A 70,456-nucleotide genomic window follows, 5' to 3' on the forward strand; every position below is an offset into this window, starting at 1 on the left:
ACATAGCTAGCTCCTTAATAAAGAAATGAATCTTTCTATAGCTAATGTCTTTGAGTGCCGCAAATATCCCTTTTACTGTTACAAACAATAGCCAGTGATCATAAGGCAGCGACTTGCTAAAGGCTTCTGTTTGCTAAGAAAGGGTTGGGGGTAACACATCCCATGCAATTTTTTATTTTTTTAAAGCTGGGGTGGGAGGATACTCTTATAGTCAAGAGGGCTGGCTATGCTATGCTTCATCTTGCTAATAATCCTGCTAAGATATTGTGAATGCTTTGAACTTCCTCAAAGTACACTCAAATTGTAGGCCTGGTAGGGGACAACCCAGAGTCCAGGTTATGCCACAGCTTAATTCCCCTGATTCCCATTGATGCTGGGTTTTGGCATCTGTTATTAACAAGATATCCATTTCCCATCGGAGCCTGTTCTTGCAGCTGCCATCTTACAGGGATGGGGGGAATGTGGGAAGGGAGAGGGAAGAAATTCAAGAAAAGGATTGTTTCTTCCTGAAAATGGAAAATATCTTTATTAGCTAGATGTTGAAAAGCTCTGGCTTTTCTTTCTTTCTTTTTTTTTTTTAGTTATTTATTTTTAAAGAAGCACAATTGTGTGTTTGTGCATGGTGCTGGGGATAGATTAGTGACACATCTTAATTTCCAGAGTGGTTTTTATTGCACAGGTAAGAAAAGATGATTCTTTAGTTTGGGGCCAGGCTTGCCCCCTCAGGTATTTATTGGTAGGCATCTTCTTGCTGTTCCATTGACCAGAGGAATGTTGGCACTGACTGGGTCAGAGATGAAGCACCACTTACCTGGCTTTCCACCCAGGGAAGAGGCTTTTAATCCAGGAAAGACAGTTTTAAGTCATGGGTGGCCCAGGCTAAAACACTTGGATGAGAGGAGACAGCTGCAATGTGCATGCTGGATTTGAGAATGTTTTGCACTGTGTGCTCCCTGAAATACTGACTATAACAGAGAAGGATGCTAGGGTTGAAGGCATGCCTGGGGAACAGCCTGGGGCATAAACTGCCCAAGACCTATGCTTGTCTAAACTCTAGTTGCCCTTGGTTTAAGGACTATTCTGCATATTAGCAAAACTTAATCTCTCAAAAATACTCCCAAATATCACTTTTTGAGCTACATATTTGAGCAAGACTCTTACCAAGTGAGGGACCTAGTGCATGGGTGGATGTGGAAATTAAAGAAGGGAGGGAAGGTAAAAATGTTCCTTCCTTGACATTCTGTACTGATCTGGAAATGAACCTTCTGATCCTGCTGGTCCCCTAAACCATGGTAAATCATCACTCGTGTACAGAAAATGACTTTGTTGTAATAACTGATATATTTGAGAATATGGATCTGTACATATACCTAGATTGTACACATGCAGAAAATGTTATAAACATAGGTATATGTATTTTCTTCTGTAGTTAGGAAACAGCATATATTTGTCTTCAAATAAACACTCTGAGGAGTTACACATTACACACATCTGCCACCTTCTCTTACAATGGCTAGACATCTCCACACCCCCCTGCCATCATGGTGTCTCATGTAGACAGAGGAACAGTGACGAGTGCCCAAGTTGCCTTCTAATTGGCTCAGATCTGTAAACATTCAAGCTTTGTAGCAACGAGCAAACGTTTTTTTTTTTTCTGCAAAAATTTGCATAAACCTTCAGAGAATCCTTTGCAAATCCAGACAGCGCTTTTCTGCCCTGAACTGCAGCAGTCTGCCTAGGTCTGTAAGAGAAAAATAGGACCCTCCAATGTTAACAATGAAAGAACCAAGTCTTTGGAGTGAATTAGGCTTTCTACTTGTAAGAATGAGAAACACAAAAGAGGTGGTAGGTCTCAATCTTTTTAGAGATAAGTCAGTTCAGGGGTGCAATTTTGTAAGGCTCCACAAAGATCAATACATTGCTTACTTCTGCACAGAGGGAAAAGAGCAAATATGGCTGCCTTTTCAGTGCAAAGAGCCTCTTCTCAGCCCTTATTCCCCAAGTTGAAAAGGAGGGTTATGAAGCTCTGCTTTATTTGGGTAGAAGGGGAGAAAATAAAAAGGCAAATGGATTATCTCAGAAAATTTTTAGAATTGAACACTCTCTTCACTCAGTTCACATGTACAGATCAGTATAAAGAGTTCTAGTCTTGGGAGGGTCCAAAAGCTTGCCCCAACTCCTTCTGAAATAAAGCATTTTTTAGTCTTCAATGCAGAGGTGTTGCTATTTCACATCAAGCTTTTGTCCTCTGCTTCCCAGGTATTTTATGAGTCCTTGGGCATCTGGGGTGGAGAGGGGAGGAGAGAGAACATGGACCCTATCTGCTTTTGTGGTTCCCTTTGGCAAAATGAGGACCCATTGGTTTTTTTCTAGAAAGAATATGCCTTTGGCTGACAAATGGCAATAAAAAGTATCCAAGGTCATCTGAATTTTCTCATAGGTTACAAATGGCCTGTTCCAGAGGATGATATGCCATTTCCTATTGAAATCCACATTCACTGAGGAACTTGGTGTGAAGATATTACTAGCAGAGAACTTAAACACACATAATCAATACAAATACTTATAAACATATTGCTAGTATTCCATAAAAAATGTCTTGGAAAAGATTGGCAGCATGCTGGTGGGGGTTACCTCTTTCAGGCAGGTACTGAACCTGGATGACCATGCCCATAAAGAGAATATTGGAGGCCAGCCAAGGACATTTACTTTCAGGTGGAGTGCCTATGAAAAAATGCAAAGGAGATGTGACACCTGCCTTTGAGGAAAAAGAATTATTTTTTACATTGATTTTGGGGAGTCACTCCTTTCCTGAACAGGAAAAGGAGAAAGGAGACCTCCTCTTCACAATTGCATTGAATAAACTTTTCAGTGGACAAACATTGGGGGTTCAAGGAGAGAAAGAGGAGCCAGAATTGAATTTCACAAAAAATGAGAATTGCTCTCAGAGGGGACCTAAAGCAAGCGATTTCAAAGGGGATCCCAAGTGATTACTTTTCCTAACCCAAGATTGTCCAGGAGGACTTTTCTGTGGCGATACCACCTAAACAGTGGCTACCCTAAATTATTACTTTGGAGATGTCGACAAGTACCTAAAACCATTTCCAGCCATTGGACCGGTTGGTACTTCTACCAAAGAATCCCTAGCAAATCGGAAGGACACGAATTTATGTTGGAGAGGAGTGGGGAGTGAGAGGGGAGATTGTGCTTTCTTGATCTGCTGAGTCCAGGTTTTATGGGCAAAGATCACTGGGGTTGGCTTACCCTAGATAAGAGGATAAAAATGAAAATGCTTGGCTACCCCGCTGGGCAAGCCTTTTGTGAAGGGAGGGGAGGAAAAGCCAAGTGACCAAGGTAGGGGAAGATGTTGGGGGGTTACTGGAGGAATGACCTCCCCAGCGCCTGAGCACCCATTTATTTCCTACACGGCAGCCAACTGCAGAGATTTTAAGCCAAATAAAACACACACACACACACACACACACACACACACACACACACACACACACACGTTCCTAGAAAAAAAAGAGAGAGAGAAGGAGGGGAGAGAGGGAGGGAGCGAGGGGGGAAAGGAGAGAGGGACAGAGGAAGAGAGAGAGAGGCAGAGACAGACAGACCAGGGAGGCAAGGGGGGAAAAAGGACAGGAGAAGAGGGACAGAGAGAGAAAGGAGGGAGTAAGAGAGAGGGAGGGAGAGGACAGCAAAAAGCGAGAAAAAAGAGAGCCGAGAAAGAGGGAAAAACATGGCGCTTGCGAGCTGTATGTGCAAAATCCGCAAGGAATTGCAGTAAATTCCTTTTTGTTTGAAGAAAATTTACAACTTGGTAATAGACCTTTTTATGACCTATTTGCGGTCGTCATTGGCTGCGGCTGGTCATGTGCAGGCGCCGCTCGCCTTCACGGCCTTTTTCCTGATTTCCCAGGCGAATTTCCCCCCGCATTCTGCTTTCCCAGAGCCTCACCCCCTCTTTTTCTAACCTTTGTCTCTGCAGAGGTGGGCTCCAGTCGGCGGCTGCGGGGTTTCGGGGTCCGCTGCGGCCTCGGCTCTCCCCCGCGCCGGGCCTAACCCTACCGCCGTTCGTTGGGGCCGCACCGCGGCCGCCTCCGGAGCTGGTGGGGAGCCCGGAAGGAGCCCCAGGCGCCGAGCCCCCCGCGGGCGCTGACACAGTTTGTCGGCAGCCGCAGGCCTGCTAGGAGTGACTAGCCGCGCGGTTCCGACGCGGTTTCTTCTCCAACATGAGCCAGTCCCCGCTGCCCCGAGTGCACGCTGCCGGGCAGTGTTTAGTGGATTACAGCAGCCGCCGAGGCCGACCGCCGCCTCCAGCTGGGCAGCCTCCGGGTAAGAGTCGCCCCTTCCCCGCACCACGAGGGCTGCCTGCGAGGCACTCGAAGCGCCAACCGCCTAGCGCCGTTTGAGGAGCCCGGCCCAGCCCCTTACACATCCCTGGAACCTGGGGGTCCCTGTATGCGCCTCTACCCGCTAATCCATCCCCAGGACTTCCCTTGGGGCCCTGGTGGGGACCGGCTGGGCTCTGAAGTGGAAAGGGGAAGTCTGGTTTCCTCCAGAGGTGGGCAGCAGCAGATGAGTAAATCGAGAGACCCCCAATCCCGACCTGGGTGGGAGGGTGTGAAGATGGTTCCTGTATATTTTAGCTTTGTTGAAATTGTGGAGGTCAGTAAAGGCACCCTGTAGAATAGGACATTGGTTTTGCGGTTTGCCTACGTTCCAAGGTACCTGAAAGGGTGACAGGTGTTTTTTGAGGGTTAGGGCTTGCATGAGGGTGGGGTGGATTCTGTGTACTCAAGAGTGTGCTTGGTTTTTTTGTGAATGATGCTGGCTAATTTTTAGGGTTTAGGGTTTATTGGGCCTTGGGCATGGGGTAAAATTTTAAATATTTTAAATATTTCTTTGGTTCTGAGAGGATTTTTTAATAACTCAAACTAGGTTTCTTTCACATCTGATCGTCTGCAGGTGAATTTGGATTATTTTATGCCACAAAATGGATGCATATTTTGGGACATAATAGTATGGAAAAAGCTGGTTCAGGTCTTAGGATAAACCTACAGACATTTCAGAAATGCAAAGCACTTGTAAATTCAACACCGGGGGTGTGTTTCTCATTTGCCATAATAGAAGAAGGTCTTTTGGCTTTCTAATGTATTGGGGGTTTTGCCTATCAATAAACATTACATAGCAACATTTTCCTCTCTGCTTCAAAACTACTGAACCACACATTTGCTGGGGGAAAAAAAAAAAAAACTTTGCAGAAAAATATACTGTTTTTCCCTCACAGATTTTGAATGGCACTTGAGAAAGCAGTTTGCAAATCCTATTACCGATTCCTTCGTGAAGACGTTGTGAAGTATGAAAACCTTTAGACAATCTGCCGCATTGCGCATGGGGCTGAACTGCGCATGTCAGGGTATCATCCCCAAAGCACTTAGTAGCAAATTCTTATTGTTCCCCCAAATATTTCAGTGTAATAGTGTTGGCTGGAAGAGCATTTCTGAACAATATGTGCCATATTTATAGAAAGGTATTTTTAGTTATTAGCTACGGGATCATGTTCATTTCAAAATGGAGGGCCACAATTTGTGCTAGGTGACATCTACAGAATTGTTCTAAGTCACTAACACTGATCACTAGCAAGTAATAAACTCCTGAGTGATATTTTTTATTTGGAGTTTCTATAATTTGTAATTATTTCTTTAATACAATTTGATGATGTTGAGATCATTCTTTGTAGAAAGAGTTCTCTATTGAGAAGCAGACTTGATCAGGGTTCATTCATAGGCCTTGCCAGGAACTGGAGGTCAGTTGGTTGCAAGGGTAGGGATAGGAGTGGAATTGTGGTTCTTTCTAATGGAGAAGCTGTAGGTTCAGATATTCGTACACTTTTCCCCTGGTTCCTGGCCCAGTGAGCTCCAGTGGCCAAGAACTAGGGTGGTCTGCAGGTTCGATTATGCAGCAGAGATGTCATAGGCAGATACAGAGAATTGAGGAGGCTCTTTGTAAGCTCCACAGTAGCATTGAGCTTATTAGAAAGATATGGTTGGTTGCATCTAGAGGAATAACGCAAATTACATTTCAACCCAGGCCATTAGTCCACTGGGGAACTAGTTAGGGTTGTTGAAACTGACAGAATTGCCCCCGTTGTCTCTGTTAAACCAACAACAAAAATGAAACGAAATGTAAAAACACTTATACCCTAAGAGCTCAGGGGCTAGGAAGTGTAACTCCCAGTGTCCTTGGACAAACCTCTGTTCATTTATAGATTAGAAAGTCAATAGCTTGTCCGGGCCTTGGAGTGTCTATGGGTCAGGCTGTAGCCGGGTTTGTGATCTCTGGTAGGACCAGGAAGAAGAACAAAGCTCACTCTTACAAATGTGGCCAAGATTAGGACTGAAAAACCAACGTGTTTTCCCATCAGATATTCCTCCAAACAAATATATTCACCAGAGTTCTGTCCTCTGAGTCCGAGAGGCAGGAGAAATCGGAACAAAGACAGTATTTCACCCTGGGCTGGCAGGCAGCTGTTAGAGGTATTTACGGCCTTGCCGCAGTGCGGCGGCCAGGCAGGGTTTGTGGGGGCACTGGAAGCTGGGGCGAAGATACCAAGAACTCAGATTCCGATTTAAATACAATTTAGGGCCACGTTTTAGGAAATGATGTAAATAGATATCGTCTTGTTAGGGACTGGTCTCTTAGACTTGATACTTTTGCAGAATGAGGGAAAAGTTGTGTTCTCTAAACATAGGTGGTTTTCCCCGTCTTGATGGACGACTCAGGGAAAGAAGTGCCCTAGATGTGAAATTTCAGATCCAAATGACAACACAGTTATCATTGGCAATATGGAGATTTTGTTGGTTTCGGCGGAACAGGGCTTGCAAATCAGAGCGGTTGAGGCTTTTAGCACAGGTTTTCCTGAAAAAGAGAAGTACATTTCCTGCCTTTTCCAGACGGGGCTTCGAAGCCCCTTTGCAGCCAGGCGCAGGAGCAGAGGATGGTGCCGAATACCGCACTCAGCCTGCACAACTCAGTCCCCGCAACGCCGACCACGCGTGCTAATCCGCCGCGCAGCGCATGTGCAGTGAAATAGCCCAGCCCAGGGATTCAACCAGTGCAGCACCGATGGGGGGAGGGGGCCAGTGGACTCAAGGCAGGAAGATACAACCGGATCTCTCCATTACCCCTTCCCTCAGGATTCGCTGCTCTTCATTCCTTTATTCCAGCCTTCCGTCTAAATATAGCCAAAGAGTTTTGCCCTTGCTATATTATTTTCAATCGTGACCTTAACACCCCAACCCCAATTTAAGTCTGTATTTTAGAAACAGGCTGCAAATATGAGTCAGTAGCCAAAGGAAACAATCTTTTTTAAAAGGTATTTTTACAGATACAGACATAGATATATTTGACTCTCGGGGAAGTGTATAGGTTTTTTCAGCCTGGTGCGTCTGCTTTGGGAAAAGGCCTTTCCTCCTGGCGCCTGTTCAAACCGCCAAACTTAAGGCCAATCCTTCAGGCAGACCATTCCCGGATCTTGTTACGCCAGCGCAGCACGTTCGAGGGCTGGGGTGAGGGGAGCGGCTCAGCGGAGAGCAGTCAAGTAAATAAATAAATAAACCGACAAACTGGAGGGATTTTCCGCCTGGGCTCGTCTAATTAATGGGGGATGCTTGCTTCTGGGCCACGAGCTTGTTGTCTGTGCTAGGGGGTGGGTTGGTGAGAGACAGCCCCCGGGACCTGAGGACGAGCCTCTGGTGCGAGGAGACCTCCGCCGACTGACGGAAGCCCAGAGCTCGGGTTTCCAGAGCTGTCTTCCTGATCTGCTGTCTAGCGCCTTGTCCAGGAGGAGGCGCTGTAGGACAAGCGTCTCGCGGGCTGCGGCACGCCGCAGATGCCCGGGTCGGGGGAAGGAGAGAACACGTGAGCCGCCCCTCCCTTTCCCGGCCCTTGACCTCCGCCGGCAGAGTACGTTGAGACTTGGATGAGAGTCGGAGATGCTTCGCTCATCCTCAGAGGTCTCTTCTGACAGGCAAAGGAGGCAGCTCCCAGGAACCTTAAAGCCAGTGCTAGGATATGGGACCACCTCGTTTTCTCCGCCTTCCCAGAGGGGGCGCGATTTCCGTACGCTATACTCCTAGGAACCAGCAACTGGGATCTATGATGGGACAAGCTGCTCCCAGCCGGTTGGTTTCCAGCCAGACCACCTCTTGCTGCTTTTCCTGTCATTTGCCCTACCCCCAGATTCCTGGTGCCCTCGAAAAGTACATTGTGCAGCGCCTCCTACAGCAAGCTCACTTAGACCCGGGCCTGATCCTGTGACTCCTAAGAGACTTTGAGAACCCCTGGGCAAAATCCATTTACTTTGTGACTTGAGAACTATACACATGTATGTTTTACTCTTCTCAACACCGTGCATGCACCCTTCTCCCACCATATGCCTCATTTCAGGCCTTTGGTACAGGCATTTCTTGCACCAGAGGTTAACACCCAACTTCAAGAACTGTCTCTGACCCAACACCACCGATGCCCTATTGTCTCCTAGCAATGCAGACTTTTGCCCCCTCTTTTCCCTGATTTCAGTGAAGGTTTCTTGGTCCCATCCCAGACTAACTGAATCAGAATGTCCAAGCATGGTAGCCAGGGACCTGCAGTTTAAAAACACCCCACCCCAGGACAAATTAGATACACACTTATGTTTGATAACCACTGGTCCAGTGTCTCTCCTGCTTGGTTCTTTGATCTCCTGAAGCTGTGTTCCTTCTCTGCCTCTACAATTAGGCATCCCTACTTGTACATTTGCTACCACTAAGGTTGAGTAATTGTCTCATTCAGGGAGTCTCATAGAGAGCTGGTTCTGCATTCAAGCTTCCTTGGATTCTAACCTACACTCTACTGCTTATCTGTGGTGTGACTTTTAGGCAAGTAGGAGAAACTCTCAAAGCCTGTTCCTAGTTTGAAAAGTAGGGCTAACAAGAGTATCTTAGTATCTTCAAGGTTGATTGTGCGGAATTTTACTTACATAACACTATTACATGTAGAGCACTGTTCTATCTATCTGCTTTACTTTCATTAACTCACAAGTACTTAAAGTTACACATTTCTAATTATCATTATCCCTTTTATGCTTAGTAGTCAGACTTACCAAAAGAGACTTGGTCCAATCACTAAATTCTTTTTTTTTTTTTTTTTTTTGGCACTGCTGGGGGTCAAACACAGTACTTCCATGCACACTAATCAAGTACTTCACCACTGAGCTACATCTTCAGCCTTTATCAAATCCTTGAATTCTACAAAGAACAAAAGAGAGAGGCTTGATCACACTGGAAGTAGCCCCAAGAAGACAAAGTTCTGGGTCCTATCATTTTGCTTCAGTGAGCATCGTAGTTCCTGGCCTCTTGAGAATCAGTGCCTAGCACCAACCTGTATCAGTGCACCTAGCTCCTTGGTGTGTGGGGGGACATCTCACACCCATACAGGCATGTTGTCTACTGCAGAGGGCATCAGGTCCTTCCTGAGAGCAGGTCCCATTTTCTAGCCCCCACAGTCACCTTCTTCATCACTACCCTTTCCTCCTATCAGTCACACCCACCTCACTGGTTCTCTTATTCATCTATAGCCCCAGAGCAAGGACCATCTTCAGTCTCCTGAAATCTGGAGTGGGGCAGGAACACAAAAGGCCAGTGGGAAACAGCAGAGGAAACTACAGACCACCCCCATCCATCCACCCCATCCCTTAATCAGTTTGCGCACTATGATATAGGCATCAGACTCTAACTGGGGCCAGAGTAATGGCAAGGTATATATTAGGCTTTATTCTTCAAATCTCTTTTGGTTCTTCTACTTCTTTAAACTTCTTTTTATATTTTTATTTATTTACTTTATTTCCTGGTACTGGAGATTGAATCTGGGATGTTTTACCACTGAGCTATATCCCCAACCCTTTTTTATTTTTTTAAATTTATTTGTTTTGGTACTGGGAATTGAACCCAGGGGTGCTTAGCCACTGAGCCACATCCTCAGCCCCTTTTTATATTTTACCTGGTGACATGGTCTTGCTAAGTTGCCTAGAGCCTTGCTAAATTGCTGAGGCTGGCTTTGAACTTGTGATCCTCCTGCCTCAGCCTCCCAAGCTGCAGGGATTACAGGTGTACACCACCACACCTGGCATTTATTTTTTATTTTGAGACAGGGTCTCACTAAGTAGCCCAGGCTGACCTGAAATGTGAGATACTCACATGGCTTTTTATATCTTTATGAAGAGTTATGTAGATATTACTTCAAGCTACACACATATGCATATATCTGCAACCAGGTGTACCTCCTTAGCTTTGGCTTCATGACTTCTGCCTATAGATTTTTTTTCCACAAGGCCCTCCACAGCCTGTGGTTGGGCTGCTTCTCTAGACTTCATTAAAAATCCATGTGGGTAAGATGTTCTCTGAAAAGAGTCTTTTCACCTATCAGCCCTGTCAGGCTGAGTTTTGTCCATGGCCTGGAGTGAGAGCACTCAACCCCCCAGCCACCTCTGACTTCTGTGCCATCTAACCCCAGTTTTCTTTTAATTTAGATGGCTACTGTAACTCTTGCCTTTCTTGGGACCACTGGAACCTTTTCTGGCCCCTAGTCCTGAGTCGGACATCCTTTTCTCTGGGAATGGGTCTTATATCCCACAATTGACCTTTTCTTCTGGGATCACCTTTTCTCTATAGGACTCCAAACAAACCCCAATGACTCCATTGTGGGGGAGCGGGGAGAAAAGTATTATGCTTTGAACACTACAGTACCAGTAATATGGAACCACCTTTTTCTCCTGCTTGGGATTCCCTGCTCACTTCTCTGGCTTTAATCCCAGTCTGTGTCCTAAAGTACTAACCCTGGGTATTCTCCTTATTCCAACTACCTTTTCCCAGGAAGTTCATTCAAAGTGCCATCTTTACCTATCCTGTCTGGTTGTGCAAACATTTAGTTTAAGAGGAGAACTCAACACAACCTCCAGGCAAGAGGCCTCTTAAGAATCATGATCAAAATATCTTTCCCTGGGGCCATAGAGCAGGGCTCATAGGGTGATCAGAGGGCTGACCTGCATTACATTTTTAATAGAGCTGCAGCATCCTGGAATCCCTTCCCTTTCTCTTCCTGTCTGGCTTCCAGGTTGGAGAAGTCATACGAGGGGCCCTATCTTATGGAAGCTCACCAGGCAGAAATGCCCAAGACTTACTCTTTCTAGCTACATGGGAAGGGACAATACCCAAAGTCCTACTTTACCCAGAAATGAATTCCTTACAGGTTTTAAAGAAGGCCCCTAACACACACCAACACACACCAATATTACTACCACTCCCACCATTGATAGTCATTGGGAACCTCCCAAAACACTGGCACATTGCTAGTTCTGTTCTTCCCATTCATGCTCAGTTTGTCCTTCCAGTTCCCCAACTCTTTCTTTCATCTACAGAAGCCCAGAACATTGGGAAATGGCGGGGGGGGGGGGGGGGAGACAAAGGACAATTGTAGGAAGTGGACACTTTCTCCTTAATAATTTTGCCTGGGTGTCCTAAGATCAGAAAATGATTGAAGGTATTTGTCTCAACATATCCCATTCTTTCCTCTTTCTCCTACTTCTTTTTTGTCATTGTTTAAATACACAGAGTGGACTGTATAATATTATCTTCTGGTGTAAGCTACAGTGAAGGTTGTGAGCAAGTCTCAATCCCCATCCTTCATCACCATTCACTCCAAAATATCTACTGAGCCCCAGTTAGGTACCAAGCAGTGTTCCTACTCAGACTGTCTTCTTCTTACTTCAGTGCCATAAAAACTCATCACAAGTGCCTAAAATGTCATAATTAGTCCTTTCATTAATTTTTATTAACTCATAGAAAAGCAAACTTTTCTCAATCCTTCAAACTTTTAATTTTTAAATACGTGATTAATAAGAATTAATTTCAAAGCAGCTCACCTGGTGCTAATGGAATTGGAAACACTTTTTGAAGGGTTATCTATATCCATTATTTTAATCACAGATGCCACACCCTGTAAAAAAAATTCACCTTTATGGCTAATGGAATAAAAAAAAAAGGAGAGGAATGGCTGTCCTACTGTCTGGGCTAATAGCCAGCCCCCTATTTTCTGCTATTGAAAGCAGAATCAGGAAACAGGTTTGGAAATGCATATGGAATGGGGTAGAAATGAGGATATAAAGAGATCTTTGTAAAGAGGGATCTCTTTACGGGACTTTCAGATGGAACTGTTGCAACTGAATTTGATTTACAAATCTACGTATTACGTGTGCCCTACAAATCTATGTGGAATGCCAGTTATCTTATTTGAATAGGCAAAATCACATGTTTTTACACTGTTTGGTGGCAACTCTAGCAGGCCATTGAAGGATGCTGGGGGGCGTCATTTCTCTTTTTGTTTGTTTCCCTAAATGCAGTTGAGGGCATCTTCCCTACTGCCTCCCCCCACTCTCACCTCTCCCGCCTCCCCCAGGCACTGGGGCCCAAGTGCCTTTGCCTTTCCCGGGCTTTCTCAGCAGGACTGCCTCACACTCCCTCCTCCTCTCTTAGGCTGTCCCAGTGGTAGGAGCAGCAGTGGCTAGGTGGGGGTTGAGGGTGGAGGAGCCCTCCTGAAGATCCCACTTAAATTTGGACCCTTTGGTACCAGTGAGCCATGAGTCCTATGGTTGGGGGCATGGTGAGAGTGGAGACATCTGACTTCCTGGGCTTGGGTTCCTTGAGAGCCTCATTTGCTTCCTCACACCCTGTCCCCTTCACACCAGGACTGTTTTATTGTTTTATAACCTTCTTTAGAGCTTCAGTTGCCAAAGATTCCGATGGGGGCTATTCTCCACTTTCTCACTTCACCAAACCCCAAGTCTTGCTGTTTTAAGCAGTTTGGTCACTTGCAAAGTCTTCTCTTTCAGATCTAAGGAAATTATAGAAAGCTCTAGGCATGTGGCTATCTTCAACATTCGCCAAGCCCATCCACAACAATACAGAGGAAGTCAAGTGTTAATTCCAATTGCCATCCCCACCCGAAGCCCACCCAGCCTCTCCCTAACCACTCTTTTCTCTATTGAAACTTGAACAAAATCTCAAATAATTTCCAACTTCTTTCATTTATCAAGTAAGAAGTGGCCTTTGACTTTCCTCTTTACCACATCTAAATCTAGAAAACGATTGAAATAAAGGAGTTGATGGTACTCACAGCGAATGCAGCCAAAGAATCATAAGACATGCCCACCAACCAGTCTTTTCCAAATAGCACTATCTCCCAATTTAAACAGCTTTCTCTGAAAAGATGGTATTTGAAAAGCCTGGGGTATTGATATGAATATGACCTCCCTTGCATTCTGGATATTTGAACTATTAAATCTGAGGGAACAGTTGCAGTGAACCTTTATTTAGTGAATAAAAGTTTAAAGGCAAAGGTTATTTATGGTTCTGCGGAGATGGGACCTGAGTGGCTATTTACAAGCACGTGATTCCAATAAACTTTGTTTTATGGCTTGAGAGTTGACAAGCCAAAATATAATTCCCACCATAAATTAGGTTAGAGCATACAAGTGCAGATGCTTGGTTCCTGGAGCAGCGATAGGAAAGTGAGAGGCTCCAGCCAGCGCCGGGCTCAGAAGGAGACAGTTCTACTCCCAGCTCCCCTGCCCACTAGGAAAGAAAAACAGTAAGTCACTTACTTTTTCCACAACAACTGGACCTGGGGTGGGGGAGGATAGCTCTGCCCTGACTTTTCTGCTTAGGGAAGTCCATTGAAGTTGATTCTAATTTAAGCCTAAACCTAAATCGACATATAGGATGGGAATCTTAAGTTTTCCCCACTCCCTTCTGAACATGGAAAGTTAGGAATTGAAGGCTTCTAACTCACAAGGGCGACTTACTGTCTCTCTCCTCCCCAAGATGGAGCATCTACTTCATAAGTGGAGTAAAGCAGTGATTCTGGGTGGGAGAAAAAAATGAATGTGGAGATGGCTTTGCCCCTCAGATTTCTCAGAGAAGATTGCTATCCTAGAATAAAACTGGAAAAGACGAAAAACTTAAAGCTGAACACCAATCCCTGGAAGAACCACTGCTTTGTAAGATGGTTTGTGGGTTCTCCAGCAATAATTCGTAAACATTGATGTCATAACCAGAGACCTAGGTAACAATCTAAAGAATTGCCATTTACCTTTAAACCCATTGATTTTCCTCCTCCCTGATTATCATTTGGGTCTTCATTTCCCCTGGAAATTGCTCTTTGTTTTAGATTGGAGAAGAGGAGGAAAGGCAAGTCCTAGTCATGCCTGATCCTTTTTTAGGGGGGGAGAGAAGGCAGGTTTGGGAGGGTCACTGGTTGGGATTGAGGAATTTGAAACCAATCTGAAATTAGAAAAGAAAGCTGAATTACTTCCAGAGAGAGAGAGAGAAGGGGAGCTGGGCTAGGGACAGATGGACCGGTCAACCCCTCCAGTAGACCTGCACCCACCCGGCTGACTGTGCTGAAGGCAAGACACAAAGGCCCATTTTCTCCTCGCTTCCCGATTTCCCACTGCGGAAACCCTGCTAAAGACAATCTGAGGCGGGCCAAACAACCAGTAGGGTTTTGCCCAAGGGTGCGGGGAGTGGGGGAGGTGGTGGGGACCGAACTCTCCTATTCTCTGTGGGTCTGCCCTTGGGCACTGCGGTTTGAGAACTTTGCGCAGTTCCCAGGGACGGGCGCCCGAAGCAGGGAGGTCTGGTTCTGGCCTGGGGTGAGGGGATCTGGGCCTTGTCATTTTTCTGTTTCATCTCTTTCTGTTTTATTATTCTGTGGAATTTAAGTGAGCTCCGTTTTCATTGCAACAGGTTCAGGACTGTGAGAGCGCCACTGTAAGTACCTTCCCGTTTCTTCCGAATTGCGAAGAGGCGGTCCTGATCCTGGGAGGTGGTGGGCGAAGGGCCGCGCCAGCGCAGTGGGCGGGTGGAAGAACAGCCCTGCCTCCCCCGGCCTGGCCGGGCAAGGAGAGCTCGCTTTGGGAGGTGGAGGTTCCAAGTTGAGCTCCTGGGTAGCTTTTCTGGGCCTAGTTCACAGTCACCTGCCTAAGGGACGCGCCGCGGGGTCTCGCTCTTTATCTCCTTGGGCCACCCTGGCCCTTCCCGGCCTTCTCAGGCTTCTCGGGCTCGCACAGGTGCAGCTCCGCTGGAGCGGTCGCTTCTGTCAAAAGCTTGCAGCTAATTAGCAGCCCGCCCTATTAAGTAGCGGGAGCATCGCTTCCTGCTCGAACCGACACACCAACACAGTAAACAGCAAGCCAGCGTGATCCCGCTCCTCAGCCTAGTCCAGCTTAATCCGGCCCAATCTCGCCCAGTCTTCTCCTGCCCCCACTATTTAATACACGTATTTAAAAAAAAAAAAAAAAAAACCTCAATGGTCTCGGGTGTGTTCAGCTGGCCCGCTTCTGGGAAGGGCTGAGAATTTGGAGCTTTACATGGACATCCGTCTCCCACCCCTCCCCCAGCCCCAACTTGTCGGTGTGGGCTCTGGGTGAGGAGGGTACAGATCCTTCTTGTTCACCTCTGCTTCTCTGTAACTGCAGTTTAAGAATTTCTGTGCCAGAGCCACTTGTGCCCTAAGGAAACAGCAGGGGTGGGGTGGAGTGGGGTCAGGGACTCCTAGGCTCCTTGGTTTGGAGGTTTGGATCTTTGTGAGCTGCCTGTGCTGCGAAAGACGGGTACGTTTCTGAGGAGGCCTGTGAAGCCTCCAGGAGGACCATCTCAGTAAGATTATGGTATTGGTGGGGAAGTCGAGGAAAAAAATGACCCATCCCTCGCTGCAAACGGAGGTGGTTTTTCTTTTAATGGAAGATGGATGCACAAGGACTGCAGGAACCAGGCATCCTCCCTGTCTTGTGAAAAACCCTCTCTTCATAGTTGGAGAAACTGGGGCTGGTCTCAGGGTGGGATTCTTTGCCCTGCTAGGCTGGGTAATCTAGTCGACTCACTGGGGGCTGTGCTTACCCTAAGATTTGCACACCACCTAGTACCTCTCTATGTCCCATTCTGGTTCAAGTAAAACAGGGCACTGGGCTTCCAGGCTGAGACTCTGGTGTCCTCAGAACCCTCCTGGTCTTGCCCCCTCTCCTGCTGCTCTGGTTCTAGGTGCTTATATCTCTGCCAAGGCTGCTCACTTGCAAACTCACATTTGGCGCCTTGTAGCTGAACACAGCACAAAAGCCGGGGAGATCAAAAGCATTAGTATGGGCAGTTGAGCAAGAGGTGAATATTTAACGCTTTTGTTCATCAATAACTCGTTGGCTTTGACCTGTCTGAACAAGTCGAGCAATAAGGTGAAATGCAGGTCACAGCGTCTAACAAATATGAAAATGTGTACATGGCCCAGGGTTCTCACCCAACTCATCAGGCACCCCCAATTTGTCTGGGCAATGCCTAGGTAGGCCCACTATTCTAGGAAGGCAGGTAGAGGAAGGCGCTTGGCATTAGGGGAAATTGGTGATACTCTCTTGGGATAAAAGATTCAGTAGCCTTAAAGCCCTTGTTAAAAGAGACATAGGGGAAATTCCTGTAAAGTAACTAAAGCAGTTGAACCAATGGGTTAGGGGCATGTGTGCATGCACCAAGAGCAAAGTAGAAGTAAGCAGTCTAATTTGCAAGTCTTGGTGGGGGGAATCTCCCTGCCCACAGACCCAGAATCTGAGACTTAAAAACTAATTTTTCAGTTATAGGTGGGGTGCATCTAAGCAATATTAAAAACTTGGACACCCTTGGCCTATTATCATGCATCCAAAAGCCTCATTCAAGCCAGGAATCCCTCTATCCCTGAAATCTGGTTGGCCTCTAAGTGTATCTGTGTTCTTGATGCCCTGAACTGAGGGGCAAGCCCCAGACAGCACAGAGGCGCTGGGGCGGGCAAAATTCGTGAACTTTTGTACTCTTGTGTGCTGCTGTCGGCAAAAGCAAAAATAATGAAACGTTGTGATATGTTTGTAAAATGATTTTGAATGACCCTTGCCCTGCCCTTCACCATTAGCTCGCCAGCCTCAGCCCAGGGCAGCTGGGTGCCTGTGAGCAGCGCCTGCCTTGGGGTCTTGCAGGAGCAGCAGGGATGGAGAGGCCAGTCGGACTGAGGGCCCAGGAAGGTAAATGTGCGCTTCTGGGAGAACTAGCTTGGCCACCAACCTGAGTTAGCCAAGCAGTGGGGGAAGGAACAAGGAAAGATATTTCCTTTTTGCCTCTTTTGTTTCTGCTGCTGAGGGCATTTACTCCTTTCTGGAAATTATCATTTGATAAGGAGGGAGAAGGTATTTTGGATCCCGAGAGGGGGTAGTAAAGCCACCATCTCTGGGATGCATTATCTTTTTCTTTTCTTTCTTTCTTAAGAAGAATGTCCTGGTTGCTTGCTGCTCAATAACCTTGTCCCTGGCAAAAGAATTAAGGAACTCGTTGCTGCAAATTGTTACCAAGCCTGTCAGTCTACTTGAATTGTCTCCCGAAAATGCTGGTGGCTGTGTTGGGCTGGTGTGGCGCAGAGGAAGAGGCCAGGGCTGGCAGCCGTCTGAGTATCGCCCTGGGTAGGACCTGGAGGTTGTAAACGTTGTCTATATATACCCTGTAGAACCGAATTTGTGTGGTATCCACATAGTCACAGATTCGATTCTAGGGGAATATATGGTCGATGCAAAAACTTCAAGTTTCCCCGAAATAGCCAAAGACGGAGGCAGCTGGTATGGGTCGGCCACCTCTTTCTGTTTCATTACCTTGGACTCGAGCAGGACGGACTGTGCCTGGTGATATCGTGCAGCCTTTTCCTCAAGAAGTTCCTCACCTTTAATAAAGATTCCAGTGGATACTGCTGCAGGAAGAAACCCTGATTGGTTGCATAAATGCAGGGCTAGAAGGCTGAGTTTTGGGGTACTGCAGAGTAAAGTGAATGACCAGCTAGATCCAGCCCTAGCTCTGTCCTCCAGGGGCAGGAGATGTAAAGGTACTCAAATGGGGACTCACTGACTTTATGCGCCCTTGTGTGGGAAGAAAACAAGCTGAAAGGAAGGACAGTGGCCACCTCTGGGGTGCATTTGGGTAGGTGAGGGTCCCCTCACCACCTTTCCACCACAACCTTCAGCTAGCTGTAAGAGACTGGGCATTGAGGACCCTCCTGTCTTATCATCACGGCCCAATTTGGCTAGGAATAGCCCCATCCTGAGCACTGGTCAAAAAGCATGGCAGTTACTCATTGCCTAACTTAATTCAGGCCTGCTGGATTCTGGTAACTTTTGGGTGACCCTGATGAAGACAAAGCCTGACTCCGTCTTTGTATGGCAGAGTCCCCGCTCCCTCCCGCGGGCTGGGCAGGCATTCTGCCGCCTGGGACATTTTGCCCAACTCAGAGGTCACCTTGCCTACTACACTTAGTTGCCTGGTACCTGTGTAGAAGGATTCATTTTCTCTTGAACTGTGGCCCACTTTGGAGGAAGCTGATTTCAGGAGAAGGGTGAGTATAAGGGGAATAGAAGGTTAGCAAAGTCAGTGGCAGACAAAAGCTGAGATTACCTGCTGGAAATAGGGGTGCTGGGGATTTGTACAACATTAACATCTGGTGGGTCCCTCAAATGTGGCATGGCAAGTCACTTGATTACATGTACGTTTATTTAGTTAAATTTGTGAAAATTATGAGATGCTTACCAACCCAGTGATAAACTCCCTCCCTCCCCATTGGTTGGCCTGGTCACATGGCTGCCCAACTTTATTCAGTTGACAGCAAGTAGGAGGGCCCTATGGAAGGAGAAAAAAAGACAACACGAGAAAAATTAGTATTTTCTACCTTCTGAAATTAATGGCCATGAGTTCGTATAGGTGAACTCTAAGTATGTGGACCCCAAGTTTCCTCCGTGCGAGGAGTATTTGCAGAGCGGCTACCTAGGCGAGCAGGGCGCCGACTACTACAGCGGCGCACAGGGCGCCGAGTTCCAGCCCCCGGGGCTCTACCCGCGTCCCGACTTCGGTGAGCAGCCCTTCGGAGGAGGCGGCCCGGGTCCCGGCTCAGCGCTGCCTGCGCGGGGTCACGGGCAAGAGCCCAGTGGCCCTGGTGGTCACTACGGCGCCCCGGGAGAGCCATGCCCGGCACCCCCACCGGCACCCCTGCCTGGTGCCCGGGCCTGTAGCCAGCCCGGCGGCCCCAAGCAGCCGCCTCCCGGGACAGCACGAAACAGCCCTGCTGTGGTCTACCCCTGGATGAAGAAGGTGCACGTGAATTCCGGTAAGGGCATGGGTCCACCGCCCCCACGGCCCCCACCCCAGCCCGTTGGCCTGGGTCCCGGAGGGGGTGTGTGGATGGGGACGTGTGGAGCTTCCTTGGCGCTGCAATTACTCTCTCCATAAATTTTTATAGCTGAGGGAGCAGGCCGGGACCATTGTGGCTGGATGCTTAGCTGTGGGCGCAAAAGGGGGTGGGGATAGGGTGGGGTGGGGGAGGACTCCATTTTCAGAGGAGAGGGAAACAGCGGAGAAGGGCATTTCCAAAATGCTTAGGGATTCCGGAGCCCTTGGTGACCAGGGAGAAAGGGGCATCTGGGGGAATTTTGTGAGGCTCTGGGGGCAGTGAGTGGGTGTGAGGCGGTGGGTGGGAGTGAGTCTGTGCGCCAGAGAGAGGGCGGGAGGGAGGAAGCCAGCCAGCCTGGGAGCGCGCTGGAGGGCCGCGGGCCTCGGGCGCGCCAGGAAGTGAGCGGCAGAGGCCAGGGGCCTAACTAGTGGCCTGGCGCTGACCTGGCTGTACTGTCTATTTTGTCTCGCAGTGAACCCCAACTACACCGGCGGGGAGCCCAAGCGTTCCCGGACGGCCTACACCCGGCAGCAAGTCCTAGAACTGGAAAAGGAATTTCATTTTAACAGGTATCTGACGAGGCGCCGTCGGATTGAAATCGCTCACACCCTGTGTCTGTCGGAGCGCCAGATCAAGATCTGGTTCCAGAACCGGAGGATGAAGTGGAAAAAAGACCACAAGCTACCCAACACCAAAGGCAGGTCATCATCATCATCTTCCTCCTCCTCCTGCTCCTCCTCAGCTGCCCCAGGCCAGCATTTGCAGCCCATGGGCCAAGGACCACCACACGGACCTGACAACCTTATAGAAGTGGGGACTCTGGGCCCATCCCTCCCTGCGCTCCAGGCTGAGCCGAAGCTGCGGGGGCAGGCCGGGCCTGCTGTCACCTCACTGGGCTCTAAGGTACTGTGGGGTGGACCTGGGACTTACAGGCCTCCCTCGGACTAGGTTAGCATCCCGCCTGAGGGCAGCCCCCTCCCTAGAGTGGGGAAGGGGGTGGGAAGGGTGGGCGGGATTCTCTCTACGTATATTATATGGCAGGAGCTACTGAGAACATAAAACCTTGGCGAGTCATTAAACTCATGAAAATCTCAGCTGTTGGATTTTGACTTTGCAATGAGGTTGGATGCTTTATCCAGTAGGAATTTGGACATTCTCCCCCACTCCACCCCTCCAGGGAGCTTTGTGGTTTAGTAATGTGGGGGAGTTGAGGCAGAAGGTTGGCCACTCTGTGCTAGGTGCTTTCAGTGGGAGCAGGAAAGCTGGGCCAGGATTTCTGAACTTTCTAGGTTGTCATATTTCAAGTGTGATAAAAAGAAAACATTTTGCTCCCAGTGGTCCCATGCCCAAAAGAAATAAGTCTAAGAAGGAAATGGAAACGGGTTATTTTATGTTTAGATTATATTTGCTTAAATATTTATTTGTTGGAAAATGGGGTACAGAAATAACTGACACTATCATGCCAAAAATCTTTAGATGGTGAAAGGAACTGAGCTTCAGGGAGCTGGATCAGTTATGTGTGGACTCACTCCTGGAAGTTACCTACATTCTGAACTCCACTCCCTCCCCATCCCTGGAAAGAAATAAAGGGGACCTTAACCCTTCTAGGGAAAGCAAAGGATCCATTTCAACCTTGAGTTCTTTAAAAATATATTTTCACATGTGCTTGTTTTCCAGCACAGTGCTTATATACAGTTCTGGGTGATTAAAGGAAAGGGGAAAAAGAAAACAAATGGTTCAACATTTTCCTTCTGGGGAAAGAAAACAAAACCTCTGTGCTCTGGGCCATCAGATAATGACTCAGATACTGAATTTTCTGTTCCAACTGGATTCCAAATAGCTCCCAATCTACATAGCAGGATTTCATAGGAATTGGTGTTCTGGCCTATATGGGGGAGGGTTTGTGCACTTGGCAACAGTGGGTAGGAAGTATTGCTTTAAAAAAGAAACTAATTGAATCTAGAAGTGTACAAAAGTTGGTCTTAGGGAGTTTTCCCCCTGAAATTTTGATTTAAGAAAAAAAAAAAACCCTAAGGAAGTTTTTCTCAATCCACTAATTAGAAGCAGAAATTACAAAAGTACAAAAGTTTTCAGACCTTCTTCTTTGCCTTGAGAATAGTGCTTTTAAAAAAAATCAGTCTTGAACAACAGGAGAGATGTTCTTTGGTCATTTTTTTTTTTTTTATGTCATGCTTGGGAAGAGTTTAAAGCTCATTTTTCTAAAAATGTTGACCCTTAAGGATAAGGGGGAAAGAGTCAAAGGTAATGTTTAGAGTTCGTATACTCAGATGAAACAAGTATTCAAAAGTTTGAACCCCAAAGCCTCCAAAACAGAAAAGGTTCTGAAAAAGAAACCCCTATTGCAGCTACCAAAAAGTGACCAAGTGGGAAAGCAGAAGGGGTAATCTGAAAACTTAATATTATTATTAAGATCCATAATGAAGTTATTTTTTTCCAGTGCTTCAGAATGTTTTGAAAGCTTTTAGTGGTAATTCTTAAAATACACTTGAGTGAAGAGGGAAAAAGAGGCGTGTTCTTTGGTGCTGTGTCTCCTGAGAGCTTAGGGCAGGTATTCACTGGAGTCCCTAGGCTAAATTCCGCTTCTCTAAAGTATCTTCCAAGCCTTGGTCTTTTGTATTAGACCCTGGGGGACAGCTCTTTGTTCTTCCTTGGGGTGAGCCTGGCTCTCAGACTTGCACATGGCAATACTTGAATATCGCCACGTCGGGATATTAAAGATGGATATTCCTGCATTATTCGCATCATTGTTTCTATGACAAAAAGCACAGAGTTCATACATAGTCAAGATGTCTTTTTTCTGATGCCCCACGTTGAGAAGCTGAAAAGGTATTTTACTGAAGTTCGGCTAAATTACAGAATCAGGTTCATCCAGAGGACAAATTTTCTATTCGATTAGCTGTATTTCAGGCGGGAGGACTGACCTCTAAACCCTTAACCTTTTGGACTCTAATACCCTTCTTCCCCTTCAACGTGGAGAGCAGTGTTTGGATATAGCATTTGAAAAGAGCTGCTATCCTTAGGCAAGTTGGAGAGTTGCTAAAATTCTTTCCAAAAACCCTAATCTGTGCATGCATTGAACCTTCCCCCTGGGAGAAGAAAGAAGTATATGTTTTCACAACATCTAACTACAAAGACATTATGGAGAGATTATCCTGTAGATTTTCCTTTCCCAAAAAGTTCTGGTTGCTCACCTAACTTCAGACCAAATGCCACACTACTTTTCCCCTTTTCCCTGTCTCAAAGGAAAGTCAAGTGGCATGTTTTCCTGAAGAAAACCTCAGATCCTTCTCAAACATAGTCCCACTACTTTGGAAAGTAACTTCATCCAGAAACAACTTCTTTGTTTATAAGTCTCAGCTCTCCTTCTCAGCTTCGAAGGGATTGTCTTTTGAAATGTTAATGGAGCCTGGATGGCCCAGAGGGCAGCTTCCAGCCCTGATGCCCCACTCGAACCCAGTATCCATTTGGGCCCACAGGAGTGGGCCAGGAAAGGGGCAGGGCCCTCCAACCACCTAGGGCAGGGAAGGAAATCAGTTTCCATCTGGGAATATGCTCTGGAGAAAGCTAGATGTGGAAAGACTCCAGAGCCCATTTGCTATTATTTATTTCCAGTTTGTTCCCCCCATATATGGGCCTGCAGTATTTGCTTTTGTGGTGTTACTTTTTTAAACCTGTGTTGGGGTCATGACAGGGGGAGGTGAAGTGTTGCTGAGGACACTGCTCCTCAGACTCCCATCTCACTTTGTCCATTGCAGCCTTTGTTGTGAGATGACATTGTCAGTCAGCCCCATGGAGTCTGTTCACACGAGATGCTTTTTAAATAGAATTGACCAATGTTTTGCTGCCACTGATTAAAGTATTATTTATACTAATTGTTGCTGTAGTTTGATGTAATCCATTGATCTATATTTGAAATAATAAAAGGTGTAGCAAAACCTCCCTCATGTTTGGTGCCTTGACAGAAGCATTCTTTAAGTCTTCTAAAAGCTAACATTGAATATAAACAACTTATTATTTTCTGCAAAAAATTAGCACCAATTTTTACTTGGTGCCTAAGGTGTGATGGTTAAGGAATACAAGGCTTAGCAATTGCTATTACCCCCTCCCAGTATACACACACTCCCAATTTGGTCACCATTATTTTGGGAGCATTGAAAAGTCTGGGGTTGAATTCAAGTTGCAGGGTGTTGGGCAGCATTTGTTGAAAGAAAAAGAAGTAACTGCCTGGGCTAACAGGGGGCACCACGCTGGCTTTCTGCTTGGTGCAGGCCAGCCCCAAACCCCTTCAGTCTAGGAGCTCTCAGAGGAAGACTTTGTGATTTGTATGAGAAACCTTCTGGCTGCCCTGACGCTGGGAGAGAGTGTTGGTCCTGGGCTGAGCTGAGGCTGTCTTGTAGCTGCTCAGATCTGACCCGGCTGGCCTCCAGTCTTGGGCTCCTTTTACTTTTCTGGTGCTGCTCAGCCCCACCTGGGGCCTTCAGCACCTGCCCCTCCTTCTCAGCACCCCTCCGCCCCTCAGACAACAATAAACACTCCCCACTATAAAAAGTACTGTGCACTATTTTTATCGCCAGGGCTTTTCCTCATCTTGGTCTCAGTCTTGAAAAGGGGGCCAAGACAGAAGTCCCAAAATAGATGGGGGTCTTAATAGAGACAGGAAATGAATAGAATGCATAAAATCAGACATGTGTCCTTAATATATGGAAGGGCTTGCTTCAGACGCGTGGACATGTGTATTTATAAGTGTGCAGACAGAAGTTTAAATATTCAGACACATTTTATGATTGTCCTCTGCCCGTCTTCTGGTTAATGGCTCCTCCTGTGCCCACCAATACATCAATACCGTTGTGTGTATTGAATCACCGGCAGGGACGAGAAGGAAGCGAGTCCATAGCCGAGCTCGCTGAATACAGTACAGTAAATCGGGACCCTCGGCAGACGGCGCTTCCCGCCCGCCCGCCATGTTGGGGAGCCCTCCCTGCCCCCCGCGCCGGGCTGGGCGGCCGGGGCTCGCTGGCAGCCGGGGGAGGGCCTTTCATAACCCGGAGAATTTTCAAAGTGCAAGGAAGATGATAAGAATAGATTTCTACAAGTCCCGACCACGTGATTGGCGAAATAATTAATTCAGCACGTCCCTTAAGAAACAAGGAGTCGTCATTAATCTGCCACGCAAAGGGCTCTCTCCGACTTGGAAAGTGCAGGGATCCCAAGAATATCACCCGCCGAGGGGGGCCACGCGGCGCCCCCCGGCCCTCCACCCCCGGCCCCCGGCGGCGGGCGCGGGAGCGCGGCCGGCAGGTAAATATTTTGGCGACTTTTATTTCATCAGATTTAAATCCTTAATGAACTTAGCTGTCAGGGCCGCTGACAAATAGTTCCCTTTGCTTCCTGATTTGGAACCGCGCGCCGGCGAGAAGTTGTTAGTGGCTTGGATGGTGACCCTTGGTTCAGCAAAGCTTTGCACTTATGAAAAATTACTGAGAGCGGCCGAGTGTGCGTGCGTGTGTGTGTGTGTGTGTGTGTGTGTGTGTGTCAGAGAGAGAGAGGATGTGAGGGTGTGCAAGGGGCGAGGGTGCGAGGGGTGAGGGAGAGGGTGCGCACAGGCTGCTCGGAGACAACAAGAGTTGTAAAAGCCGGCCCGGCTGGGGACACGCCTGGCGCACGCGGGCTAAGGTTGCCCGGTCGCCTGTGTCTACCGGGAACAATGGTCGCTGTCACGGCATCTGCTGCTATTCTTAAACTGGCGAGAAAAGGCCCCGGCCCTCTTTTCAAGCGAGGGTCGTAAATTTTTCTTTGCGTCATAATAGAAGGCTATAAAATTGAGTTGAAATTTTACCCCAGGCAGGTTTTAACCAACAGATAATGATTTCCGAGTTGCTTCTCCCACTCTCCCCTCTCTTCACCCAAGCTCTGCTGCTTCTGTCACCCCAGAGCGGAGTTTCTTCTTATTTTCCCTGTATTTTTGTATTTTTACTTTTTTTTTTTTTTTTTTTTTTTTTTAAGATCTAAATAAAAGAAAAAGGAAGCTTGGGTGTGAGAGCCCCGGGAGAGGGGCGCCTCCAAGAAAGGGATATGCGGGGGAGGCCCGGGTGAACCGCAAAAGGCCATTTCTCTCGTTTGCTCCCATTTCAGCCTTCTCCCCCTCTCCAAATTTGAAGTCCTAAAACCCACTCTGCTTCCGCCACACCTCACCCCTAGCTTGCTGGGGACTTGGGCCGGGGGCAGCAGCAAACATTCTCTTCCTCCAACTCTCAGATCTGACCTGTGTGTCCCAGAGAACAGTCTCTTTATTCTCCTTCTTCCCTCGTGAGATGCCTCCATGGGCTTTGAGGGTGATTTCAGCAAGCTGGGGCAAGCTGTCTGTGGTGGTTGTTTTGCGACTGTATGTGTTTTCATTTCTTTTTTGGTGTGTGTATATTTTCCCGTCAGGAAAGAAACAAAGTTTCCTCCGTTATGAATTATACATTCAAACAATAACACATTAATTCAATTATTCAAAGATGACAAATGTTTATGTGCTTAGCAAGTGACTCCGGCGCAGATTCCGGGCGCTTTCTCTGAGCTGCTTGCATTTTTCTCAATGAGAATGGTCTCCCCTCCCACCCCCACCCACTTCAACCCACCCAGACATCCCCTTGTAAGGCCCAGAAAGAAACCCAGAAAAAGCCTCCCCGGCCCGGCTGGCAGCCCGGCAGCCAACAGCCTCCCAAAGCCTGGGCTTGGCGGGCACCGGCCCGGGCTATTTTATCAGTGTGACAATTGCCCGAGTTGGTGTGATAAATCATCGTAAGTAATTCCTGAAAGGGTGTGAGGCTGTTGGGGGCCGGGCGAGGACTGTAAATCTTTCCGGTTTATTGCTCTATGAACATATGCTCCGATTGAAGAAGGCTTAGATCCTTTCCTGGAGACAAATTCCCGCAAAGCAACCCCCCTCTTTGGCTGGGGATTAACACTTGCCGCGGGCCTCGGGCTTGGCCCCTGGCGGGAGGTTTGGGGGCGGGGTCCTCCGAGTAGGAGTGGAGTGGGACACCCACGGTCGGGCTGGGAGAGGCACCCCGAGAGGGTCTCCGCCCTGGTCGGGACAGGTGAACAAAAGGAGGGGCTCGCCAACAGACCGTCCGTCCTCAGGGACATCCCAGAGCCTCTGGGATAGGGATTCGGAGGACCTTCTCCCTTGTTCCTGTGCTCATCTACTGCTTCTGGGCACTTTCGCTTGTCTGAGACCTTCTAAGCAGCTACTGGGGATCAGCTCCGTGGCTGATGCCGCTGAGAAGAAACATTGGCAATGAAAGTCCCTTTCGGAGATGGGGTGAAGAGCTTTTCTTAGTGAGGGATCTGGGGTGGGGATCCAGCGGGATGGAGATCCGTGGAAGCTAGCTACAATCCAGGAGATAGAGACTGGAGGCTGGCCGCTGGCCCAGATGTGCTTAATTCTTCTTCCCACATGCAGAATGGGTACGGTGAATCCCACCCAACCTCTTGGTGCACGGTGGGATCCTATTATGATTTAATATTTATAAAATAGAAGTTTCCTTGTCCCCCAGGTAAACCCAGCAGGGACTAATTCCGCAAACCCCTTTGCCTTCCTGGAGGCACCGCAGGAAGCGGGAAGTTGCGGCCTGGCTGTCGCTGGGCCTGCGGGATCCGTTGGCCCCCAGCTCAGATGCACAAGTCACCGAAGGCTGCGGCTCAGCGCTTAGGCGACTCCGGCCTCGAAGGACCCCGGGGGGCGGGGGGTACTCAGGGTGCAGAGAGGCTCCTGGCTGTCTGCTAGGGGACTTTTCTGGCTCAGAAGCGGCGGCTTGCCGGCGAGTCCGCAGAACGAGCCTAGGCCCCAAGGAATAGTAGTGGTAGCAAGGTTCCCCGAGGTGACCCGCCAGGGCTGAGAGTTAGCGAATCCCACAGCCTGTGCTGTGCCACAACTTTCAGTGCCTCACCAAGGCATTGGGAAGATACGAGCGTCCTCCTAGGAGGCCGGGGAGCGTCTTGCCCCGGTGCATTTGGATGCCGAATACCGGGCACGGCGACCGGGGAGCTAAGGGACAGTAAACTTACTGTTTCACAGCCCTTTCCATACACGCCTCTAAGGAAGATAGCTTTTAAAATTTCCAACCCCAGAACTAGTCTGGCGGAAGGCCGGACCAGGGTCATTTGCCGTTGCGGGGAGAGACTAAGTCCCCATCCCATTGCATGCCGCCAGGCTGTGACCGGATAAGTCCCAAGCTGAGAGACGGAGACTTTCCCTCCGTCCCACACCCACCCGAGTCTACTAGGAAGGCGCCCGGGTCCCACGCCTCTAGCGCCCCTCCTCCTAGCCCCCAGGCCCGGCTGCGCTCCGGGGCTGGATGGCGTGAAAGTTTCAGCCTCAATCAGTACAATCTTCCCTTGGGGTCACGTGAACAAATATGCTCACATTTGAAGGCAGCGTCTGTATTTCCGACTATGAGGGGGTTTCCGGGGCTCTCTCCAAATCCAGAAAGGACTACGTTCGGAAAGCAAAACAAACCCTGAGCTCTGGGGGGCCTGGGAGGGCTGGGCAGGAACCTAGGAGTGGGTGGGGGTGCGAGTGGCCGCTGCTTGGGCCTGAGAGCTGACCGGCGGGCGGGTGGACGGGCCGGAGCGCAGCGCAGGCGAAGCCAGCTCGGGGACTACGAACTCGTTCCTCCTGCGTTTATTGGTAGTTGAACCTCAGACTGGTTCCGTTCTACCGGGAATTCCGTGAGCTCGGGTATATGGCCGCGTCTGTGAGCGCGCAAGAGGAGGGTTGGGACAGTGCTGTCTGCAGACAAAGGGGGAAGGCTAGCTCTGCCCCCCACTGGCGCCCAGTCTGAGGCCGAGGACACCAGGTTTATGATAAATTGGGATACAGGTAAGCAATTGCATGACAAAATGGAAATCTTTGGGAACGGGGCTGCTTGCTGCCCTGAGCGGGATACTAAATATGATTTATTTTGTGTAATCTGTGATCTTGATTATTGCCAATTGGTGAGGCAGCCTGCGTAGACCTAGATACACTTCTACATATACATCGAGGACGGTGATTAATCGTAAGGAGGTGAGCTTTGTGGGGACGTTCCCCGCCTACCAAAGGTTAGGAGGACACTACCATGCAAGGCTTGGAGGGTGGCTGACAGTATTGGGGGCTGTGGAGGCAGTTTGAGGAGGGGGTTCGGTTAGGGGGTTGGGGGCTGGAGTTAGTATTTTGAGGGTAACGGGCAGTTATGAGAATGGGCTGAAAATGAAATGAATAAAAAGAAACTTTTTTTTTACACTGTCACTGCCAAAGTAAGATGGAGCATCATATTAATTCTGTGTCTTGGGCTGCCGGGCTGGGTGCAGGCGGGTTGATTTATATGTATTTAAAATAAACTCAGTGGCCAGCCAGCCAGCTCCCTGCATTGTTCTGGGATCAAGCTCCACATACTCATTCTTTGCCTCTTGCTGTTGGCTTAGTATTTTTCCCCTCTTGGGAGTAAAATGCTCCTGAGCTTCTCCTGGAAAATTTAAAAGAACCCCCAAACTACCCTGAAGAGTTTGGGAGGCTTCTCCACTCCCTTCCTACAAATCTAGGGGTTTGACTGAAAAGGTTTAGTGTTTCTGGGTCCTTCTACCCAATGAACCCTGAGTGAAAGCTAAATCATATATTGAATCCCACATCCCATCCATCCTTTTGTTTCCTTGTTTCCTGAGATTTCTTGCTGGGGGAGGACAGGACAACCCATCCCAGGTCTTTCCTTGCCAAGGCCAGAGTGAGTTGCTTCATGAGATCCAGTGATCGGCTGTGTGCTCTTGAGAAGGCCACTGAGCCAAACCAGACTGAACCTTATGGGGAAGGGATCCCCAAAGCAAGGAGCACTCCCAAAGTCTATGTTGGGACAGGTCCATTGGCAAGACTGATTTTCAGGGGCCTCACCATAGAAAGGAGAGCAGTAAAGTTGTTTTGTCAATTGCCTGAGCTTGGGTCCATCAGAACTTAAAGTCGGTGAACATTTTTCTTCGTTCACTGCCTCGGAGCTGCACGCCTGCCAGCTTAGTCAGCTGAATCCAATTACTGCTAGCAGCATTTCATTTGGCCCCATGGAGCACTCACTTATAACTTCCCCGAAATTTTCAATAATCCCCACCAAGGCTCCACACTGGCCCTATCCTAAAGAGTTTTCTGGGAGTGCTGCTGGGGGTGGGTATGGGGCCCAGGGCTTCCTGGAGTAGCTTTTGGTTGACAACTGGAGGACAGGACTCCCTCCCGTTCTCCAAGTTTCTGGCTATGGACAAGGTATTACAACTGGTGGCCCAGAGCCAGCCGGGTTAAGCTGGCGACTTGGGGCACGACAGAAGCTAAAATTGGGTCAACGCTGGGTGGTAAGTGGGCATGGGAAGAAGCGAGGAGAGGGAGCTGGGGGTTCGTCTGGTGCCTCAACTTTCACCAAGTTAGTGTCCTCTTTCCTTTCCCCTTCCCAAGCCTCCTGGCTCGGAGCTCAGAGCACACCGGCGCATCCCAGAACACCCAGGCTCAAACTTACCCTGTTCCGCGGCAGCTGGAAAACAAAATCTAGCTAGAGGCGTTGGGGATCACCGCCCTAGGTGGCCTCCCAACTTGGCTCTTCTGAGGGGACGCTACTACTTCTAAAGAAACCTTTTTTCAAAAATAAATAAAAAATAATCAAGCGTCGAGAGTTGACGTCCGCCCACGTGAATGTATTATATAAAGCAGCTCCGGGACCAGCCGGCTTGAGAGCCCTGGTACTTTGCGCCTCCGCCTCGGCGCCCTGAGGGCCCTGCCCAGCCGAAGGAACTGGGGGCGGGGGTGGGGGTGCGATCAAGTGACTTGTGCCCCTGGGCCCGGGTCGTCTGGGAAGCTGAAGCCGGGGCGCGAAGTTAGGAGCCCTACCGGGCTGGGATCTCTCCGAGGCGCTTCCGTTGGGTGTTCATTAAGGGGTGAGTTATTGCGGTGCGAGCCAAAGGTCACTTCAAAGGCTTATGGCTTCGCGCTCTGGTCTTTAGAAGCGCCCTGTACGCTTTGTGTGTGGGGTTTTCCCGGGTGCAGTTTAGTGTTTGCAAGCTACTGAGTCGACAAATTGCACAGGGTAGATGCAAAAGGAAGACTGCGTCTCTCTCCTTTCACCTGACTGGGGGCCAGCACCCGCTGAGCAGCGGCGGTGGTGGGTAACCTGCTCTTGTGTTGAGGGTGGAGGTAGAAAAGATATTTGTATCTTTAGCGGTTTGCAGCCTAATCCCAACACCGGAGTGAGCAGCCCAGGCCAAGCATGTGGTGGGTACTTGATGGGAAAATGTCTGGGAGATCATCTGAGATAAAGATAAAATGTACAAAGTGGGAAATAGTGCCCAGCTTCCTCTTTAGTAAGGTTCTATAGTGTAGCCCCTGATTAGGATGCTCCCAGATAATCTGCATAATTACCCTCCTTTCCTGTTGTCCTAAACTGTAGCCTTCCTCCCCCCTCCATGGTTCTGCACAGTCCTATTCTGCTCCTTAGAGGGTTGGCTTGGTCTCTGGGTTTGGGAGCAGGAGCATTTAGCTTGGTGGGGGCAGGAGGAGAGCTGACTACTTCCCCCACCACTACATGGCACACCTCTGACCCACTAGGCTCACCCTCTGCCAGAGGGTCTGGCACTTTCCTCAGGTCCAAGCTGTCCCCCATTCAGCCAAGGACTTTGGTGTTTAAGGCCTCCAGCTCCCCAGAAGCCAACTGAGTCTTCTTTCTGCTGGGGAAAAGGCTTCAGGAATGACTGCAGGCACCACATACAATAGTCACATTGATTATGGCACTCTTAAAGGGGGTAAATCTTCTCCACGTGTGTTTGTAAGAAAGAAACGGCTGCTATTGAGTTTTCCATTTTGTTCCAGATCCGCCTCCACAGAATATCAAAAGAAACCGAAGAGCCTACAAAAAGAGTTAGAAACAAAATTCAAGAAAACACACATAAAATTTGTGGTGAGTGAGGATGATTTAAAAAAATAATTTCCTCTACATTTTCATTTTTCCTGCAACTCAAGGTAGCCATCTCAGGATTCATACATCAAGACATAAAACAAAGGGCAGCTTTGAAGTGGATCACCTCAGTGTGAACTGCCGCCTGTTACATGATAACTGATCATCGGCCTTCAAATTTATGGCACTTTAATGGGATGAGCACAGTGCCTTAAATGCAGGGCATAGTACAGTATTAAGTTATCCGGGCTATATAAGAGTGATTTAGAATGTGCATCCCATAGTACAGAAGAGGCTTGGGCTGAAAGAGAGGGAGAACTTGGACAAAATAAACAAACCCACTTCTGAGCAAACCTGAAAAGGAGTAGTTTCAAAAAACCTGAAGTGGCCACGCCATCAGGGAGAGGAGAATCGTTGCTCGGTTCCAGTGAATTTGACAGGGATGTCCTTCAAGAGATCCATGGGCTTCTGAGGCCCTAGGATAGGCAAAGAAGGGAGAAAAGCCGAGGCATCTCGAATCTTAGAGAATTTTGATAGAAACTGACTCAATCAGCACACCATCGCCTCCTCCTTCTCTTTCAGCTTGCACGGACTGAGGGTACCCGTCCGTGATTTACTAGGTGCAACACAAGACAAAACCCAGCGACTGTCATACCCTCCTTTCTCAAGCCTCCCCCTCCCCAGGCCTTCCCACGGCAACCGCGAGCGAGCGAGTGCCGGCAGGCCTCTGCGAGTCGGTGGTGCCTCCCGGTGTCCGAGGCCATGGCGGGCAGCAGGTCTTTGGTCCTCCGCGAAGCTGCGCGTCCATCCCGCCTCTGGCCGAGGAGCAGAGCTGCTCTCAATGGCGGGCGCCGGCTACTTTATATAATCCCGCTGCTCGTAGGATGTATGAGCGGGAAAAGTGCGGAGTAGGGAATTCTTTTGCTGCGCTGCCTCCTACGCGGAGCCTGCTTTCCACTTCTGAAAAGTGCCGGGCCTTGGGAAGTGTTTTTCTTTTCATTCCTTACTGAAGCGTTTACTGCCGCCGTGGTCGCAGTCATAAATTTTGTTACAAACCACAATGACAGGTGCATTGATATGCACCGTGAGAGCTCCAGCTGCTTAATAACCCCGTCCCCTGGCCGCTGTGAGCGCCTTTTATTTATTCGGTATCATATTAGGTATTGATCCTGGGCAGAATTAAGTGCACTGAGCAAGTATAGGGGCTCTGCTGCTTTGGAGTAGCGGCGGAAACTGCAGGACAGCGCAGCCAGGGAGAGGGTGATGGTGGCTTCGAGGACGCCATTCTTCTGGTTGGCGACAGTTTGGCCTTGCGTTCCAGGCTTACGGTTAGGCCTCCAAACTGAGTTGAGCAATTTTCATGGACCTGGAGAAAGGACTAGCCAGACCTATTTGGCGCCTCTTTCCCAAAAGGGACTGGGGATTGAGCGGGAAGGGATTGGGGCGGCTGCACGGTCCCATTCCTCGGACTGGGGTAGGGGTGGAGAAGAGAAGGATGAGGAAGAGGGAGAGGAAAGGACAACTGAGGACTTCGGAAAAAAGACCAAACACTGCTCGTCCGCCCCTCCCCCCGGGGGCTTGTCTTTACCCCAAGGCATTTGGGTCTTGGATCCCAAATGAGCAAAGGTACCAAAGGGCGAGAAAAGAAAGCCTTTAAAAAAGGGCTGAGAAGGGGTGATGGAAAAGATGAGCCACTGAACAGTTGACCATTGTCCAAGTGATTTATGACCCGTTCCTGCTTTTTAGGTTCAAGCAAAGTTCACAAGGAGTAGTGATTTCTGGAAAGAAATAAGCCCTTTTACCAGTTTCATAACAATAATCTTAGGTTTTGCTTTAGGAGAGGAGACTTCATTGGGACACTGCACAGTCTTCTCCAGTAAGAACAGCACAACTTGCACCCTTACATGTGGAAATGGACATAAGGTAGTGAATCATGTAAACAGTTAGGAGAACAGACTATGGTTACTCAGGAAGCTACCCAGGGTTTGTACTTCTGAGGTCTGTACACAGAGCTTACTCCAGGAATATGCCACAGGAACAAATATGGACATAGTTTTCTACCCACAGACCTACTCAGTTTATAAAGAAGCTGTTTTGATGTGACTGCCCTACCTAGTAAGGAAAACTTGGTCAACTTTGGAGGCAGGAGGGGGATGTTTTGTTTCCACAGTTGTCAGTGGAATGACAGAAGCAGCAACAAGTTCTGGTGGTGTCTGATGTGACCATTTAGACTTCCAGAGGGTAAGACTGGAAGCAGGATCCCAGAAAAGTCCTGAAATTTAACCAATCTATTCTTTTGGCCTGGGGGCAAACACATGAAAATATTAGTAACAGGATGAGGAGTTAGCATCCATTTGATATTCAGTAACTTTAACGTAGAATAAGAAAATTAATCAAAAGAATTAAGTCTAGCTTTGTTAAATAGATAGCTTAACTGCACACATTTACAAACACTAATGGAAACAATTCCTACAACAGTTATGTCTTAGTGTTTTAGAATCCCATTGAGAAAGACCTGTCTCACACCAAGATAAATAACATATTCATGTATATTCTAAAACAAAATTGGGGGGGACAATACTACTTTAAAAAGCTAATTTGAAGAACTTTTTAAATTGGTTAGGCTTTTTGGTGAAAGCAGATGGAAAAATGAGTGCTGGAGAAGTGATGTTTATAGCTATGGTCAAACCCATTCAGCCAGATGAGCTGTCTACATAATGTGTTTCATCACGATGATCATGATGGAAACCAGGGAGAGTTTCTGGAAAGTTGTCTGAAAGATGAGATCAAGAATTAAGACAAGGGAGCTGACCTGTGAGTTTTCTTTATCAAACAGACAAAAGTAATTGAATGGTATTAGTTATACTTTAACTCCTTAGGAGTCTTTCAAGAAGAAGGGAGAAGGATCTAGGAGAGAAATCCCCCATCAAAAGTCAGGAGATACAAAAGGGGTATACTTTTTCTTGTTTTGTTTTTTCCCTTCTTCTTCTAATTCTGGGTCCATTCAATTCTGTCAGGAGAGGTTCTCTTATTGCTTGTGGACTGGGCAGAAGGTGGGTGGTATAGATAATCCAGAGCAGAGGTCAATAATATCTATTTATAGAACAGATCCAGGGTAAATATGATAAAGTTATAATATAAATTATTCTTCATTTACCCATGCTGCATTCATTTCAAATTCTAAAACCTTTTACCCATTTCTATGGCGTCCCTTTAACAGTAGTAGCAACACACAATAACAGGTCTAGAAAAATGTAGATGAAAGGAAGAAGTATTTTTTAGCCTCACATTAAGTCTGGAGTCTTTAAGTGCTCTTCTTGATTTTTTTCTTTTAGTTTTCTACATTGTAGATCTCACAGACCTGACCCACAGAATTAACTGGGCGAATTGTCACCCTGTCATGAAAAAGTGAATTATCTGGGTCTTCATGAAAGATGTGGTGACTTTGAAACTAGGTAGGTAAGATACTTTGAGGGGGGGGCTCTGGCAGTTCTGAGTGGGTTATAGGGCTTTCTTTTGTGCATTAAAACACTAGGATTATAGGGTAGGGGTGTAGTTCAGTAGGGGTGTAGTTCAGTGATTGAGCCCTGATTAGCATGCAGAAGGTCCTGGGTTTAATTCCTAGCACCAAACATAAAAACACAAAAATTACCCAATGTTTCACTGATTGACTCACCCATTCATTCACTCATTCATTCAACAAGCATTTATTGTGGTTAGCATATGCAAGGCATTGAGATGATGTTAGAAACATATAGATAAATGAGACACATTCCCTGCCTGCAAGAAGTTCACAAATTAGGTTTCAATGAGACAGTAAAATGTATGAGACCATAGGTGCATTTTCATGAAGGTTCAAAGGCTGAATTGACAGTCTTGAAGAAAGAAAATTGTATCTGGGGGTGGGAGGAAAGCCCTTTCCTAGGTTAGAATTGAGCTAAAGTGAATAAAAGGTCTTTTCTTACATTTAGGTGAAACTCCTTTAGAATTTCCAGGGCTCAAATAAGTAAATCCCAGATTTAGAACCTTACCCATCCCTACAATATAAAGTGGGTGGGAAGCACAGAGCCTGGGCTAGTCCTTCTATACTGACTGGTCTTGCCAATGACAGTTCTTCTGGGGCCTCTCACTTTTCTTCTTGGCAGGTCACCTGGAGTCTGGGGCCTGGTCCAGTTCTCTCAGGATTCAGCAGACACTGGAGGTGGTGGCCAAAGACACAGTGGTAGTCAATGTTATTTGAGCAGGGTCAGCAGGCCCTGGAGCTTCCTGAGTGCACCATGCAGAAGGCTGCATACTATGAAAACCCAGGACTCTTCAGCGGCTATGGCTACAGCAAAGCCACAGACACTTATGGTTACAGCAACCCTCATCAGCCCTACCCACCCCCTACTGCTGCCAATTCCCTGGACACTGATTATCCAGGTTCTGCCTGCTCCATCCAGAACTCTGCACCTCTGCGAGCCCCAAGCCACAAGGGGGCTGAACTCAATGGCAGCTGCATGCGACCTGGCACTGGGAACAGTCAGAGTGGGGGTGGTGGCAGCCAGCCTCCTGGTCTGAACTCAGAGCAGCAGCCACCACAGCCCCCACCTCCACCACCCACCCTGCCCCCTTCTTCACCCACCAATCCTGGAGGAGGAGTTCCTGCCAAGAAGGCCAAGGGTGGGCCCAATGCTTCTAGTTCCTCAGCCACCATCAGCAAGCAGATCTTCCCCTGGATGAAAGAGTCTCGACAGAACTCCAAGCAGAAGAACAGCTGTGCCACTGCAGGTAGCTCTCTGAGGGGGCCATCCCTGGACCAGGTCCCCTGTAGACTGGCCCCAGGAAGCCCCAATCACCCAGGAACCAAGAAACTCAGAACTTTTAAATGTAACCTTGGAGGACAATACAGAAATGTCCCATTCTTTTAGTGTTTCTGATTGGGGTCATACCCTTGCAGTGACAAGGTTCTCACTTCCACGCTGGGCTGCTAGTGCAATTGCTGGACAGGTCTCCTGTTTATAAATAAGAACTTTTCCTTATACTGACATATTATCTGCTTTCCTGGGCTCCTGGTCATAACTCAGCCCCCATCCACCTCCATCAAACAGCTCTTCAAATTTTGAAGACAGAGCCTGGTGCAGCAGCACATGCCTGAGTTTCCAGCTACTGGGGAGGCTGAGGCAGGAGAATCACTTGAGTCCAGGAGTTTGAGACCAGCCTGTGCAACAGTGAGACCCTGTCTCAAATTTAAAAAGGAAGGAAGGGCTAGGCATGTTGGCACTGTAATCCCAGTGATTTGGGAGAACCAGGTAGGAGGATTGAGAGTTCAAAGCCAGCCTCATGGGCTGGGGACACAGCTCAGTTGGTAGAGTGCTTACCTCACATGCACAAGGCCTTGGGTTCAATCCCCAGCACCACCAAAAAAAAAAAAAAAAAAAAAAAAAAAAGATCCTGCCTCAAAATAAAAAAGCATCGGTAATGTAGCTCGGTGGTTAAGCACCTCTGGGTTCAATCCCTTGTACCAAAAAAGAAAATGAAAAATTGAAGACAGGTAATATGATTCCTAAGCCCTGGTGTTTATGTAGCCCATATCCTATGAACCCTACTCCTTTAAGTTAATAAGAGTTAAAGTCTAAGGAGTATTCTTTTAAGAACCATACAAATACTTTACAAGCATTATCTAATTTAATTTTTCAAAGAATCCTTTGAGGTAGGTATGTGGTAACATTCTCATTTGCTAGATAAAGAAATCATTAGAGACAATATACAACTAGCCCAAGATTACAAAACTGTAAAGTGGTGGATTTGAATCCAGTCTAACATCAAGGCTACAAGCCTAAGAGACTCTATTTGGCTCACTCCAGTCCAATTCTCCTATTCCAGCAAATCCATAATGGGGAAGTGCATGTCCTGGGGTGGGGGAGGATTTTGGGGTAAACAGGAGCAGCCTTGGATTTCACTCCTTTGAAAGGGAAGACTCAGGAATTAAGAAGGATTTCTCTAGGTCCATCCAGGGCATGTAGGAGATGGGCATGGCCAGGAGCTCTGACAGCTGCTACTTTTCTCTGCGCAGACCGGTTGGTTCCTGAAATGTTCTGGTCTTGTGTTCTCCAACAAGGTTTATTTTTAGACATATGAACATGCTTCCAGGTCCAGGACTAGTTTGAACCCTGTGATGTGGCTTGTTATCAGGTCTCTGGTTGGTCGGCTGCTGTCTAAGGCTGCTGCTGCTAGGGGGAAGGTGTCTTCCTGCCTGTAAGCTCCTTCTTCTGCTCCTCCCTCCTCAGCTCAGGCTCAGGCTCAGGCCCTCCCTCCCTGGAGAAATCCATTTGTCTTCCCAGTGAGGGAGAAGACATGCAGCTGAGAGGTGGCAGGGGTGGTGGAAGCCAGTGTCCAGGCACTGCACCTAGCACTGCCATGCTCAAAATGCTTCCAGCTTGGTCCTGGGACCTCTAAAACTCCAGAGCAGTACATTATTAGTTCTTTTGGGGGGTGAGATTATCACCTCCTTATCTCTGGGTGCTGCTAGGCTACAGTGAGGTACTAAGGTCCCCACTACCGTTATTTACTCCCGCAGGGTGCTTTGCCCAGGAGCCAGCCTCTAAGGAAGGCAGGCTGGAGCTCCCCTCACCACCACCCCCCCCCCCAGCAGCAGAGGGTGGGAGGAGTATTAAAAGAAGTCTGGTCTTTCTTCAGCCTTTCTTCAACAGGGGTTGGGGGGGGGGCCTTACCAGCTGCTCCTAATCTCTCATTAAAGTCCTTCATGGCCTTTGGGTGGAGATGAGATGATGGGTTAGGATGGAGTGGAAAGGGAGGGCATAGTGAATAGGACCTCAGAAGGCAGATGCAGGTTTCAGGTGCGGCTGATAGGTAGGCCGGGGGTAGGGGAAAGCGAGCTCCCCCTTGGAATCTCTCCGCTCACAGCGCTTTCTTCGCCCCAGGACTGAAAGTGAAGGAAGTAGTGGAGGAAAATGAAGCCAGGGAAGCACCCCTCTCCATGCCTGAGGGTCCTTACCCCCTCGCTCAGCTCCCACTCTTTTTCCCTCCCTTGTCTAGGAGAGAGCTGCGAGGACAAGAGCCCGCCCGGCCCGGCGTCCAAGCGGGTGCGCACGGCGTATACTAGTGCGCAGCTGGTGGAGTTGGAAAAGGAATTCCACTTCAACCGCTACTTGTGCCGGCCGCGTCGCGTGGAGATGGCCAACCTGCTGAATCTCACCGAACGCCAGATCAAGATCTGGTTCCAGAACAGGCGCATGAAGTACAAGAAGGACCAGAAGGCCAAGGGCATCCTGCACTCGCCGGCCGGCCAGTCCCCGGAGCGCAGCCCGCCTCTCGGCGGCGCCGCGGGCCATGTGGCATACTCTGGCCAGCTGCCGCCGGTGCCTGGCTTGGCCTACGACGCACCCTCCCCGCCCGCTTTCGCCAAATCGCAGCCCAACATGTACGGCCTGGCCGCCTACACGGCGCCGCTCAGCAGCTGCCTGCCACAGCAGAAGCGCTATGCGGCGCCCGAGTTCGAGCCCCACCCCATGGCGAGCAACGGCGGCGGCTTTGCCAGCGCCAACCTGCAGGGCAGCCCAGTGTATGTGGGCGGCAACTTCGTCGACTCCATGGCGCCCGCATCCGGGCCGGTCTTCAACCTGGGCCACCTCTCGCACCCATCTTCGGCCAGCGTGGACTACAGTTGTGCCGCGCAAATTCCTGGCAACCACCACCATGGACCATGCGACCCTCATCCCACCTACACAGATCTCTCGGCCCACCACTCGTCTCAGGGACGCCTGCCCGAGGCCCCCAAACTGACACATCTGTAGCGGTCGCCGTGGGCCCGAATTCGCGGCGCAATTACCTCTTTTGCTTTAGTGGTGGTGGGGAGGGGTGACGATGGGGCCCGCGGGGCAGTTCGGAGATCCCCTTCTCCCGCTCTGGTCTGACCACAGCCTCCCGGGTCTTGGGCCTCCAGTGTCCAGAGGCGTAGGTGACCGGGCCTCCCCTCGATGCGCGTCCTCCTTTGGGTGACTTGCTATAAATCAGCCGCAAGAATACTCCCCCCGTAAGCCTGACAGTGCCATATACTGCGGACCGAGGGACTCTAATCTGGTAATAGTGCCCCTAAGGTAAGTCTGAGACCTATCGGCGGCGCGCCCTGCAGAGGCACTAGAGCCTGGAGAGTCCTGGGCCTGGCCCGCGTCTAGCTTAGTTTCTGAGACCTTAATTTATATGCTCCTTCCCATCCTGTAAGGATTGCATCGGACTAAACGATCTGTATTTATTATTTGAAGCGAGTCATTTCGTTTCCCTGATTATTTATCCTCGTCTTAATGTATTTATATGTATATTTGTAGAATTCTCCAGCCGAGCTTAGGAAAGCGCTCCCAGGCCATGGGGGCCACATTTCACCTCTTTAGTCCCCTCGGTCTGGGTCTGAACTAGTTGAGAGAGTAGTTTTGAACAGTTGTAACCGTGGCTGGTGTTTGTAGTTGATGTAAAGGATTAAGACCACAAATTGTCCTTCATGGGTAGAGCCAGGCAGCCCGGTGGCATGGCATGACACACGTTAGTCATTTCTCAACAGCCGCAGCCCTCACCACTCGACACAGTTTATTGATTTCAAATTGTCTGGTACTATTTGAACAAATATTTAGAATAAAAAATTTTCTCAGTTGGAAGTGTATCTGTGTTAATCACGCACACTTGCAAGCAGATCACTTTGCCTTTATCTTTCACACAATCCCAGTGGAAGGCTTTATGGAACACTGACCCTTTGAAAAACATTATTCTATTTATTTGGAATCTACTGCACCAGTTGTTCTGGGAGATACTCCATTATTACAGTCCAGCTATTGATATGGTGGGGGGGATCTAAGGATGCAAACCTAGAAATGTTTTGGGTGGGAGGATTGGGATAAGGCTTTGCCAAAGCAGAGCCTGCTTTGCTGTTTCTACCACCTTCTTTCTAGATACAATCTAATGTTACATTAGAGAGGCCAGAGCTCATTTTTCTACATTAAATAATGAAAAATAAACTTTGAAAGAAAACTGACAATCAAAGACAAGATACAAGAGAAGTTGTAAGAAGAATTGAGCTATGAAAAAGCTAAGGTGAATGGGGAAAAGATCTTATCATTTGGAGACAGGCACCTAAGCTTTTTCTCTAAAAAGCATTGTCATACATTTTTCCTTTGTGGTAGTTGGTAGTTCATTTCTAAAGAAAACAAATGTTCTCCACAATGTAAAGTAATAAAAGTTTCATTAATGGAACATAACACGTATAAACACCTTGTTTACTCCTGTTTCGTTGTACAAAACGGGCAAAATGTCTTCAAAGATTTATAACCATTTTTTTTGTAAATATTAGCGTGGCTCTAGCTAGGGACAAACAACTTGCACCCAATTCCATGAAGGGGGCACTTGGAAAATACCTTCAGATAAGGTTTAATTCTTTTGTATTTCAGCAAAGTCAGCCCACGCATCTCTGTTTGATTTGACAAATAATGCAACTCCTACTACATCCCTCTGACAGGAGGTGAAATTCCTATCGTGTGGAAATAATTTAACTTCTAATCTTCTGGTGGAACAACAATCGTTTCTATTTGGATGTTTGTGTTTCGTTAAGTAATGATGGCTCAAAATAATATTTAGTTTTCTTGTTCCTTTGTGCTGTTTTTAAAATGGCATGTTAGATTGTGGTGGGAGGGGATATCCTTTTGCTAAATTTCACTTTATCTGAGCAGGTTTAAAGTATATATGTTGTAGAAGTGTATCAACAGAATAAATGACTTCAAACGAAGGCATATTTTACCCGTTTTCAAGATTTAACATTGTTTTCTATGAAATTTGCATCCATAGGCAGAATTTCTAATTGTCTTGTAAGAAATTATTTTTTAATCTATTAGGGAAATCAAAGAAAAGCTCGCTGCCTTGCAGGGATTACAACCACCTTTCTTAACTGGCTAAGTATTAAATAGATGAATTGTCAGGCTGTTTAGATTCAGCCCGGTTTTCCCTCATCTCCTCTTCCTACCATAAATAATAATAAAAATACATAATGCATCATGGCTCCAGGCGTTTTCCAGCGCGGTGTGTTACCGCAGGAGTATCTGCTGAGTCTGCGGGTGTCTGCAAAGCCCCAAGTGTCATCTGTGGCTTAGGGTTTCATGGATTAGACTTTAAAAGGTGTCTGGCCCTTCTGACAACAGCTTCCTCTCATACCCAAGCTCCAGGGAAGTGCCGGGGTACGGGCTCCCTCTCCAGGCAGCCACAGCCTCCCAGGCCCTCCTTTTGAGTGTGTGGTGTGTGGGGGGGGTGTGGGTGCAGGGGTTCGCTTGCACCAAATCTGCGGCCTTCTCCCAGCTCCGGAGGTTCCTGAGACTTCTAAGAAATGCTCCTATCCGTTCCTGCCACTGGCGTGAGTCATGTGATGGGTAACATACAGTCGCTCCCGGATCGGCTCGGGGAGGCTTTGAGTCCTGGGAGGGTGCGCTCCCACGCGGACGCCCGCCGGGGTGAGAGCTGGGCCCGCGGCACAACCATTTAAAACTTCATAAATTATAAACAAACTGCCTTGGCCTTCGCCATAAATTCCGCTCCTCTTGAACCTGCAATTAGTATTAGGAAGGACCCAAATCTAAACACAACCGTACGCCCTCTGAAGGGCCCAATTGCCCGAGTTGCAAACCTCCATTTATTTCCCAGTGCCACCCTTTCTGCATCCGAGGTTTGCACACAGTCGCCTCCTCCCCCGCCACCGCCGGCGGTGCACACTCGGCTGGGTTCCCGCTCTGAGAGGGAAGGTCACAATAGCTGCTCTATCCGCGGAGGCGCCTGCCTCCTCCCACCCGGGTCTCAGAAGCAAAGAAAGGATAGTGGGGGAGGGGAGCCCGACCGGTGATGGCGCCCTGGGCCCAGGCCTCTCCTCTCGCCGAGGACCCTCAGCGGGACCAGCAGGAGGAAGTTGGCAGGGGAAGGAAATCTCCACCCCAGCTCCTGTCTCTCCCGGGACGAGTGGACTAGGAGCAAAAGGGAACGCACCAAGGGTCGAGGTTGTTGGAGGCGTCACCGACCGGCGCTGTGTGGAGGGTGCCCTGAGCTGCCGGGTCCGCCGCAAGCAGGCGCGCCATTATGTGTGCAGCTTCCCTACGGGTTCTGCAGTGAAGGAGGCCATAGACAGGCAGCGCTGGCAGATGCCTGGAGGCCGGGAAGGGCCAGGCTTGCTCAGGGCATTGGCCTCTGGGAGGTCTAACTCGTTTGCCCAAGGGGAGGAAATGGGTCTTTTGCTAAGATCTTAGTCAGCTCTGCTTTTTCCTGTAGAGAACGCATTGAGGAAGGTCTGGTCATGCAGGTTGTGGGATCTCTTGAGATATGAAGAAAGGCATCAGGGCTACAAGCCTAGGCCTATGGGTGTGGATGAAGGGTGGCAGTCATTTGAGCATCCCTGTTGTTCTGCCCAGGCAATCAAGTGTAAATTAAGGCAGGGTGGCAGCGAAGCAGATGGAATGGCTTGTTACAAATGGGAGGTGGGAGTGGAGGAATAGATTTAGGTGGAGGGAAAGCTTTTCTCGAAACCAGTTGGAAAAAAATCAGTATTCAGTTTGGAGTGGAGTGACCCAACTGAGCTAGTCAGGGGTTTGGGGAAGTTGCAGAGGAAAGGCCTGGAGAATAGTCACTGGTAAGGAGGTAAGAAAGGGTGATTAAGAACATATTATGCTTTCTGGCTTTCAGACCTCGGCCTCAACCAGGGAACTGACAGAGAATAATCCACCTCTGATAGAATCATTAAGCTAACCATCCATTGTACCATTTCTTTGTACAGGCTTTCAAATGAGAGGGTGGGGGGAGAGAATATAGAGCAAGTATGTTCCCCTTGGTGCAGCCTGAAGCCCAGTCCCTATCAGAGACACATCAGCCAAATTGGTTTCCAAGGCCCCAGAGGCTGCTAACCTTGCTGAACAAGATTTTTCAAATTTCTATCTGTAAGAGGAGATAGTGATTACCTATACTAGCTCCTTTCTTCCCCAGTTTGGAACAGCTGACTGGCCCTTGAGTGAAGTACATAGTCTCAGCCAGCAGGTTTGGGAGCCCAGGCTTTCCATCTGTTGAGACTTTTCATTAGTGATGAAGAGGATGTGTGTGGGTGTATGTTTGAATAACAAAGAAGTAACCCTTCCTTCTAGTAACAAGTGCTCCTCTGCCTGACCTGAGGGAACCAGAAATTTGTTTACACCTTCAGTATTCAAGGGACAATCACAGGCCTGTTTTGACTTTATCCTGAGAGTTAGTTGAAACTTCTTGCTGAAGTTAAGAAGTGGCTAATCCCAGTTACAGATCTAGGAAGGTCCTCTTCATGTGGGAGTTCTTATCATTACTTTGATCCTTCTTTCAGAAACTGAAAGAAAAGAATAGGAAGAATAGAAGTTTATGAGTAGGCAAGAAAAAAGGCAGAAAGCCCCAGTCCCCACAGGCTTATAGCCTGATTAGTCCTGGGCACAGCAACTTCTCAGAGAGGGTATATTTAGGACCTTGATAAGCATACCTATTCCTAGAAACCCTGAGGCACTCAGGATGCTGAGATCGGGTTGTCCCCAATCAAGTCCTTACCATCTTTGGATGATGGCTCTCATAGATCCCAACTGTAGAAACCCAGATGGAGAGAAAAAGACTGGGCAGATGAATCCTCTGCTTTTACTGCATTGGTGGTTCTGTGGAGAATGGTGAATGGAGAGCTAATCCCAGAGGATGAAACCTTATTTCTATTGTTCCCTTGTTTTCTACTCTAGCTACAAATGTCCTTATTTTGTGGGATCCAAGGTTGGTGTCAAATGAATTTATAAACCTGGCATGAACATTTTCCTCGGGTCTCATACCCACCTTGGCAAGTTGTAAAGTCCAAAGATCCATTTTTAGAACAGGTCCAGTGTGAAGAAAAACAAAATATTTCCACACATGAAGAGTCAAAGTAGCAGAATGTCCAGTAGCTTGCAGTAGCAGAGGTGGGTGAGGGGTTTCCAGGAGATCTATAAGGTAGGAGCTATTGCATGTGTCTTCTTGGTCTAGATCTTGTGACAAAATATATATTTTTTTCATTTATGAGTTCTGGGGATTGAACACAGGTTGCATTCTACCACTGAGCTACACTCAAAGCCCATGGCAAAATGCACTTGATAAGTTCCCACCGCTGTCTGGCTCATTTTTATGTAAGAATAAGATCTGGAAAAGCACAAAAGTAGTGCAGTTTTAATATTAACGAGAGCCAGGTGAGGAGATCTTAGTTTAAATTAGGACTCATGGAAAGCTCTGGTAGTTGGAGTGTTTTTACTCCAGAAGCAGGGCTTAAAACCAGGCCAGGAGGCCTGTCGGGCTAGCACCTTTTGGAAGGTGGGGAGAAGAGCGTCCCTGGCTTGTGAGGAGATGGAAGGTCTTCTAATGGCTCTATTGTTCACAGCGCCGCCCTACAAATACCACAGCCCTCCCTATCTCCTCCACAAGGGCCACGCGGGGACGGGGTCCGGCAAGCTGAGCTCTAGGGAGCTGGTACCAACAATCCCTACTCCCCTGGGGCAGTGACGACGTCGTGCCAGTGACCGGCAGAGAACACACAAAGGAAGCCTCGACCCGTCTTCTGACCTGGAGACATTGTAAGGAGGGGGCTGGTGCGGACCCCTAGACTGAGCGCCCCAGTCCCCCGCGGGGAACAATAGGCGCCGCGGACCGAGGTGGCGGGGCGGTCTGGCCCGCGCGCCGCACAAAGCCCGCTCGGACCACGCCGCCACGTGACGCACCCGAGCGGGCTGGGGGCGGAGGTCCTGAATCCACCTGGAACACTTTCCGAAAGACAAACGGTGAGTTAATCACCCTACCGGCTGGCGGCCGCGTCCCCTGTCGCCCGCAAGGAGGCCCGGGAAGGGGCTGGGGTGGATTTCTCTGTGTGTGTGTGTATCTAGGGTGGGGGGCGGGAGAGGTTAGTCCTATTAAGAGTTCATCAATCACCGGGTGTGCACTTTTCGCTCGACAGCGGTTCCTCCTATTTCTGAGCAAGTCTGGGCCAGCTGGGAGCCGACCAGAAACCGCAAGCTGTGGAGACGCAGACGCGCGGGCTGAGCGCTAACGCAGGGCGCGACCCATCGCCGCGCGCCCACCCACCGGGGAGTGGTGCAGCCAGGGCAGCGGACCTGCACACCCGGAACCCGCGCAGCAGCCCGACAGCCCCGCCCTCGGGCTACCTCGAGCGCCTCGCGCCTTCCGGATTTATTTGCACCCACAGCCCGCCCCTGACCCTGCGTTCCCTCGCTCCTCCCACCCACTGCTTGCCCCAGAGACAGAAGCCCTTACCTGCTACTTTTCCCCCAGAAAGGGACGAATCCATCTCTGAAGGCAGGACAAGAAAAATCCCAAAGGGTCAGAAGGCTTTTTGCAGACTCTGGTTTAAAAGTTTCTGTTTGCCTGTAGGAGTTCTTGTGTGGGAGGAAGTAGGATAAGACCGATGTTGAACTTGGGATAAACTTGAATGCCATTTAGAATAATAATAAAAATACTTACAGCACCAGGCACAATGATGGGTCTCCCTTTTCTATAGAGAAAAACTCTTGAGTATTTTTAGTTCATCTCTCTTGGGTTCATTTTAGAAGCATCATATACGAATTGACTGGACATTTCAGTGGGTCAGCCATTAACTTTAGAGCTGTTTGCAGAAGGAGGATCTGGGTGGAGTAGGTGGTGAGGTACTCCTACCTCTTATGGAGTGCCACATGCTGTCTTTGTAAATTACGTAAAGTTATGGCCTAGTCACCCTTTTACCTTTTTGCTGGGTGATATCAGCTAATTTTTTTTTTTTTTTTTTTTTTTTTTGGACTGGGGATTTACCACTGAGCTACTTTTTTTTTTTTTTTTTTTTTTTTTTTTTTTAATTTTGAGACGGGATCTTGCTAGGTTACTTAGGGCCTCACTAATTTGCCAAGGCTGGTCTCAAACTTTCCACCCTCCTCCCTCAGCCTCTTTAGTAGCTGGGAGTACAGTCATGCATCACACTCCTGTCACATCTGACGATCATTTTGCTTTAGATAGGCTGAAGCAGCAAGCTTCACACAGTCTCCAGAAATCACTAAGCAATAAAAACACTGGTCTTGCAGTCATTGGTTCAGTCTGTCCCACTCTTCCTGCTTTGGAGCAATATCCACTGAACAGCTCTGCAATACAAAGATGTGTCCTGTGCTAGGATTTGCAATACAAAGATGAGTCACTAATGGTTTGCACCCCTCAGTCTAGTAACAGAGAAATAATCCTACAACGATGTGACAGGGTTGGGGGTGTACCATAGTGGTAGAGCATTTCCTAGTATGCACAAGGTTAGATCCCCAGTACCACAGAATGACCCCCTCAAAAAAATACCCGACCCAAACAAAACAAAACAACGTGATGATAGGTGCTTTAACAGAAATGTGCTCAAACTGTTCCTAAAATAAAGAAAAGAAACCACTAACAGTACTATAGTGTCGAAAGGACTACTCAGAAGAGGTGCATTGGGGTTCCTAAAGAATGAGTTTTTCATGCCAAGGAGGGAAGAACATGCTAGGCAGAGAAAGTAACTCATACAAAATGAAGAGGGAAAAAAGAACAAGATCTGGACTTTGAACAAGGAAAGTAGTTTGGAGTGGGGCATTCTGACAGGAAAGAGGTTCATAACAGAGTTCATTAGAGGAGTATGGACCTACTCCAGGTAATGGGGAACCGAGGAAGGTCTTAAGCTGGGATATGTGATCTATTTCGAAAGCTAACTTTTTGTATCTGATTGGGAAAAGGTCAGAAGACAGGAAGGAAAAATGAGGCTGTTGATATAGCCCAGTATAGACAGGAATTAATGTAATAAAACTGAAGGGAAAAGACATTTGGGAGATAGAATTCACAGGACTTGATGATCAGCTGGAGGAGTAAAAGAGGATCTGTGGATGTTAATTCCTAGGTTTCTGTTTTGAGGGCCTGAGGTGGAAGTCAGGACATTCACCAGAATGAAGAGACTGCAAGGGAATCTAAGGAGTTTAGTTTTAGGTCTACACTGTATTTTTGGCCTTGCCACTGATATATAGTGTGACCCTAAGCAATTCACTTAATCTTTCTGGACTTCAGATTCATCAATGAAGCAGTCAGTAAAGATATCTAACCTGATAGGTTTATTATTAGTGGTGTGGTGTGATGTGTATGTGTGTGTTTATCTGTGTGTTTGTGTGTGGTAATCTTCACGAGTCCAAGTGGATATCCTATATAAAGCTAAAATCTAGGGGAAACATCCTACATCATGCTGATCAATACTTAGATGCTGGGTGGCCAGAGAGAAATAAGTCTCAGGGAAATTAAAAACACCACCACCACCCTACTGCTTCCCAGATATTGAATCCAAGATAATGGTTAGGGCTAGGTCAGATTGGATTACTAATCAGAATCCCTCTGCTTCCACAGGGTTATACTCAGGAGGATTCCAACAGAAATGTGGTCCTGGCATCACACCACTAAGAGGAGACCTCTTAGCCAGTGTCAAAAAGCTTTTATACTTTTTTATGTCATGTGTCTAGAAGGGTTACTAGAAATCACCCCTTCTCTTTTGAACCTCCTTAAGCCCTATGTGTAGCAGAATAGTATAGGAAATAGTGTTGGACATCTGCCCTTGACTATTTACATTGCATGTGACATGTTTACCTTTTCTGTGTCAATATACTCCCATTGGTAAAACAGAACTAAAAATTTAAGGAAGAATGACATGCTGGGAGATGCTCTAAGGGTACCTAAAAGTTACTATTTTCCACTTATTAGATTATAAAAAATAAACCACAATATTCCACTGATTGAGTAAGAGTGTGAGGAAACAGGAACTCTCATGAGTTACTGTTAGAAATATAAACTGATTCTTTTAAGGAGAACAGTTTGGCAAAATTAGTTAAAGTTGCCAGTGCACATACCCTTTGACTTAGTAATTTCACTTAGGAGAATTTTTCTAATAGGTAGAAGCTTGAACATGTGCTTGTAATAGTGAAAGGCTGAAAACAAGCTAAATGCCTATCAAGAGGGACTAGCTAAATAAACTGTGGCAGGTTATAGTAGAACAGCATGAAGTTGTAAAAATAAACCAGGAAGTTCTGTATGTATGGATATGGGATCTTCAAGATAAAATAGGGGAAAAAGCATGTGCAACAGAATTTGTCGAGCATGCTACATTTGTATAAAAAACTGTGGGGAGATGAGCTATTCAGGTATAAATTATCTCTGGAAAGATAAACATGAAATTAATACAGTTGGTTACTGATGCGAAGGGGAACTAGACAGCTAAGGTCAAAGGTGGGAGGAAGACTTTACAGCATACACTTTTGAATCTTGAGCCTCGTAAATGTGAATTTATTACCTATTTTAAAAACACAAGAACAAATTGTAAATGGTTAGTACCAGTATAACTGACTTGTGTATGCCTATGGGTTTTCATACATGTCCTTTTCTGTATTTGCTCTCTTCATTGAAATTAATCTTGGGACACTTCTTGTTTTGTCCTTCCAGGGCCCTGATGCTGGTCAAACTCAATAGAATATGAGGGGATCCTTTTACCTTGCTTGGTGGTGGAGTGGGTAGAGAACCAGACTCATGCCTCACCTTTCTTGTAGAGGACTCAGGGTAGAACTACTGAAGTCTAGAGCAGGATGTTAGCAAACGAATCTCAAAGGGAAGGCAGTAGGCCTCTCAGTCAGCCCCATTGAGTGTGTGGTCTCCCAGAAATAAGGGTGACCCCCCCCCCCACCAGCCGAACTATATCCCCAGCCCTGGGTGACTCCTTTAATTCTGTTCTGTTTGTTGGGATGGAGGCCTGCCACAGTGCAAAGGAATATCTGCCTTACTTCTTCTTCTTTGCAGAATACGGAAAGGCAATAGACTAGGGAGTCAAAACTCCCTAATTTTTGGCAGGATGGCATTGCCTTTCAACTTCTGATGAGTAAAGTGACTGCCTCTCTAAAATCAAAAGTTTGTTGTAGTTCATCTTTAATGTGCCTTCTACCTTTGCCACCTTAGACTGTGAAAGGTCAGCCTTTAATCAGAACAAGAATTAAAGCTTAGACCAAAAGATATTTTACCCTTTCTGGATCCCTGGGGCTCAAATGTACCTTCCAGATGAGAGAGATGGAAGAAATGAGGGTTGAACGATAAATGAAAGAAAACGAGAGTAGAAGACTACCATTCCCACTCCTTCCCTCTGGCCATTGCCTCAGAACCTTCTAATTTTTCTGTGGTGAGACTGGAAGAGACAAATTTATTTTACTTCCTACCCCACTTGTATCATCAAAGCCAAGCTAGGGAAGTGGCAAGAAGAAGTGAGCCCAGTCTCTATAAAGCAGTTTGGTCAGTAAAACTTGGGAAATTCCAACTGACTGCAACTTTAGGATATTTTCTGAAACCTTAGCCCTTCTGGACCAGTTTACCCTTGACATTGACCTCTCTGCTCTGCCATTCTACAGCCTTCTGGACACTTTTCAGATGCATTAGCTGGCCATGACTTTTCACTGTTCATGTTCATTCCCACACAAACATCTCCTTTCTCACCATACTGTACCCCTCCAACTCCCAAAACAGAAAATTTCAAAATGTGATTCCAAAGAAACTTGCTGTAATATCACCCAAGAGACTTGTTTAAAATAAAGATTCCTGAGTCAGACCTATTGGATTAAAATCTCTGGGAGTGGTCAAGGAATCTGCACTTTTAAACAAGCTTCTATGGTGATTCATACCCTAAAGTGGTTTTAGGAGTCAATAATCTAAGAATATCCTTTAGCCAGTTTCAGTCATGGTAAAGTATACCACTGTGCGCATTTTTCATTTCTTCCAAGAAACATTTATTGAATGCCTACCATATGTCAAACACTAGCTTGATCCTTGAGTCTTCATCTATAAAGCTCTTAGGGAAAGGCATAGCACTCTTTAAGTATTTTTCTCTGGGAGGTTTATATTATCAAACTTCTAAGAGGTTTAGAATTCTTGTTCTTAGGACCCCTTTTATCCCCACCTCTATCCTCAGATGACTGAAAAGTGCTACAGAGAACTGCATCTTAATCTCATTTCCTTTTATCTGTCAGAAGAGAAAAGACCCCCCCACATTTTACCCCAACAAGCAAAAGACCTTCTATGCTTTGGGGTTGTAGAGCCAAGAGTTTGTGCTCCAAAGGGTAGCCCAGTAGGTCTTGTGGAAGGGAATTGCCAGGGGCTTCTTAGGAACAACTTTAAACACACAGGAGACTAGGTTGCCACCTTCCAACACTTCTGTCTATAGAAATGAAGTCTGCTATTAGGATAAGAGAAAGAGGTAGGCATGTTGCGGGGTGGGGTGGGGTCATAATGAGTAAGGGGTGGCTCCTGTGATGAGCAGGACAGAAGAAATTTCAAAGCATTCCTGCATCAAACACAACCTGGCAGTCAAGCTCCTCTGCTGTCACCTCCCACAGAGAACTCACAACACTAGGACTCAGCAGGGAAAGCAAGCCTTGGGAATTCATGGTTTGAACAAGTATTAAAATTAATAAGACATTTCTCTCATACACTGTGAACATCTGAGACAAACTTTAAAGTTACTCAAAATACCCTATGTTCACATTTCTATACACATTTCCCCCAATAATATCTCTCAATCTCTTCTGAGAGAATTAAAGATAGTTTGTTCTGGAATATGGACTGGGGACATAGCTCCATGGTAGAGCACTTGTCCAGCATGTGTAAAGCCCCAGCTTCAATCCCTAGAACACACAAAAAAAGAGATTCTTCTGGAGTAGATTTATAGTAGAGGCAAGACCTATGTCAGAAATGAATCTTTTGACCCTTTGGTTTGAGAAAGTTTCCTCCCACCCTGACCTCCTGCCTAACCTTAGTTGGCAAACATCCATTGAATCATGATAAGAAACGACTAGCATCTTGACTTCCAACCTGAGTAAGCCAAGAACCAGTCCAGGAATGGAGATGGCAACTCTGAGCCCTGAGGTGTCAGATATGCTAGGGATGCAGAGATTAAAGGGGGAGTAGAAAGAAGGTTGTCAGACAGTAACTGTTTGTATGGGATTATCAGGGAATTGATGACTGGGTCTGAACAAATATCAACCCTTACTTTAACCCCCACTCCTGACCCCCAACTCCCACCACAGCTGTGAAAACAAAAAAAGTATTTTTAAAAAAATCTCTTTTAGTATACTTTATACTCTCAGCAAATGCTAAATCTCCGAAATTTTGCTTCAGGGAAATAGTATGGATAGTCAAAAGTTTTTGAAAACTATTTTCAGCATAGGACTCCATTTTCCAATCAAATCCAAGCACTACAGCAGTGCGGGCACCAAGATCCCTTTAGTTTTGTGCTCACCCCTGGGCTTCTGTTCACCCTGCACTTAACCTGGAGACCCTTCAACCTTACCAGCATGTACATTTTGGTGTGGTTTTGTTTATTCACAAGTCTACATCCCTGTAAGGAATTGGCTCCCTGGATTGTCATGGCTTCTATTCTCCAAACTGCCTCAAAGTGGAATTTTCTTTGATGATAAGTGGATCAGTAAAACAATAATAAAATCTCAGTCACCATAACTTGGAGACTGTAATAGATCAAGGGCACTGTAATAATTCAAGGGCACTTGAGTAAGCTAAGAGAAGACTTTTTAGAGTTCTTATTCATACAAGATTTCAAGAAACTAACCTCTTCTCATTACTAATGTGTGTAAATAACCTTTAGTTATTTATTTAACTTAATTTCCTACAGCCCCAAAGAAGAATACATTAAAAGAAATGGTCAAGGAAGTTGGAAAGTTTGTCGATGTAAAGCTTGTCTTTGTAACCCTTCTACTCTTGGTTTCCTGTGCCAATTGCACTTTTATTTCCCGTCTCTCTACACTCAGTAAACAAAACCATATTATCAAGGGAAAGATGTGAGCCCATTAACATTGCCAGCCCTCAGATTTCACTCGCAAGAGACAACGCAGCACTTATCTGATGGAACAGAAGCTTTAATTGCTTCAAGGTATAAGCCCGTCCAAACTTCTGAGCTCTGACCTGTCCCTGGGAAATCTTTGCGCTCTTGAGCCAAGAGTCTCATTGAAAGCGTGGGCAGCACGGTGCGTGTGCCAGCCTCCCAAAGAGGTGCACAAGAAGCGGTCCCCCGCAAGGGTGATTCTTTATTGTGAAGATCTACAGGGCAGAAACTTTATTTTCTGTCCAAACCCAACCTGGCACTACTACATTCGCCTTGATCAAGCCGTCCTAAGTTGAAAGGAGCGGAGGAAGCTGAAGGGAATGCTGCGAAGTAACGTGATGAGAAACCTACACAAAAAGTGACGATTTCGTCCAGCTCTAGATGCTCAGCACTGAAAGCAGGAAACGTAGTCCCATGAGTCGCAGGGAAAGCGAAAAAAGAGGGAAAACCAAACATCTGCTCCAGATCTTGGAAAGGGATAACACCAGTGCCAAGAAAGCCAAAAGAGATTGGGATGGGAAAAGGGGGTAGAAAGTAACTTTACCTTCCTTGGAGAAGGGCTGACAGCAGTCCTACAGGTCGAAAGTCACGCTCCCATTTAACCCCTTGCACTCCGCGGCACCTACAATCCACACCCGAGGGTAGAGCCGCCCACAAGCCAGAAGAACAAGCTCTCACCCGCTCCAACCCTCGCCCTCACCCGAGAAGCCAGTTCTGCCTTTCTCCCCCTACCTCGCCCAATACCTGTCTGGGAGCAGGCGCCCCACCCTTCCTCAGACAGCCCCCGGGTCACGCCGGCTCTCCCCAGAGCTGGGGGCGATGGACGGCGGCCCTGGCCGGTTGGGCTAAGTTGGCTGCAGAGCAGGAGCAAGGAGCCGCGCCTGTCGGAACCCGGGCGGTGCGGAGAAGGCGCCCATTGGCCAGCCCGCGCCACGTGGCAGCCCCCGCTAGTATATTAGGCCACTATTTACCTCCTACTAGCTTGCCATGGTTCGGCAAGGGCAGCTCCGGTAGAAAGAAGAACCGAGCGGCGCAGACGGCGGCGGTCCTGCCCGGTCCTGCCGGGTTCCACACCCTGACCCTGGCCTGACTCCTCGGAACCGTGTGCTGGAACCATGAGCTCCTACCTGGAGTACGTGTCGTGCGGCGGCGGTGGGGTCGGTAGCGACGTGCTCAGTTTCGCACCCAAGTTCTGCCGCGCCGACGCCCGACCCGTGGCCCTGCAGCCCGCTTTCCCTCTGAGCAGCGGCGACGGCGCCTTTGTCAGCTGTTTGCCCCTGGCAGCCACCCGACCCACGCCTTCGCCCCCGGCCGCCCCAGCTCAGCCTCCTGCGCCACCCCCGACTGCGCCCAGGTATGCGCCGTGCACTGTGGAGGGTGCCTACGAGCCGGGCACTGCACCTGCCGCTGCGACGGCCGGAGGTGCGGACTACAGCTTCCTGGGGCCCGGGTCTGCCTATGACTTCCCAGGCGCTCTGGGGCGAACGGCCGACGACGGCGGGGCGCACGTCCACTACGCCACCTCGGCGGTGTTCTCCGGTGGCGGCTCCTTTCTCCTTAGCGGACAGGTGGATTACGCGGCCTTCAGCGATCTTGGCCCCTTCCCAGCCTGTCTCAAAGAGCCAGCCGATGGCCACCCCGGAGCCTTCCAGTCGGCGTCCCCAGTCCGGGGGGCCTACCCCAAGTCAGTCTCTCCCACCTCCGGCCTCCCGGCCGCCTTCAGCACGTTCGAGTGGATGAAAGTGAAGAGGAACGCCCCAAAGAAAAGTAAGTACCTGGTCGTTGGATGGAGGCACCTGGGGTTGGAGAAGGCGCCCCTCCCGCGGAACTGCGTTGGGGGTGTGTTGCCGCGGGGCCTCCCATCGGAAACGCGTTCCGATTCCTAATTAAAACAGGCCAATTTCATTAAGCGTGCCCAGGCTCGGAAAATGTGCCGGGCTTTGAGAGTATTAGAGGAAGGAGCTCTTTGTGGTGCGTTTCTCCTGGCACAACTATGTTCACAGAGACCGAGGAGGAGCGTACTATGACTTTGAATTCTAACTCTAGCCCCACGGCTCGCCGGCGTTGGGTCTCCGCATCCTCTGCCCTCCCCGCTAACGCCTCGTCTTTACGTTACAGGCAAACTCGCCGAATATGGAACCTCTAGCCCCTCCAGCGCTATCCGCACGAATTTCAGCACCAAGCAACTGACAGAACTGGAGAAAGAGTTTCATTTCAATAAGTACTTAACTCGAGCCCGACGCATCGAGATAGCCAACTGCTTGCAGCTGAATGACACCCAAGTCAAAATCTGGTTTCAGAACCGCAGGATGAAACAGAAGAAAAGGGAACGAGAAGGGCTTCTAGCCACAGCCACCTCCGTGGCCTCCCTCCAACTCCCCCTCTCAGGAACGGGAACAAGTCCCATCAAGTCTGGCAGGTGCCCGGAGAGCCCTTCTCAGGCCCAAGAACCTTCATGAGGTCCCATCTTGAGGTTGAGGAGCCTTGGCCAGCAGAAGTCACAGGGTGCCTCCATCTCTGTATAGACTTAGGAGCTCAGTTTGGGATGGAGGCAGGTATGGGCAGAAATTAGTAGGAATTTCACTTGGGAAAGAGAATACCTTAGTTGTCAGCTAAGTTCCAGGTGGTGTGTATACAGATATTTGATGTCTTTTAAGCAACTTGTTTCCATTTTATTTGTCTTATCAGGGAAAAGGTGCCCAGCTGCCAGCTCAGCTCCACTGCTATGTTGCCTAACTTAATCATATGCAATTCTTGGGTACAGGGTGGCAGGCCATTCAATTGTTGAGTTCTGTCAATCCTGTTATGTGCTCAGGAGAGCATCTTCCTAATGTTTTTCTGGTTTAATATAAAGGACAGGCTACATATATTCAGCTTCTTGAAGTGACCAAAGCTATTTAGGTTCTCCTTGTTGTAGCTCAGCTGCTTCAATAATGATCTTCACATTTGCACTTTTTTTTTTTTTCATTAAAAAGCAGTTTCTACCTCTCCATGTGCCTGAGTGAAGATACAATCGCTATTTAGTTTGAGGTTGAACAAATCCACAGAGTGGGTGAAGATTAGAACCTGAACTACTACACCTTGACATCATTTACCCAAACTTGAATGTAAATATATACAGTATGTATATTTTTAAAAAGGTGTGCTTGCAATGAACTTATATTTGACATTTGATGTCAGCATGTAAAGGGTTTGAACTTTGTTTTGTAATAAAAATTACAGAATGTACTACTCTGCTTTTCTTTACACTTTTCATCCTGATTCTTTAAAGTTGGTTCAGTTTTCTCTATTTGTAATTTCTTGATTCTGGGAATGTTTATGTTGATAACTTTTTTAAAACTTTTTGAAACATTCAACCTCTTTTTAAAAAAAAAAATTTAGCTGTAGATGAACACAATACCTTTATTTTGTTCATTTATTTTTATGGAGTATTGAGGAACAAACCCAGTGCCTCACACATGCCAGGCAAGCACTCAACCACTGAGCTACAGCCCTCAACCTCTTTTTTAAAAAATATTATCTTAGTTATCGATAGACCTTTATTTTATTTATATGTGGTGCTAAGAATTGAACCCAGTGCCTCACACATGCTAGGCAAGTGCTTTACCACTGAGCTACAACCTCAGCCCATGTTGACAACTTTTTAAAATAACAATTCTTACAGGTTGTGCACACACAGCAAATTATGGATAATTATCTGAACAACTTGAGAGAAAACTCTGCCAGATAGCCAAGTAAATTAGGAAATATTTTGCTAGGTACCTTACTTTTCATGGCAGGCATGTGGACTGCACACTAACTCAAAGGTTAGGTCCTCACTATGGGAATGTTGTGAAGTCAGGGAGACTTTAGGGAACTCTATTACTTTGTCTCCTGTCCTCACAGAAGGAAGAGGAAAGGAGACCTGAAGACACTGTTTCTTGGTTAGTGCTCTCTGAGAAAAGTAGCTGCACATCAAGAAGTTCTCAGTGGCTGAATTCCCATTTCCAAAGTAAAGAATTACAAATAAGCCTAGGAGAGACCAGTAGTTAGCACTTTCTCCTTCCTGTAACCCAGACTGAGCATCTGGCAAAGAGAAAGACACAATACTTTCAAATGAGTTTCTTGGAAGAGATACAAACACAGAATCTGAAAGTTGACAGGAGGGTATATCAACAAACGAACCAACAAACCTCCTCTAATCTTATTTTGAGTTGGCTCCACAGTTCTCATCCCTAAAGTCATTGTTGATAAGGCTTTTGTGTAACCTCACAGAAATAGGAAGAAGAAAAAAGCAATGCCAATACACAAAAGCAAGTGGATGCTTAAGACTATGATCAGATCATTTTCTTCACTTTGTACCTTTAAATTCTGTATAGTTAATTCAAAGAAAGGCTTAAAGGCCCAAACAAAGGGCCTCAGCTCTCCTTTTAGCTAGATTTCTAGATTTCAGCATAGTGCCCCAAATCTATTAATTTAGACATCTACAAAATAGTGGCGAATGACTTTTCCTATAAAACAACCATGTGATTAGTTGTCTCAGAAATTGGAAGTTATATTTAAATTCTTGTCATTTACACCCACAATCTAATGGATTTGAAATAAAAGTATCAGCTCTAACAAACTCAGCTGTTTAGAGGGAAAGATATCACTTAAAAAGTAGGTCTGCCAATATTATTCTTATGTTCCATTATCTGTCCTTTAGTAATTTCATGCTAATCGGATCTGGTTTAAAACAACAGCCCCCCTCTGAACTCTGGAGCTGTTTGAAAAGACTTGTTAAAAGACCTGTGATCTACTCCTTTCCAGCCACCTCTGGGGCTTCCCCTGCAGTGGTGTTTGGCATGACAATGTTTCCTTTTTGATAAGCATTCAAATGTACACCTAAACAAAAAAATACCAACATGCTTGGTCATTTCCTTAATCTACCACCCTTTCTCTGAGAAAATAAAGCTTTTCCTTTTGAAGCCAGTACTAGCACTTACCAGCCCTGATGGATGTCTTCCTTGAGGAAGGTGGCTATTTAGATGTATGTATAATGCTGTTCTGTGAATCAGGCCAATATTAGCTATTTTTTGACCAACCCCAGGGATCTTTAAAAGCTTTCTTAATGCAGATCACTATACAGCTATATTCAGTATTAGGAAGAGTCCTGGCTGGAGATTGGGAGGAATTAGGTGACCTCTGGAGGTCCCTTTCAGCAATGAAAATGCTACAGAAACAATTCAATGACTTCTACCTATTTTATTTTAGGCCTATCATTGAAAGAGAGTCAGGTTCTAGGAAAGTAAACGGTAGTCTCTAGGATTACATTGATACTGTGTTTATACTAGAAAAGTGGATTTTAGACATTATCAAGGGCTGGGGGTATAGCTCAGTTGGTAGAGTACTTGCCTCACAAGCACAAGGCCCTGGGTTCAATCCCCAGCACCACAAAAAAAAAAAAAAAAAAAAAAAAAAAATTATCAAATGCATCTTGTCATATGGATCCTTTACAGAACAGTCCCCTTCCCATTATTCAGAGCTTTGTGTTATTTTGCATCAGATCTTCATGCAGTATGAGGTTACTATGCAAACTGTTAAACTGATAAAAACAATCCCATTTCTATTTTATAAGATTTTAAACTAAATATGCTAATTCACTCTCCAGCGATCTGTTGCAAGAATGAATACACAGTGGACAGTTTTGACTGTTGTATAATTAACTATTCAGTGTTCTTTTGTCTTCACATAAAGACCATGTGTCTACTTTTCTGGATTCAGGATAACTGGGAGTGAGGAAAAAGAAAATGTTTAATAACACAAAATTTCCATAACTTGAGTACTAGCTAATGAAAGCTTTGCTGATGTAAAAACCTACAGCAATGTCACCTAGATTTCCAAAAGATTAATTATGTGTGATTTATTTTGCCTCCAACTCAAATATGGCAAGAACCAACACCAGAAGAGGTTACATCTGATTATATCATCAGAAAAAAGAAGCAGACTCAAGAGAGTTGCATTAGCTCTGAAGTTCTTAATTATTCTTATGGCCAAATAAATGCCCTGTATTTGCTGAATATTGAATTTGAAAACCTCAGGATCTAATCAGATTCAGAGAGATGTTTAGTCTGACCACAGACCTCTCAACAAGAAAAATGCCCATTGTTAAAACTTTATTTGTGGTTTTAAAGTAAAACCATGGTGGACATATCTCACAAATAATGATACATCTCCATCAAGATTTTCATGTTTTTTTTTTTTACCTCTATCATGTTTCCAAGGCATGAAAATGCAACAAATATGCAAAATAGTTCAATTTAACATGTCATTTGTAATTCATTTCTTAAGTTAGACTTGTTATTTAGAAATATAATTTCAATGGAAACTCTCACTAAATTCAGTAACAAACCAAGAGACAAGAAATTCTAAATATTGGTATGAAAAGTAAGATTTATTACTTAGCTAAGAATTCAGCATTACCTCTTCCACATTTAATAATTTAATTGATATAATTTGGAAAGAAAGGTGTTATGATTTGGATCTGAAATGTCCCCCAAATGTGCTATAGGGTTGGTCACCAGCCTAAGGTACTAGTAGGAAGTGGTACAACTTTTAGGTGGGACTTAGTTGAAGGAAGTAAGTTATTATGGATGTGCCTTTGAAGAGTATATTGGGACATCGGCCCCTTTCTCTCTCTTTCTCTCTCCCTCTCTCTCGCTCTCTCTCTCTCTCTCTCTCTCTCTCTTGCGCTACCACAAGGTGCAGCTTTACTCTACCACATGTTCCTCACCATGATGTTCTACCTCATTATGACCCAGAAAAAATGGCACCAAGTGACCACAGACTGAAACTTCTGAAATTGTGAGACTTCCTCATTTATTTATCTCAGGTATTTTGTCATAGGAAAAACTAACAGAGGGTCAAATAGTGGCCATTTGAATTTGTAACAGCTAATGAAACAGGTCACAGACACATCTGAGGCATTTTCAGAGGGACTAGACCATTTAGCATATCACATTTTTTTTGCAAGCTGTTGATCTTTTTGTTATTTATTTATTTTATTTGTTCTAATTTATTGTACATGACAGTAGAATGCATTTATACATCTTGATAGATCATACATAAATGGAGTATAATCTCATTTTTCTGATTATACATATTGTAGAATCACATTGGTCATGCAGTCATATATGTACATGAGGTAATAATGTCTGTTTCACTCTACTGTCTTTCCTACCCCCATGCCCCTTCTCTTCCCTTTACACCCCTCTACCTAATATAACATCTAGGAAAGAAAACTTCAGACCCATATCCCTGATGAACATAAATGCATATCACATTCTTAGGAGTTTTGCAGAGCCTAATCTTATAAAATTTGGGGGAACCTCTTTAAGAAAACAAATACAAAATCATGAATACAAAATTACTAAAGCACCTTTGAGGACCTGGAACAGCCCAATTTAATGAAGTTTATGGATGGGGATATTGCTCATATAGCTCAATGTTAGAGGGATTTCCTAGCATGCTCAAGGCCCTGAGAGGCATGGTGTCCCACACCTGTAATCCCAGTCACTTGGGAAACTGAGGCAGGAGGATTGTGAATTCGAGGCCAGCCTCAGATCCATGTCTCAAAAAAAAAGAAAAAAAGTTAGTGAAGTTCAAGTTTCCTTGGGTTCGTGGTAATTCATCTTAGCTCCTTCTTTGAAACAGTTGCCTTATCCCCACTACCCAGTCAATGCCTATAAAATGATAACAATAATTGCTTTCTACATTTTGGAGCCAGAGCCACTGTTTGCTTTCAATGCATCACATGGTAGATAATGGGGACCAGAGCAGGTGGATGCCTGTTGCACTCTCTAAGCATTTCAATCCCACTGTGCTCTTCTGGGCTTCTGTCTGTGAATGTCTGTCACCTCATTCTGGAAGTCCTCAGAGGTCCAAACAAAAGAGAAAGATTTGGATGGAGACAACACAGTCAGACTGTTAGCTTCTGAGCGTTTCCCAGAAGCATGGAATCACTGAGGCTAAAGTAAAGGACTTCAAGCAAAGAATACGACTCTTAAGGGAGGAAATTTCGAGTTTAGCCCATTACATTTTCTAATTAACAGGAAAAATAAATTCTCTGGTCTCAGTTTCTCCCAACAAAAAAGGGGGCTGCTCTGGATCATCATTAAGTATCCCCATCACTTTAGAATTCATCCACAGTCCTTTATTCTGCTGGTCATTACTGAAAAGATTTAACAATACTGTAGCTCTGTACAATTAATATCCACAAGAAGCTGTTAAGATACTATCTGCAGCTTTAGAAATTAATCTATCTGGCTATACAGTGTATATGTGAATGAGGTCATGTTGACCTGTTGACCTGATGAATAAAAAGTTACCCATGGTGATAGCCTCCCCCACCACTGAATCCACTTGCTCTTCCACAGATCAACTGGTTCTAGTAAGAGACTTATCAGATGGAAATAAGTACTGCACATTTGGATTTTCAAACTCCTTATCTTTAATTTCATATTTTAAGTTAAAAATTTTCAGAATAGAGAGATAACTCTGAATTCTTTCTCTTTCTTTAAAATATATGATTCCAGGCTGGGGATGTAGCTCAGTGATAGAACAGCTACCTATCATGTGCAAGATTGCAGGTTCAACACACGCACACACACACACACACACACACACACACACTCCAAAGTGAATGCTCTGTGTTCTTGAAAACGGGATATGAATAATCAAATATCTCCTCTTTTTCGTTAGTCATCAAAGAATGTATTTTTTTCTTCAAAAGTTCTTCCACCATTTTCTTTCTCTATCAGCTGTATCATCTCTCACTCAGCAATGCAACTGATGTCCTTACTGCTCTCCTTCCCTTCAGTTTTCTTGCTTCTAGTCTTTTCCCAAGTCAATCCATTTGAAAGTCCTGCTTTCATTGTTCAGGTCAACCTTTCAGTAGCTCCTGGATGCCAGTACAAGAAACTCAAATATTTTCAACTTGAGATTTCAGGCCTTTAAAATCTATATCCAACCATCTTTTCCCTGTTAATCTTACACCTTTGCCTAACAATCTTCATCTCAGTTATTGGGGTCTGTTCATTCTCTTCTTGCAGAAACTTAGGCTTTTCTGTTTCTGAACATTTTCTCATATCATTCTTGTCTCTCACTATTATTCCCACCTTCTCCCTGTGTATCCAAAGTCATCCTTTATTTTATTTCTTTATTTTGTTTTTTGATTTTGTGGTATTGGGAATTGAACCAAGAACCTTTTACATAATAAGGAAGGACTTCACCCCCAGCCCAAAGTCATTCTTTATTACTTGGCTCTACCCATCACCTCTGTAAAACCTTTTTGTACCATCCAAATTTAATGTTACTTAATTCCTTTGAGTAACATTTTGTAGTATTTATTATTTGTATTACTTGTTCAGCACTCAGAATCTCCTGCCATATTATGAGATCTATTGCCCTCTTTCCTTCTTCCTTCACCTCTCATTAGTTTATTTCTATGGGTATACAATTTCACTCAGAATCTCCTGCCATATTATGAGATCTGTTATACTCTTTCCTTCTCCCTTCACCTCTCATTAGTTGTATTTCTATGGGTATACAATTTATCTCTCATCATACATAATAATGGACCTGCACTATTTGTTGAATGTTGAACCTAATTGTAGATCAAGGCTTGCTGTGCTATAATGGTCTTTTCTACCAGGTATAGAAAACTATAAGGACTTATTTGATAACTCTTCTTTATATTTCGTTATTTACATAAGTGATTCTTGACTACACTATAAAATACAAGTAGGAGGCTAGGAACCCAAAAGAGGGATAATTGGAGATTTTCCTCCTCATACTTCAGGCATGTTCTTTTGAGTGAATATATTGTAAACCAAAAAAAGAGTATAAATGTTATCTAAAATGATCCCTTTTATCCTTACAGAATACAATTGACATTGTACTTTGGTTGTTTTTTGCAACTTTTAATATTGCACTTATTACTTGCTACAGTTGCTAGAGTACCTCATGGGAATAGAACCTTAGAAAGTGTTAAACAAATGAGGTCCAGGGTAAGGTTTCTTCCTCTCTTTTTCCTTCTCTCAGTATACGAGATTGAACCCAGGGTCTGGAACATGCTAGGAAAAGTGCTCTGTCACTGAGCTACATCTTCACCCCCAGTGTAAGGGTTTTTAAGAGAGGTCTGGAGACAAGTAGTGGTTACAAGAGTTAACCTTGGAAAAAGACAGACTTGTGTACAAATCCTGGGAGAAATGACTCAATGTCATTCAGCTCTAATTCCTTCCTAAAAAATGGGGACAACAGCACCTCTACTTCATTGGTCTTTGAGGATGAACAGAGATAAAATACTTGTGAATGACTTAAGACAAGGTGGGTTATATACCTCACAATAGGCTTCTAGCATGGAAAGACAGGGACACAGGGAGAGAAATACACACACACACACACACACATACACACACACACACACATAAATATTTACTGAGTTCCCAGGTGCCATGCATAGACTACTAACAACTAGGATTAAAGTAATATTGAGAAAGAAGAAAGAATTTCAGATATGGATCTAGAGAGAATGAAGTCTAGGATTATTGGTGACTTTGGCAAAATATTTGTGGTACATGATAACAGAGGAAAGTGAAATGGCAGTTATGGATACTTACCATGGTTCAGATAAGTTTCCCTCAAAAGGCACATGTGTTAGTGACTTTTTTGGCAGCCTATGGCCTATATGAAGGTGGTGGATCCTTCAGGAGGTAGGGCCCGTCAGAAAGAAATTAGGTCATTGCATGTGATCCTTTGAAGGGGATTTTGGAACCCTGATCTTTTCCTTCTCTTTCTTTATGTTCTGGTCATGAGGAGAGCAGCTTTGCTTAACTACTTGTTCTCTGCCTCACCACAACCCCAAAGAAATGGGACCAACTCACCATGGACTGAAACTTCTAAAACTATAATCCAAAATAAACCTTTCCTCTTTCTAAGTTAATTACCTCAGGTATTTTGTTACATTTGGAAAGTTAACATAATACTTTGTGACTGTAGTGGCTAAACACTCACTGAATTAAGACCTTAGAAGAAGTCTGGAAGAAATAAAGGATGAAAGGGATGTCATACCATTAAACACTGCATCTAGTATACTGGGTCATTTCAGGCAATGGAGAAAAGACAAATCCATCACACCTCTGTTCAATTTTCCTTTATGCAAAAGAACATGTGAATTTACATATGTGGTATTTTGGGGGTCAGGTGTCATAAGATAGAATGCAGTGATGATTTACATCAGTTTCCAACATTGTAGCACTCCCCAGGGTTGAATTTATCATTCTTAAGAATAGAGACTATGTTTGCTATAGTCTGTGGACATCAAAGTTAAAAGAGGAACAGTCAATCACATTTTCAACTGTTGCCATAGGAAAAAGAAATTCTTCCTTCTATGTACTGTGGCAGTGGGGAACTGTGAATTTTCTGAAGGATGCAGAAAACCATAATTATTTCCATAGAAGGTTTATGAAAGCTTTTCCTTAAGCTGAAATAAATAAATAAAAGCTTGGTGCAAAAGGACACTTCAAGGTCTAATTAATGGCCAAAGAACAGTTCTATGTAAATAAAAATAATACATATTTCCTAATGATCAAATTGCCAAAATAGCATTAGCATTCAATTGATTGTATGAGTGATTAGACATAGACAAATGTTGACACTTCCTCTTACATTTGAAACCTGAGCCATGTTTCAAACACATGAAGTGTGTTGGTTTTAAATACAGGACAAGAAATGAAACTATGAACTTATGAAATGAGTAGAAAAAATAGATTCAATGTAAATAACTACAATGAACTCCAAAGGACAAATTACAGCTATAATATTTCTCATTCAGACAAGGATAGTAGATTGTCCCCAAAAATTAAGGCCGGGAAAGGTGGAACATACCTGAAAACTCAGCTACTTGTAAGACTGAGGCAGGAAGATCACAAGTTTGAAGCCAGCTTCTGAGAGTAACTAGCAAAACAATGTCTCAAAAAAAAATTAAAAGGGTTGAGGAGGTAGCTCAGTGCTAGAGTGCCACTGGGTTCAACTGGGGGAAAAAAAATCTCAAACTGACTTTAAAAAGCAATTTAAACTTCCTGCGATTAATTTGTCAAAAAGTCCAATTTGTTCTTCTGTTTTGACTGCAAATAAAAGCATACAGGCAACCAGAATAACATATTTTTCTAGTAGCATGTGGTTCTTTTGCAAACTTCAAAAACAGCTATGTTAGTATCTCTGAAGATGCTTCAGAACTTGTCACTCAGGGAAGCTAACTGAGAATTGTCAAAGTCCACTTTTATGGAAGGTTTGGAATTTTTGGCTTGGATCTTGATTTTGAAAATTTTATATATTTTATAAGGAGATATTATAGGCTTTTAAAAACTGGCTTCACATAATTACAAACAATAGAACCCTATATATTTATCACATCAATGAGCTGAATGAATAAAGATAAAAAAAGGTACCATTTTATATCTGTCTGTAACTCAGTGTCTCTAACACAATGATGAATGTAGCTCCAGGTTATATGTAAATAAAGAATAAAGGTTTCAGACTTTCCAGTTCTGCCCCTTCCAGTTTTAGTTACTAAACATAATTATCCTTGGAAATACAGGATAAATAAAGTTAGCTTAAAGCTTCCTCAATTAAGATTATACAGTATGAGAGACAATTTTATAAAAATCAAAAACCTATTTGGGTTGCTAAAAAATCCAAAATTTTAAGTATCACCCCTGCTTTCATCTTAGGCCCTTTTAGTGGCTCCTTTTTTGGTAAAGAAGGAATCATTATCTACTAGTTTCATCTGGTTCTCTCATTGGATTTCAGTAGATGCAAGTTTAATATTTTAATTTAAAAACAGCATGCAAGCTGTGTACCTGCTTTTATAAAATTATTTCTGTGTACTAAGTTATCTGTGTTCATCCATCACTCCTCACATCCGAATGTCTACACAGAGATGTCAAGAAAGATAGTCCCCTAATGTTATCGATGGTTACTTTAACAGAGAATTCTGTTGATATTTTTTTTTTTTGTGGTGTCTTTCTGTATTGCTCAAAAAAATTTTAAAATAATGCATCATTAAATGTAGAGATAATAAAGTCATTACTTTCAAATATGAAAAAAAGAGAAAAATGCATTTGGTAGCCACAGCCTTTGCATTTATTTTTGCCAGTGGAAGGCCTCAGAGGAATTAGATAATGCATCTTATGTGCCAATTCTTGAATAATTAAATAAAAATGTCTGTAACATACATGGGTGTACACATGAGTCAAATAAATGATAGATAAGGTCTATCATTCATTTCTTCAACAGGGAATTCAGCATTTGGGTGTCACATATGTTCCATTTCCATCTTAGCAGTTGGAAACAAATTCTGAATTGTGCATGTAAAAGCAGAATTCATGATTAGCACAGGAATAAGAAAAGTATACCTTTAGCTGCACTAAAATGGAGAAGCCAAGAAATATGGAAAATTATACTTCTAAAGATCACTTTTCCATACTTACAATGGAAAACTAAAGAAATGCTTTGTGCTGGTAGGCAGGCAAGCACTTTACCATTGAGCAATACTGCCAGTCCTAAGAAATCCAACCATTAATGTTAAAAGCAAGTTTCTACAGGTAAACCTTTTATAAGAATGTATTTTTTTTTTTTTTTTGATACTGAGGATTGAACCCATGTGTGTTTTACCACTGAGCCACATCACCACCCCTTTTTATTTTTTTAATTTTGAGACAGGGTCTTACTAAGTTGCTTAGGGCCTCGTTAATTTGCTGAGGCTGACCTTAAACTTGTGATCCTCCTGCCTCAACCTCCTGAGTTGCTGGGATTGCAGTTGTGTACCACCGCACTGGGAAGAATGCATATTCTTTTTTTTTATTGTATGCAAATGGGATACATGTTGTTTCTTTATTTGTACATGGAGTCAAGGCATACCATTTGTGTAATCATAAATTTACATAGGGCAAAGATGTTTGATTCATTATTTTTTTTTCCCTTCCCCCCACACCTCCCACCCAAGAATGCATATTCTTAATAAGCTTTGCTTTTTTCCTGGAGAGTAATATAAAAACATTCTTTCATTTCCATTGTGCAAAGACTCATGAAGTTCAACAGTGGGTTGTGAATTAAGTTTCACAGAGACTTGTAAGAATTGGTTAACTGTGATGAGAAAATCCTAGTTCTTTCATTGGTTTTTATTTTGAAGTTGACTTATTTCATTAGCAACTTAATAACTCTAGGTAAATCTGAGAAGATTTAAAAGAGATATATGCTTTTTCTAACAGTATTAAGTATCTTCATTTGGCCAAAATTATTTACGTTTTGTGGAGCATCTACTCCATGGCTGTACTGTTTTGGCTTGTTCGTGTTCATTCTTCCCAACAGCCACTCATTTTTTCAGTTTGACAAAGAATAACTGATTCTTTTGCCATGATGATGATACCAGCTCTGAGGCCTGTGCCAGTTTTACATTTAGAGTGTTGCTGACTCTGGCTGTGGAGTCTTTCCAAGTCTTGTCCTCCGAGAAATAACTAAAGTTAATCATTTTTTCCTGTTTGTTTGTTTATTGATGCCAAGAATGGAACCCAGGGTCTGGCCCATGCTAAGCACATACTCTTTCACTGAGTTACACACTCGGTTCTCCCTTTTCTTACTTAAACTAATGTTAGTGGGTTCCATGTTTGTACTCAAAACCCAGTGTACTGCACTGCCCTCAAGGAACTTATAAAAGCAGTAGTAAGGAAGATTGGGCAAATCCAAAAATAACGTTAAGTGCTTTATGGGAGCTTCACATGCTTAAGACTGTGTCTACCCAGCACAAACTGGAGTGGCAATCTGGCCAGCCTCCAGTTGCTTTAACAAATTTGGCAGCCTTTGAATACATAGGGCTTCAAAGTCGATCATAAGGATCTCTGGAGAAGGGAATTCCACAACTGCCACTGGGAGCTTGCTGCTGGTTGCTTCATAGACTGGCCATGGAGAAGTGGAGTCTATTCATTTCCCTCTATCTTTTTTGTTTCTCAAGAACCCTCTCAGCTCAGTGGGAATTTTGAACTAAGTGATGACAAAAATCCCAGTACCAGTTGCTTCTGGCTTTGTTTCATGGTTTGATTAATTTTAATTCTGTTTCCAAATGCTTCCATGTTCTACATTACACTTTGTACACATCTTTGTTATGGAATGAGTGCTGTTTATTATAATTTTCTGCATTCATGTCTATCTCCTCCAGGGTAAGAGCTGTAATATATTCATTGTTCTAACTGAATTCTCTACCATATTCCTTTTTGCTGTGTTTAGTCCTATGCTGATTTTTATGCATTATAATTACTGAACAGATTGTTTTTCTTAAAGAATTGTCTGTGTGCCCCACTCTGGTCCTGCTAGAAGGTACTGCAACCCATGCTTGGGTTAAAACGATGAAGTGTGAATGTCTGTCTCTATCTCTTCCTTGAGGTTTATTCTGCCACTGCTCTCTGTAGGCCTATCCATACTTTCTGGCCAGTGGTGGATCAAGTGAGCTCTAAGCACTAACTAGCCATGTATTCTCTTAACCTGGTTATGGCAAGTGGTAGCATATGATTGTTTTTAAAACTGTACAGACACATTTAATTCATTCTCTGTGGGCATGCTATGTTTCATAATCAAAAAAGTGAAATAATGCACATGTATAAAGTAGGTCCACCCCTAAATATATTGGATTCTTTCTGAATGAAAGATAAGAATGTTTTACTATGTTTTAAGCTTCTTTTAGAGGCAAGGGTGAGACACTGAAAGTGCTAAACACCAAGATGACATAGAAAGCAACATTGTAAGATGGATTAGAGGGGAAGAGGTGGGAGTCAGCAGGGCCATTTAGGGATTAATTTCAATAGCCTTGATGAGAGATGATGAAGGCTTGAGACAATGAAGACAGAAAAACATAAAACAGGCACTTTGGAGGAGAAATGGGAAGGAGTTGGTGACTGCAAGAAGGAATTAGACCAGATACAGACTTCAGTCTCCACAAACAAATGATCCAAAATTTTTTTATCATAGGAAAATATAAAATAAATGTATTATTTTTACCATTTTTAACTACATGTTAGGGGCATTAAATATATTCACATTGTTGTGCAACCATCACCACTGTCCAACGGTAGCACCTTTTCATCATCCCAAACAGGAATTCTGTACCTGCCAAGTGATAACTCCCATTACCCGCTCTCTGCAAATTCTGGTAACCACTGTTCTATGAATTTGACTACATTAGGTACTTCACATAAGTGGAATAATTTACTTATTCTTTTGTGTTTAGCTTTTTTCACTTAGCATAATATTTTAAAGACAGAAATGATTGTGTTGTGCCTTACCTCTACAAGTTACTTAAAATAAAACTATTTTTTCAATGACACCAAATTATGTACATGCTTAAATAAAAATAGGATATTTTTAGAATTTCTAATTGCAAACTTGTGGATAATTGAAGTTAAATATTTCTTTCTGTGCCCAGGGTGTGCAGGGTGTGAGTTGGGGTGTATATGTGTGTGTGTGTGTGTGTGTGTGTGTGTGTGTGTAGAGAAAGGGAGAGAGTCTCTCAGCTCACTTGTTGGGTATTCCTACACTGCAAAAGTTGCCTCTCAACACCCAGAAATATTGTATTTTCAGGTCTTTCTCAAATTTCCCCTAGATTCAAATGTGTCTATCTAGTCTCCTATTTTCTTTGAACTGCGTTCTCTGCTAACAGATCAAAGATGGTGACGAGGGGTTGATGTGCCTTTCTCAGATAATGTATTTACTTTTTAACCAGGGATTTAAAAAATAGACCATAACTGAGTCCTAGAGACAAGGTAGAAATGGAAACTTCAGGAAAATAGCAGGTTGATGAAGGACGAGTTGAGGCAGTATGGCCTGGGCAGGCTTGGGCTCTCCCAAACCTCCTCTTTACCTAGGTTAGTTATGAGCACAGTGGGGTGGCTAAATGGTCCTTCATACCTTGCTAAAGGTGAATGGTGCTTGTGTGGCAATAGGCAGGCAGACGAAGTAGAGTTTCTTGTCCAGAATCCCAACTGTTTGGGTTGAAAAGAGATTGTCTAGTTTACTCATGGAACATGGGTTTGGAAGTTAGAGGGTCAGGGTTCAAATTATTGTCTGATCTTGGGAAGGTAATTTCATTTATTTATTTATTTTTTGTGGGACTAGGGCTTTAACCCAGGGGTACTTTATCACTGAGTTACATTCACAGCCTTTTAAAAAAATTTTACTTTGAGACAAGATCTTGCTAAGTGTTGAGGGTCTCACTAAGTTGCCCAGGCTGATCATGAATTTGCAATTCTCCTATCTCAGCCTCCTGTGTTCCTGGGATTAAAGGTGTGCTCCACCACACCTGGCTTGGGCAGGTCATTTAACCTCTTCTGTGCTTCAGTGTCCGTATGGGGAAATGGACAAATGGTATCTATCTTGAAGGGTTGTTATAATTATTGAATAAAACAAGATATAAAAAGTGTTTAAGGGTAGTTTTTAACATATAGTACACACTAAATCTATGTAAGTCATCCTTCATTTTAGTCTTTTTGCTTTTGATACTGGGGTTTAAACCCGGGGTGCTTTGCCACTGAACAACATCCCAGCACTTTTTATTTTCTGATTTTGAGATAGGGTCTTGATAAGTTGCTGAGGTTGGCCTTGAATTTGCAATCCTCTTGCCTTGGCTTCCTGAATTTCTAGGATTACGGGCATATGCTACCATGCCTGGCTCATTTTATTCTTGAAAAGAAAAATGAGACCCAGAGACATTGCACTGCTGGCTCAGTGTAAAGCCAGGACTGGAGATAACAGAACTTAAACGTGCCTTTTGCTCTCTGGGTTTCTTGAAGCCAGGAGGAAGGGAGAACACCAGGTTATAATCAAGAATCTTTCTGCCAGAGTCTGAGAGGGAAAAAAATGTCACCTGATACTAAAGTTCTGTATTTTATTTCCTCACAGTGGGAAGAAGGGTGAACATTATGAGAAGGCAGAACTAATGAAAAAGCTATGCAAGGAGGGAGGGACAGACTGCCAGAGGGATATCTTCACCCATACCCATACTGTTATTCCACCATTTTTGTTTTTGTTTATTTTATTAAGAAAACCTGGTTAAAGTATAAATGTCCCTTTAGAGGACATATTAAAGGTTAAAGTATAAATGTCCCTTTAGAGGTATATATTTACCTCCTGTATTATTTATCCATTACCATGTAAC

General features: G+C 45.5%; 4 protein-coding genes and 1 long non-coding RNA gene across 17 annotated transcripts in view; 4 read left to right on the forward strand and 1 right to left on the reverse strand.

Moving 5' to 3' along the window:
• Hoxd8 (homeobox D8) overlaps positions 1-469 on the forward strand; it is a 3,768-nt gene extending 3,299 nt beyond the window's left edge. Inside the window, 1 exon segment of the mRNA XM_047545490.1 lies at positions 1-469. This exon segment is cut by the window's left edge and continues 1,158 nt beyond it. The gene's annotated coding sequence lies outside the window, so the exon portion shown is untranslated.
• A 3,458-nt stretch (positions 470-3,927) lies between these two features.
• Hoxd3 (homeobox D3) lies at positions 3,928-41,315 on the forward strand. Of its 13 annotated transcripts, XM_047545476.1 has the most exons (7): positions 27,895-28,207; positions 28,333-28,393; positions 29,798-30,273; positions 31,202-31,289; positions 34,622-34,741; positions 35,432-36,056; positions 38,325-41,315. In XM_047545476.1, the coding sequence occupies exons 6-7, from the start codon at positions 35,516-35,518 to the stop codon at positions 39,080-39,082; spliced, it is 1,299 nt and encodes a 432-aa protein (XP_047401432.1). In that variant the 5' UTR covers positions 27,895-28,207; positions 28,333-28,393; positions 29,798-30,273; positions 31,202-31,289; positions 34,622-34,741; positions 35,432-35,515; the 3' UTR covers positions 39,083-41,315. The 13 variants fall into 13 exon arrangements, with proteins under 13 accessions (XP_047401439.1, XP_047401440.1, XP_047401429.1 ...); XM_047545473.1 differs by lacking the exons at positions 27,895-28,207; positions 28,333-28,393; positions 29,798-30,273 and adding exons at positions 19,118-19,254; positions 19,887-20,220; XM_047545480.1 differs by lacking the exon at positions 27,895-28,207 and having other exon boundaries at positions 28,225-28,393.
• Hoxd4 (homeobox D4) lies at positions 18,484-21,379 on the forward strand. Its single transcript, XM_047545488.1, is given in 4 exon segments — positions 18,484-18,847; positions 18,850-19,254; positions 19,790-20,088; positions 20,090-21,379. Coding segments are annotated over 4 exon segments (756 nt in total). The 5' UTR covers positions 18,484-18,831; the 3' UTR covers positions 20,126-21,379.
• Positions 39,687-46,067, reverse strand: LOC124980181 (uncharacterized). Its single transcript, XR_007107752.1, has 3 exons — positions 45,597-46,067; positions 44,136-44,323; positions 39,687-43,653 (listed from the first exon to the last, which is right to left on the reverse strand). It is a non-coding gene; the product is annotated as an uncharacterized LOC124980181 (long non-coding RNA).
• A 7,171-nt stretch (positions 46,068-53,238) lies between these two features.
• On the forward strand, positions 53,239-55,447 carry Hoxd1 (homeobox D1). The gene is made up of 2 exons (XM_047546300.1): positions 53,239-54,003; positions 54,355-55,447. The coding sequence occupies exons 1-2, from the start codon at positions 53,352-53,354 to the stop codon at positions 54,693-54,695; spliced, it is 993 nt and encodes a 330-aa protein (XP_047402256.1). The 5' UTR covers positions 53,239-53,351; the 3' UTR covers positions 54,696-55,447.
• The last annotated feature ends 15,009 nt before the right edge of the window (positions 55,448-70,456 follow it).

Source organism: Sciurus carolinensis, chromosome 3 (assembly GCF_902686445.1).
Source record: "Sciurus carolinensis chromosome 3, mSciCar1.2, whole genome shotgun sequence".
Classification (NCBI taxonomy): domain Eukaryota; kingdom Metazoa; phylum Chordata; class Mammalia; order Rodentia; family Sciuridae; genus Sciurus; species Sciurus carolinensis.

Excerpts from the sequence above, each read along its gene's own strand:
- Hoxd3 (XM_047545483.1), top strand. The coding sequence starts at position 35,516 with ATGTTATTTGAGCAGGGTCAGCAGGCCCTGGAGCTTCCTGAGTGCACC. Across the intron at positions 36,057-38,324 it reads GAACAGCTGTGCCACTGCAG|GAGAGAGCTGCGAGGACAAG; the intron begins GTAGCTCTCTGA and ends TCCCTTGTCTAG.
- Hoxd1 (XM_047546300.1), top strand. The coding sequence starts at position 53,352 with ATGAGCTCCTACCTGGAGTACGTGTCGTGCGGCGGCGGTGGGGTCGGT. Across the intron at positions 54,004-54,354 it reads GAGGAACGCCCCAAAGAAAA|GCAAACTCGCCGAATATGGA; the intron begins GTAAGTACCTGG and ends TTTACGTTACAG.